General features: G+C 37.6%; 3 protein-coding genes and 1 long non-coding RNA gene across 4 annotated transcripts; 2 read left to right on the top strand and 2 right to left on the bottom strand.

Moving 5' to 3' along the window:
* Positions 1-4,326: 4,326 nt before the first annotated feature.
* LOC141630333 (secreted RxLR effector protein 161-like) lies at positions 4,327-5,013 on the bottom strand. The gene has a single exon (XM_074443169.1). It carries the CDS (start codon positions 5,011-5,013, stop codon positions 4,327-4,329), a length of 687 nt encoding a protein of 228 aa, XP_074299270.1.
* Positions 5,014-37,995: 32,982 nt separating this feature from the next.
* Positions 37,996-41,083, bottom strand: LOC141630332 (uncharacterized). Its single transcript, XM_074443168.1, has 5 exons — positions 41,026-41,083; positions 40,067-40,913; positions 39,556-39,680; positions 38,237-39,144; positions 37,996-38,004 (listed from the first exon to the last, which is right to left on the bottom strand). Exons 1-5 carry the CDS (start codon positions 41,081-41,083, stop codon positions 37,996-37,998), a joined length of 1,947 nt encoding a protein of 648 aa, XP_074299269.1.
* A 4,991-nt stretch (positions 41,084-46,074) lies between these two features.
* Positions 46,075-47,229, top strand: LOC141626859 (uncharacterized). Its single transcript, XR_012536440.1, has 2 exons — positions 46,075-46,336; positions 46,937-47,229. It is a non-coding gene; the product is annotated as an uncharacterized LOC141626859 (long non-coding RNA).
* Positions 47,230-62,713: 15,484 nt separating this feature from the next.
* On the top strand, positions 62,714-63,647 carry LOC141630330 (large ribosomal subunit protein eL30-like; the record flags this gene model as incomplete). Its single annotated transcript, XM_074443167.1, has 2 exons — positions 62,714-62,834; positions 63,435-63,647. Coding segments are annotated over 2 exons (231 nt in total), but the record flags the coding sequence as incomplete, so codon positions are not given.
* Between the last annotated feature and the right edge of the window lie 8,442 nt (positions 63,648-72,089).

The raw sequence follows: 72,089 nt of genomic DNA, 5'->3' as shown, positions 1-72,089 counted from the left end.
AGCATAATCAAATGGCATATCTCATATCGTCTTGGGTGCAACTAATAGGCGAATATCAATTTTGATATTGTTCTTAGGCCAATTTTGCTAGGAACGAAGGTTAATTCTGAATCCTTTATACTTTGTTTATGTATTTTGTTTATGACCATTGATCATCATTGTTAAACTCGTTATAATCCTTCTTGTTTAAGGGAAGTATACAGATTATTTCCCACAGTTTAAGAGTGTAATTTAGGGAATATAAGCAGATATCGATAGAGGGAATTGTTCGTGGATAGAGATGGGGTTAGTTAGGAAGGGTTATGTTGGTTAGTTGGGTATGAAGGCTGAATGCACGTGAAAAACTAATACGGTGAGGTAATACTAGAACAGGTAAATAAGTATATTTTATTTTAAGGTCGTACTATGAGAAAAGGAGAAAAACACACATATTATATTATTTGAAGGGGTAAGTTTCAATATCATGTATATAAATGAAACCATATATAAGTATATAACATGTATTTTTTACATAACCGGAAAAAAATACAACAATATTGGACAGGGAAAAGGGAGTAAGAAAAAAAAAAGACAGATAAGGAATGACAAAATAGAGTTTTGATGATTATAATTTCAGAACTTTAATCTAAGATCAATATAATTTGGAAAAATTCAAAATTACTCCCTTATATGTACATTTTTTTTCAAAGTTACTGCCTTATAAAACAAAATTTCAAAATTACTCCCTTATAAGAGGGTTTCGATCAAAAATTGCTACCAAGACCCAACTCAGGTCATAATTAGAAGTTGTGGACGAAATTACCCTTGTTTATAACACAAACCTTATTCCTTTCCTTATAACCCAATTGAATTTTCGAACCTTGACCAATTTCATCTCATTCTTCAACATCTCATTTTCGTTTATAAGGAGTTTTCTCAATCACAAGTTCATTAATCACCTTCCTTTGCCAATTGGTTTGAGAATGATCCAGGCAACAAAAATACTTATACCCCCGAGCCTTAGTCACTGGATTGTAAATTTGGCATGCTTCAAATCTTCTACCCGGATTTTCATTTGTCCAAGAAGTTAGCTTAAAAGCTACAAGACCACAAAAGCACAACCTTGGACCATCACAACTACACTGAGAATTCGGGTGCGAATTAGAATTGGACATTTATTTATACAGTAAATAAAAGGAAAGGGGGCAAGAGATTGAGGACTACAAGAGTGAGAAAGGAGGTGACAAGTGAGATGGAGGAAGAGAAGAGAAAGAAACGGTTGTATGCAGATAAGTAAGGCAGAGAGAGACGAGGGGTTAATTAGGGTAAAAAGAAGAAGGGCAAAATAGGAAGGAAATTATAAGAATTTTGAATATAGATGGAAAATTGGTCTAATTATGACCTGAGTTGGGTCTTGGTAGCAATTTTTGATCGGAACCCTCTTATAAGGGAGTAATTTTGAAATTTTGTTTTATAAGGTAGTAACTTTGAAAAAAATGTACATATAAGGGAGTAATTTTGAATTTTTCCATATAATTTCAATATAAACTACTTAATATTGTCTTATTCATTATGTGACATGAATCTGGTTGGGTAATTGGTATGTGTTTTTCTAAGGGGTAGGAGTAGGGGTATGCTGGGCTTCTGGAGAGGGGGTAAGTTTTTCGAGGGGTGGGTTAATCTTCTGACGCTTTAGAGTACAATTTAGAGAATATAAGCAGATATCGATAGGGAAAATTATTCATGGATAGGGATGAGGTTTGTTACGATGAGTTAAGTTGTTTAGTTTGGTGGGAACTGGGAGGGGTGAATGCGCGTTGAAAAATAGTTGATATGGTTAGCAATATATGAAAAGGTAAATAGATAAATTTTCTATGAAGGAAGTATTATGAGGAAATCAAAAACGTAAACATACTTGTGTACGTTTTATATAACGGGGGGAAAAAACATTATTGGAGAGCGAAAAGGGACTAAGGAAGAAAATGAGAGAAATGAGGAATGACAAATGAGGGTTTTGATGACTATAAGTAGTTTATATTAAATTGATTGATATTGATCTATTTCAAGTCATGTAAGACCATGCCCAAGCAAGGTCACCAACTTGGTCGTGACCTTGTTAGGTCAAGCTAATGACACATTAAATTAGGATTTAAAAGGTAATTAGGATGACCTTGGATAAGAAAGGGTCAATTTGCGACCTTGAGTTGAGCATGGTGACCTTGTTGGTGACCCAGTATGTGGCACCCTCTGATTGGTTATTGGACACAAATGTAAAAAATGATAGGATATAAAATGTAAAAAATGATTGAGAAAGTGGAAAAAGTGAGAAATAGTTGGATTGGTGACCTAGGTCGTCACTTTATGCTTGGGAGGGTAAAAGTGGGACAAGATTAATAAGGTGGGATTAAGAGTAATATGATAAGTTTATTTTAAATTTATCTTTTGTTTGTAGGATTTTGGTTTGTATTTGAGATGAAAATAAATCTTACTATTTAGGGTTTTTTTTTATAACTACTACCTTTGTACTACACTTGTTTTAAGAACTACTACCAAAATAATTTTTATTTAAAAACTACTACCAATAAGTTTGATTTTTTTAAAAAAAAAAACACTACCAAATCTCATCTAAAGCCAATAAAACACACTTTCAGCCATTTATTTTTAAATTTTCATCTTAAGTAGTAAGTTTTATGGCTTTAACCAGTTACTTTGAAGAAGTTTAAGCAACTTTTTTACCTCAGATAGGTGAATTAGATGAAGCTCGGTTAAAGTGATTTTGCCCCAAAATGATTGACAAACTGTAATGTTGGTAGTGTTAAAGGGATAAAATGCACAACTTAAGATGAAAATTCAAAACTAAATGACCGATATTGTGTTTTATTGAGGTTTGGATGAGACTTGGTAGTGTTTTTAAAAAAATTCAAACTTACTGATAGTAGTTTTTAAATAAAAATTATTTTGGTAGTAGTTCTTAAAATACTGTAGTACAAAGGTAGTAGTTATAAAAAAAACCCACTATATATTTCATTCTCTCTTTATTTTACCTCTTTTCCTTTACTCTTATATACTCTTTAAAAAACCCAAAGATGGGTTACTGTTCCCAGAACAGTACTTTTGTGCACTTTTACCCATTTACCCTCCCTTTCATTCTCTCCAGTCCATTTTACCCTCCCTCTCATTCTTGCCTTTCTGTGCTCTTCGTATCCCCTCTCTTCCTGTTACCCTTTCTTTGTTTTCTTCTTTTCTTTTTCTTTTCTGGTCAATAACTCGCTTTAGCCATTAGAGTAACAACCTCAGCTTCGCTTCTCTTTATCCTATCCCGCTTTTCCTCTCCCACACTCATATCCCCATTTCTATATCACTCATGTGCTTTGTTCCTTTCCAATCTCCCGTATTTTCTATTTTATGTGGATCTTTTGCTATTTTTTTCATCAATATCAATCAATCGTGGCGACCCGGCTGAGATGAACACGTAGCAGGTAAGTTGCCCTGTTTGTATAAGACATAAATTAAAGGATCTTGATTGCAGCGATAATTACTGGTAGATACATACCGGAAGTAGTCATTGAATTTGATGAAGATATTTCTTAAGAACTATTAGATGATGAACCCTAAAAGCTTTGCCTTCTCCTGCCTCCCTTAATCCCCAATTCTCTTTCAGTGTGTTTTTCTAATAATAAAAAATGGATTAACCACAAACGGGTGTGGTTTATATAAGTAGGTGGCAGGAGGGGCTAATTAGGGAAGTGGGCCCTTTATGTTAACGGCCTGTAAACGTTAACCGTAATCCACTAATACCATTACTCCCACTAAAAACCCCAAATATTATATTTAGCCGTTATCAATTAAAGTGACTGACACCAGTAATTAGGTCTACATAACAGAGAATTAATTCGGAACCTATACGGGCTCAAATAATTCTTACATTTTCCCACTTGGACCATATTACTGACCGAAACATAATGTCACGCATAAGTAGAATCATAAGATGCGCAGAAGGCTTAATGAACACATAATAGGTTTATCTTAATTACCCTGATCACTTCCGAACAACCAGTTGAGTCATGGCGGAGACACTACTATACAAGAGAAGTGGTCCTTCCACGTACTACGGACCGATCGTTTAGAATAATCAGTCTGTACAAGGAGCAAACATAATCCCCGATAATGTCCTTGGGGAAAAAGGACTACTTCTGTTAATCGTGCAACATCAACAATGTACAATAACAATAATACGATACAGAAACTGTTCGGAAATCATCATCATAAGAAAACATAAGTTGATTAATCAAAACATAAGTGTCATCATTACAAAATACTAGCAGGATCCAACATAAATTAAAAGCCTTAATGATTATCCTCCAGATCCATATCAGTAGCATGCTTTAAAAATGTCTTTGGAGGTAATCCCTTAGTCAAAGGATCTGCTATGTTAGCACTAGTCATAATGTGCTCAATTGACATAGTATTTTTCCGAACTTCCTCCTTAACTGATAGGTACTTCATTTCCATGTGCTTTATTCCTTTAGAGTACCTATCATTCTTTGAAAAGAAGATAGTTGCGGCATTATCACAGTAAATTTTCAGCGGCCTTGCAACAGAATTCATAACGCTAAGCCCTGAAAGAAAGTTCCGCAACCATAAAACTTGAATAGTAGCCTCATAGCACGTTACAAATTCAGCTTCCATAGTGGATGAGGCGATAATTGTTTGTTTAGCACTCTTCCAGGAGATTGCTCCCCCAGCCAAAACAAACACGTAACCAAAAGTGCTTTTCCTTGAGTCCACATATTCTCCAAAATCTGAGTTAGCGTATCCAATAACCTCAAGCTGATCAGTATGTCTGTAAGTGAGCATTTTGTTCCATGTTCCCTTTAAGTACCTTAAAACTTTCTTAGCCGCGCTCCAATGACCCATTCCAGGGTTGGACTGATATCGACCCAACATATCTACTGCAAAACTTATGTCAGGTCTCGTACAGACCTGAGCATACAGTAAGCTTCCAACCAGAGATGCATAAGGAAATTCATTCATGGCATTTCATTCTAGTTCAGTCTTAGGAGACATACTTAAGCTAAACTTATCCCCTTTCTGAATAGGAACATCATTGGGATTACATTTTACCATGTTAAATCTTTCTAAGACCTTCATGATATAGGCTTTCTGAGACAACCCTAATGTCCTTTGTGATCTGTCTCTAGCTATTTGCACCCCGATCACATAGGACGCCTCCCCCGTATCTTTCATCTCAAAGTTGTTTGATAGGAAATCTTTAGTTTGACGTAATAAACCCAAATCATTGCTCGCGATAAGTATGTCATCGACATATAAGACCAAAAATGCAAACTTACTCCCACTGATCTTTAGGTATATACACTGATCAACAGTGTTTTCTTGAAACCCAAAGGAGGTAATGGTATTATGGAACTTAATATACCATTGCCGAGAAGCTTGCTTAAGCCCATAAATGGACTTCTTTAATACACAGACTTTATCCTCTTTGCCATCAATAACGAAGCCTTCAGGCTGAGCCATGTAGACTTCTTCTTCTAAACTCCCATTCAAGAATTCCGTTTTCACATCCATTTGGTCTAGCTCTAAGTCAAAATGATCTACTAAAGCTAAAATGATCCGTAAAGAATCCTTCTTAGAAACTGGAGGGAAGGTTTCATTATAGTCAATCCCTTCTTTCTGATTAAAGCCTTTAGCTACCAGTCTGGTTTTATGTCGTTTCAATGTTACCTAAGGAGTCACGCTTGGTCTTAAAGACCCACTTGCAGCCGACAGCCTTATGACTTACTGGTAAATTGACCAACTCCCAAACCTCATTCTTAGCCATAGACTCCATCTCTTCTTTTATGGCATTAATCCATTTATCGGAATCATTACCGTTCATAGCTTGCGAAAACGTAACCGGTTCATTATCTACACTTATGTCAAATTCACTGTAATATTACGGTTTTATGAGTCTCTGGGTACTCTATCGAGTGGGCCTTACTCTGTCGAGTAAGGGTGTTTTGCAGTTTAAAACAGTTTCTGACCTGTAGGGTACTCGATCGAGTAGCCTTGGTACTCGATCGAGTAGGCGGCACTCGATCGAGTACGTCAGTTACTCGATCGAGTAGCCCGGTTTACGGGTAATGTTTTGTCGGGTTTGGTTAATAATGTGAATTAGTATTTAAACCTTCCTGTCACTTTCATAATACACTTTTTACAAACTTAATTACTTTGAAAAGAGATTGCAACCTACGTACTTCGCATCCTTCGCATTATTGACAAATCCCGGAGCTTGGAGGTCGGAATTCATCATTATTTACATTCTTGTGTTCCTTGCGTCGAGGGTAAGATCTACATACTGATTTTATGGTATTTTGTTAAGGTTGTTTAAACCCTAATTTGGGGGTTTGGGGGTTTTGTTGTCTTTTATGATTGTTAGTAATTGTATGATCATATGTTAGGAGGAGGATTCGTAGAGGAGGCCTTTTGATAACAGCTGTTGAGACTGTCTGATTATATTGTATTCCAGGTAGGGTTTCCCTACTCAGTATTAGTCACATGATGTGTTGGTTGTGCTTTGTGATTGTTGAATTTTATCATACGAGTATTGTGACGGTTGTTGGTTTTGATTGTTGATAGTAGTTGTGGTTGATTGTATCTGTCTGTGTTCTTCGGGGTGCGTCCCTGGCTGAGTGGAGTCACTTGCAGGAGTGGCTTCACGCCCATTATTCGCCTTCTGTGGAACCCACCACATAAGGGATGTGCACATTAATGGATTTGGGTTTATCCTCGACGGAGATTAGCGGAGCTTAGGTGGGAACGGCTGCGGTCCCCCACTGGCGGCGAGGAGTAGCCTGTTGCGATGGGTACTCTGGCAGGGCTACACACTTTAGTGTGTAGTTAGTATTGTGGAGTTGGTGATGGAGTTCAGAGTATGTCTGTGACGATTAAGCTGTGTTGTTTGTTGTATTGTTGAGTTATATAAATTGTGTGATTAGTACTGACCCCGTTTATTGTTTTAAAAACTGTGGTGATCCATTCGAGGATGGTGAGCAGTTGTTGAGCAGGTATGAGTCGAGATACATGGGATAGCTGGGATGTGTCACCTTCAGATGATAGAGTCTTCCGTTGTAGCTTGAGTAGTTTGTCAGACATTTCATTTAGTTGATTAGACAGTTGTTTTGAGATCATGTAACTCGTATTTTGGGCAGTTGGTTTTGGATTGTATTTATTCACTAAACTTATACTATTTAAATGTTGTTTCGTTATTATCTTATGATTATCATTGCCTCGGGTAACCGAGATGGTGACATCTTTATACTGAGTGGTCCTGGTAAGGCACTTGGAGTATGGGGGTGTCACAAAGTGGTATCAGAGCGACGATCCTGAAACCTGTAACTAATGAATATAATGAACATAGGGAGTCAATTAAAATGAACCCGGGGTAAAAGTTGTAGGAGCTAATGCAAAGGCTTGGGAGACGTCCTAAAGTCGCGAACTCGCCCTACAATTTTGAACCGGTCACATGGGGGGTATATGTCAAGGTCGTATGTGGTGTCTGTTAGTTTGTATGTGAACGTAACGATATATGTTGTGAATTGTTGGATGTTGGGAGTGGAGGATTGAAATTGTGATTGAAAAGTTGGTGGGGTGTGTTTATATGTTGGTTGGCATAAAGAAGCATGATGGTTGTTTATTATGTGGCATTTAATAACATGAAGTAGATTATTTTGTTGATTGTATGAGGAATTGCGTAGATTTGCATGCGTAGTTGTTGTTATAATGTTAAGAAAATAATGAATGCATAGTATGTTGGGTTATGTGAGATAACATGCGGGTAGTATGTACGTGTCATCATGACTCGATCGAGTGGGTCTAACTCGATCGAGTGGGTATTTGACGTTTTCATGATCAGAACCGTGTTTTTGGGTACTCGATCGAGTATATAGGGGCACTCAATCAAGTATGGGGCACTTGATCGAGTGGCATGCCAGCTCGATCGAGTGGGTTAGAGATCAGAAGGTCTGTTTGGAGTCTGGAGTTGGGGCACTCGATCGAGTACGTGGGGGCACTCGATCGAGTAGCCTCCACTCGATCGAGTAGGTTTGGGCACTCGATCGAGTGGGTTCTGGGCAGGCTGTTTTCGTGTTTTGGGTTATAGTACGTATGTTTATATCTACCTTTTCTTATATAGTTTCAAGATGCCGCCAAAGAAAACCGCTTTGTATGCAAGAGCTGAGAGCATGAACATTGACGATATAGTTAAGATGTTGGAGCATCAAGATGCTCTTACGGAGGCCCTAAAGAGAGTGGGGAAGGATAAGGAGTTTGATCACTCTAAGATCAGTCTTTATATAGAGTGGTTTAACCCAAAAGAGTATAAGGGGACCGGGGAGCCAATTATTCTTGACAATTGGCATCGTGAGATGGAGAACATTCTGGATCTGATACATTGTCCTAATGAGATGAAAGTAGAACAAGCTGCATTCTACTTGAGGGAAGCGGCTGGTGAGTGGTGGGACAAGGTGAAAGCGAGTGCTGGAGAGATATATGCGAAGCAGGGCCTGCCTGTTATACCTTGGGAAGAGTTCCGGAGGGCTATGAGGAGAGAGTTTGTACCTGAGCATGTGAGGAGTAAGCTGAGGGAGGATTTTGATGGGTTTACGATGACATCTGATATGTCGGTAGCTGAGTACTACAAGCAGTTTAATAAGAAGTCTAGATATGTTGAGGACATGGGTTTGAGTGAGGAGAACCTAGCGCTGAGATTTGAGAGGGGGTTGACCTCCATGATTATGGACAAGTTACCCGTGGGAGTCCTTACTGATGTTATGGAAGCTTATGAGAGGGCTGGGAGAGCTGAGAGGTTGGTGGAGATGGCTTGGGAGAGAGGAGGTGAGAAAAGAAAGGCTGAGAGTGAGGGTGGTGGCCAATCTAATAACAAGAAAGGCAACCACAATCAGGCTAGAGCGTTTTCTTCTGGCTCGAGGTTCAGCGTTGAGGCTTCCTTTGGGCGTGGCCGTGGGAGCGGTAGTAGTAGTTGGGGAATGACCTGCTTTGGCTGTGGCGGTGTAGGCCACAAGAGACATGAGTGTAGGAGTGTACCGGGAGCTTTTCAGAGATCGGCTCAGGGGAGCTATTCTCAGGGGCCGGCACAGAGTTATGCGAGCAACAGACTGGCTGGCTCATGGTCCAACCGGGGAGGTCAGAGCAACCAGGGTGGAGGTAACCGCAATGGCGGTAATTCTTATAAGAAACCAGCTACGAACAACAACAACAATCATGGATCGGGTGCTAAGCCGACTACTTTAGCCAGTACTGTCCAGGGAGGTGGATAGAAGACCGGTGGAAAGCCGTATATGATGGACAAGAAAGCAGCTGAGGACGACGCACATGTTATCACTGGTACCTTTCTTGTTAATGGTATTCATACCTTTGCTTTGTTTGATTCGGGGGCATCTCAGTCATTTGTATCTTCGAGTCATGTTAAACGGTTGGGTCTGAGGGTATATGAGTCTGTAAGTGAGAAAGTTTTTATACCTTCGGGTGAGTCTGTATCATGTGGGAGGTTGTATAGGGATGTATCTATGATAGTTGGGCAAGTTGATCTACCTGTAGACTTGCTAGACTTTTATTTAGACGGTTTTGAGATGATAGTCGGGATGGATTGGTTGGGAAAGTACAAAGCTAAGATATACTGTCATCAAAAGAAAGTGTCTTTGAGAGGTCCTAAGGGCATTAGCGTGTCTTATCGTGGGTTTGTGGTCAAACCCAAAGTTAAGTTGATTGCAGCTATGACCTTGAAGTCCTATTTGAGGAAGGGATGCCCTTTGATCTTGTGCCATGTGAGAGATGACCGGATAGAGAGTCCAACATTTGATCAGATACCAGTGTTGGGTGAGTTTGCAGATGTCTTTCCAGAGGAGATTCCGGGGTTGCCACCGAAGAGGGAGATAGATTTCACGGTTGAGTTGAAACCGAGGACGGGGCCAATCTCTAAGCCACCGTACCGGATGAGTCCTAAAGAGTTGGAGGAGCTCAGGAAGCAGTTAGATGATCTAATAGAGAAGGGATACATTAGACCTAGCGTTTCACCGTGGGGAGCACCAGTTCTTTTTGTGAAGAAGAAAGATGGGAGCTTGAGGTTGTGTATAGATTACAGGGAGCTGAACCGAGTGACGGTGAAGAACAAGTATCCTTTGCCAAGGATAGACGACCCGTTTGATCAGTTGAGTGGTGCATCAGTCTTTTCCAAGATTGATTTGAGGTCGGGGTACCATCACTTGAAGATTAGAGAGGTGGACATACCGAAGACAGCTTTCACGTCGAGGTATGGCCATTATGAGTATGTGGTGATGCCTTTTGGGTTATCTAACGCACCGGCTGTGTTTATGGATTTGATGAATAGAATCTTCAGTCAGGTTTTGGACAAGTTTGTGGTGGTGTTCATTGATGATATCTTAGTCTATTCCAAGACTAAGGAGGAACACGAGGAGCATCTGAGGATTGTGTTGCAGACCTTGAGGGAGCATGAGTTATATGCTAAGTTGTCCAAGTGTGAGTTCTGGTTAGAGAGAGTTGCTTTTCTCGGGCATGTGATCTCTAAGGATGGGGTAGCTGTGGATCCGACAAAGATTGAGGCAGTGACCAAGTAGGAAGCACCAAAGAATGTTGCTGAGATCAGGAGTTTCTTGGGTTTAGCTGGATATTATAGACAGTTCGTGAAGGATCCAAGATTGCTAGACCTTTGACATCTTTGATGAGGAAAGAGAACAGGTTTCGTTGGGATGAGAGTTGTGAGACGGCGTTCCAAACATTAAAGGAGCGTTTGACCACAGCTCCTATCTTAGCATCGCCTGAAGGGAGTGAGAACTTTGAGGTTTATACAGATGCCTCAAAGAATGGGTTGGGATGTGTGTTGATGCAGAACAGTAAAGTGATTGCCTATGCTTCTAGGCAATTGAAGCCTTATGAGGAGAATTATCCTACACACGACCTAGAGTTGGACGCAGTGGTGTTTGCTCTCAAGATTTGGAGACATTACCTTTATGGGGCGGCCTTTAAGGTATATTCTGATCACAAGAGTTTCAAGTACATCTTCACTCAAAAGGAGTTGAACATGAGACAGAGGAGGTGGATGGAGCTGATTGGCGATTATGACATGGATATTATTTACCATGAAGGGAAAGCCAATGTTGTTGCTGATGCTTTAAGCAGGAAGAGTGTACATTCTTTGTGTACAGCTTTATCTTTGATGAGGTTGAGAGATGAGGTGGGGAAGTTTAGGATACATATGATGCAGAGAGGGGATGCCATGGGAGATTTGTCAGTGCAGCTTGATCTTTATGATGATATTCGAGGTAAACAGGCGTTGGATCCTAAGATGGTAGAGTGGAGAGCTGGAGTAGAGAAAGGGACAGTGTCTATATTCTCTATTCATTTAGATGGTAGTTTGAGGTTCGATAGGAGATGGTGTGTCCCTAATGATGAGGAGCTGAAAAAGACAATCATGACAGAGGCACATTGTACACCATATTCAGTACATCCAGGTGGTGACAACCTATACAAGGATTTAAAGAACACGTTTTGGTGGCCTGGGATGAAGAAAGAGACAACTGAGTTTGTGGCCCGTTGTTTGACATGGCAGAGAGTTAAAGGGGAACAACGACGACCACAAGGTAAGATTAAGTCTTTAGAGGTACCTGAGTGGAAGTGGGAATCCATTTCTATGGATTTTATCGTGGGTTTGCCGAAGATTCAACAGGGTAACAACATGATATAGGTAATAGTGGATCGATTGACCAAGTCAGCTCATTTTGTGCCAATGAAAGATACATGGACTAAGGCACAATTAGCTATGGCTTATTGGAAGAATGTGCTAAAGTTGCATGGGGTCCCTAAGGACATAGTATCTGACAGAGATGCGAGATTTATCTCAAAGTTTTGGAAAGAGCTGCAGGAATCTTTGGGAACAACTTTGAAGATGAGTACAACATTTCATCCTGAGACAGATGGTCAGACAGAGAGAACAATCAAGACTCTTGAGGATATGTTACGAGCTTGTGTGATGGTCTTTGGTGGTAGCTGGGAACAGAGGCTGGATTTGATAGAGTTTTCTTACAACAACAGCTATCACACTAGTATTGGCATGGCACCGTTTGAGGCCTTATATGGGAGGAGATGTAGGAGTCCGATTTATTGGGACGACACTGCGGAGGCAGTGGTTCTAGGACCATATATGGTACATGAAATGGTTGAGGAGATTAAGATGATCAGGGAAAGGATGAGAGCGGCTCAGGATAGGCAAAAGAGTTATGCAGATCTACATCGCCGGGATATAGAGTTTCAGGTTGGGGACAAGGTTCTTCTGAAAGTGTCTCTTATGCGTGGGGTTATGAGATTTGGGAAGAAATGCAAGTTGAGTTAGAAGTTCATAGGACCTTATGAGATCTTAGACCGGGTTGGAGAGGTTGCTTATCGTTTGGCTTTACCAGCTGCGTTGGAGAGAGTGCATAATGTGTTTCATGTGTCCCAGCTGTGAAAGTATGTGAGTGATCCGTCACATGTGTCAGAGGCAGAGAGCATAGAGCTAGATGAGTCCTTATCTTATCTTGAGGTGCCTAAGCAGATTCTTGACCGGAAGGTTAGGAAGACTAGGAGTGGTGAGGCAGTTTTGCTTAAGATGCTTTGGTCTACTCATGAGGTCGAGGAAGGTACGTGGGAGGCAGAGGAGGCCATGAGAGAACGTTACCCTTTCCTTTTTGATCAGGTATATATGGTTACGGGGACGTAACCTTGTTTTTTTTAGGGGGGTAGGAGATGATCGCAAAGAGTTTTTAATAGTTTTTACACCCTTTTTGTATTGTGTCGGTATGTCTTGTAGTGTTGAGTCGGGTTAAGTTTGGTTGGTAGCATGTTTTTATGTTGAATTTTATGTTGGTTGTTGTGTCGGGAGTGTGGTAGTGTATTTTGTTTTGTTGTGGTTTGAACTTCGGGGACGAAGTTCTTTTTAAGGAGGGAAGACTGTAATACTACGGTTTTATGAGTCTCTAGGCACTCTATCGACTGGGCCTTACTCTGTTGAGTAAGGGTGTTTTGCAGTTTAAAACAGTTTCTGACCTCTAGGGTACTCGATCGAGTAGCCTTGGTACTCGATCGAGTAGGCGGCACTCGATCGAGTACGTCAGTTACTCGATCGAGTACCCGGTTTACGGGTAATGTTTTGTCGGGTTTTGTTAATAATGCGAATTAGTATTTAAACCTTCCTGTCACTTTCATAATACACTTTTTACAAACTTAATTACTTTGAAAAGAGATTGCAACCTACGTACTTCGCATCCTTCGCATTATTGACAAATCCCAGAGCTTGGGAGGTCGGAATTCATCATTCTTTACATTCTTGTGTTCCTTGCGTCGAGGGTAAGATCAACATACCGATTTTATGGTATTTTGTTAAGGTTGTTTAAACCCTAATTTGGGGGTTTGGGGGTTTTGTTGTCTTTTATGATTGTTAGTAATTGTATGATCATATGTTAGGAGGGGGATTCGTAGAGGAAGCCTTTTGATAACAGCTGTTGAGACCGTCTGATTGTATTGCATTCCAGGTAGGGTTTTCCTACTCAGTATTAGTCACATGATATGTTGGTTGTGCTTTGTGATAGTTGAATATTATCATACGAGTATTGTGATGGTTGTTGGTTTTGATTGTTGATAGTAGTTGTGGTTGATTGTATCTGTCTGTGTTCTTCGAGGTGCGTCCCTGGCTGAGTGGAGTCACTTGCGGGAGTGGCTTCACGCCCATTATTCGCCTTCTGTGGAACCCGCCACAGAAGGGATGTGCACATTAATGGATTTGGGTTTATCGCTTGACGGAGATGAGCGGGGCTTAGGTGGGAACGGCTGCGGTCCCCCACTGGCGGCGAGGAGTAGCCTGTTGCGATGGGTACTCTGGCAGGGCTACAAAATTTAGTGTGTAGTCATTATTGTGGTGTTGGTGATGGAGTTTGGAGTATGTCTGTGACGATTGAGTTGTGTTGTTTGTTGTACTGTTGAGTTATATAAATTGAGTGATTAGTACTGACCCCGTTTATTGTTTTAAAAATTGTGGTGATCCATTCGGGGATGGTGAGCAGTTGTTGAGCAGGTATGAGTCGAGATGCATGGGATAGCTGGGATGTGTCACCTTCAGATGATAGAGTCTTCCGCTGTAGCTTGAGTAGTTTGTTAGACATTTCATTTAGTTGATTAGACGGTTGTTTTGAGATCATGTAACCCTTATTTTGGGCAGTTGGTTTTGGATTGTATTTATTCACTAAACTTATACTATTTAAATGTTGTTTCGTTATTGTCTTATGATTATCATTGCCTCGGGAAACCGAGATGGTGACATCTTTATTCCTGAGTGGTCCTGGTAAGGCACTTGGAGTATGGGGGTGTCACATTCACATTGTTGTAGATACACTTCATAGTCATCTGGAATAGCTGACCTTCTTGGTCTTGTGGACCTCCTTAATGCTATTTCAGGTGTTGTATCTATAACATCATTATTTACGACAATTTCATTCTGGAGTGGAGGATCATCAACATTAGGTTCCACTACATTAATTGGATCAATGTTATCATTATGTGGAACTTATAAAATAGGTGTCGGGAGCACAGGAACTGGAATGGCTAACCTAACCTCATTAACGACGACGTCTCGTACTTGATCACTCCCACTTGTCTCACCGTTTTCAAGGAATTTGGCATTTCCGGTTTCAACAATTCTGGTGTTGTTTGAAGGACAGTAAAACCTATACCCTTTGGACTTTTCTGGATAGCCGATAAAGAATCCACTAATGGTTCTAGGATCAAGCTTTCTTTCATGTGGATTATAAATGCGTGCCTCTGTTGGGCATCCCCATACATGCAAGTGTTGAAGACTCGGTTTCCACCCTTTCCACAGTTCAAATGGTGTCTTTGAAACTGCCTTACTGGGAACCTGGTTTCCAACATACACAGCAATCATAAGGGCATGCATCCACAACTTTATAGGTAGATTGGTATTACACATCATTGTCCTTACAGCCTCTAATAGGGTTCGATTACGCCTCTCAGCAACACCATTCATCCATGGAGAACCAGGGGTTGTGTACTGAGGGACAATACCCAAACTTTTAAGGAGTTTTGCAAAGGGCCCAGGATGTTGTCCTGATTCATCATATTTGCCATAATATTCACCACCCCTATCTGACCTTACGATTTTCACTTTCTTTCCTAATTGCCTTTCTACCTCCTTAATGTAAATCTCTAAAGCGTTTACTGATTGAGATTTTTCATGCAAAAGGTAAAGATAACAATAACGTGAATAATCATCGATAAAAGTGATGAAATATTTCTCTCCGCTCATGGAGGGAACATCAAACGGACCACATATGTTTATATGTATAATTTCTAAAAGAGCAGTGCTTCTTGTGGACCCTTTCTTGGTGTGCTTGGTTTGCTTACCCTTAATGCATTCCACACACGTGCCAAAATCCATAAAATCAAGAGAATGTAGTATATTGTCCTTAACCAATATCGTCTCTCTTGAAATATGGGCCAATCGTTTATGCCACAAGAAGGAGGAACTTTCATTAGACCTTCCACGTTTCGAACTAACATTATTATGCAGAGAAACATTATGAGAAACAAAAAAAGATTCTGAAAACAATTTATCTAAATAAATACGATACATTCCGTTTTCCAAAATCCCAGAACCAATAAAAACATTGTCTCGAAACATACTGAAACAACCTTGTCCAAAATTTAATCTAAAACCATCGTTATCTAACTTAGAAACTGAAATTAAATTGCGCCCGAAGGAGGGAACATAAAGGGTATCCTCCAAATTCAACTTAAATCTAGTGCTTAATTCCGAGCTAAGCCTTCCAATGGCTTCCACATAGGCTTTATCTTTATTCCCTATGTATAAGGAGGCCTCATTTGGCTTTATGGTTCTTGTCGTAAGGAATCCCTACAAGGAATTTGAAACATGTACATTAGAGCCTGAATCTAGCCACCATGTATTAGAAGGAACATCAACATAATTTGATTCGAAACATACTAAAGCCAAAGGCTTACCCTTCTTTTCGAACCAATTCTGACACTTTATGCAGTCTTTCTGAAAGTGCCCAGGTTTCTTACAGAAATGGCAACTCTCCTGCTTCTTAATATCCTTCTTCATGCCAGATGCAGACAGCTTCTCAGAAGGGCTAGACTTCATGCCCTTTATGTTTCCAAACTTACCCTTAGATTTCCCGCTTATATGATGCACATGATGTGCCTGGGACAAGCCACTATTCTTACTTGAGGCATCAGCCTCATCTTTCTGTTTGATTCTTGCTGCTTCCTGAACTAGTTTCTTGGTCAATTCATTAACACTCCAAATTTTCTTAACGGTGTTGTAATGAAGATGGAAAGAATCAAACTTATCAGGCAGAGAGTTGATGATAAACTGGGCGAGGAACGGATCCTCAACCTTCATGCCCAGTTTTCCCAACTTAGCTGCCAGATTCATCATATGCAACACATGTTGCTGCATGGTGGTCACATTCTCATTATACTTAGCAGTGGTAAGTTTAGACATAAGCCTTCCATCTACCGCTTTATCGGTAGTCTGAAAGCGTTTCTTAATGATTTCCATGTACTTAAGGGCTGTGTCACAGACTGTCTCCGAAATGGAGGACTTAATGTTTGCTGCAGTGGTAAGACGCAAAAACTTTAAGCAAAGACTAGCAGATTTCTTCCACCAGTTATACTCATCAAGTACCTCTTTACCCGCACCATCAGCTGGTTCAGCTGGAGCTGTCCCAGTAAGCACCTGATCAAGTTCAAAGATCCCTAAATAGAACTCGAGATGCTATTTCCATTCCGAGTAATTAGTACCATCAAGTTGTGGAACTGCTTGGACACAGTTATTGAGGGAGCTTTGCAACGGTACTGCATTATGAACAATGCTCAGAATATTAGGCTTTGAGTTCAACACACAATATCAATTATGACTAAGACTTGAAACTTAATTGAGCAACTCATAAACATTCATCAAGCAAGTATAGTATCTGTGGACAACATACGCATGCTTAATTACATAATCGAGTATACTCTCCTTAATGGGTGTTTCACTTTAATGTCAGGTTACCTGTGGGTAAAACCTTAATACAAGTTACTTTACCCTCATTAGTTCCTTAGTCGGATATTCACTACATAATTTGAGTCCACTGTTGTGAACTTCAACCTAATGTGAATGTCCAGTACGATTCCATTATGAGACCTGGTTGCGTACGAGATGAAATCACTGTTGTTAATTTCAACTTGTCATAATGCGAAGGTCTCTTTCATTCGATACCAAAGCTATATATATATATATATATATATATATATATATATATATATATATACAATGATTAGTATGTATGCATACAACAATAATATAAGTATAAGGTTATGAGAATTTATATGGACTTTTATTAGCATGATAACATTAATACCATACGAGCATACATAATCAATCATAAGGTATCGAAAAACTATAATGGGTGAAGAAAACTATTCAGCCCGGAAATTAGTCGATAGACTATTTGTACAGAAACTTCAAACGCCAAGTATAGTCGATCAACTATGGGGTCAGACTCATAAAAAGCGGGTATTAATAACTGTGTCCAAGCAGTTCCACAACTTGATGGTACTAATTACTCGGAAAGGAAAGAGCTTCTAATGTTTAGCAACTCAAAATTTCGTGCTTCAGGGAGTTGCACTTCTAGGACTCTTTTCGAAGCTTGTCAAATATCTATGAAGCAAAAAATATAGCGATTAGTATTAGGATTACCTCCCATATGTTTCTTTAATGAAGCGATAGACAAAATTAAAGAGTTTGGCTTAGAATATGCTCTGATCATTAATCATCTAATCATTTATTTTTAATAAATTTGAAACAAATGAAGTGGCGGAGATTTCTGGCTATGTTATCCTTCAGCTGTGTCTATGATGATATAATCCAAGGCTGCATGATTCGAAATTACACTCCTCCACAAGTATGTATTACAAATACACTATACGCATAATACACACTTATTACGATTCGAAATTACACTCCTCCACAAGTATGTATTACACATACACTATACGCATAATACACACTTATTACGATGCGATGAATTCCAACAAAAAACTTTTTTTTTTGACAGCCGTAAAAAAAGGTATCCTACACACTACAAACCCGTCTCTGAGAGTCGGGTTTTATTATTACATTATTAGAACACAAAATTAAACTACAAATTGGGTTAACAACCAAACAAGGTTTCTTAACGGGACGATCAAGGGCGGCAACTTGCGCGAACATTTCCTTTCTCTTCTTTTTCAACTGAGCTTCGGAGGAGTGCCTGCGACAAGGCACACTTACGCCACGAGGACGTAGAAGTTTATGAAAGAGAGATCTACTTTTTGTGAAAGTAGATAAATTGTGTCTTGGAGATTCATCCCCTTGGCTTTGATTCTTCTTTGAAATAGCCATTTTCCATTTCTCACGCGCATGATGAGTAGAGGGGTACCTGCAAAAAGTAACTGGGCGCATGACGATTTTTCAAACGAGTAAATCTTACACTTCTTAGGACGAGCTGAAAAGGTGAAAGGTTCATGGTCATTTGAGTCATTATGAGCTCGAGGGCAAAAAGAAGTAGCTTGTTCATTCACACTACAAACAAGGACGCTTGGATCATTAGCAACACCTTTTGTGTTATCATGGTAGATATGAGTATCAGGAGGAGAAAAATTGTCACAAGTTGAAGACGCGCTTGACGTCCCGGCCCTAGCATTGTACGCGCTCGAACTTACGCTAGGATTGACAGGTTTTACATTGATATTATCGGACGGAGTCATGTCTTCAATCATTGCCTCCATCGTCTTAGATTTCCCCTTTTTATGACATCTCCTTTTCTTCTTCTTCTTACAGCGTTCTTTGATAGTGTCACTCTCCTTAATATCCTCACTCTTTAGGATCCGAATTGTTAAAGTTGTCAAATCCCGTTTACGGTAAAAACTCATCTTTTTACCATCCAACAACTTTTTATAAGATTGAACTGGGATCCTTAAACGGGAACTACTACATCCCTTTTTGGCGAACTCAAAAGCTGACATTTTGTAATACGAATGTGACATACGTGTGAATGCTTTCCATAAAAATGGATATTGAGTAATTCCTTTGCATGTGATTTGTACTATTCTAATTATTGTGGACTCGCGTTTTAGGCTACTCCAAGAACAATTGTGCTTGACAAATCGGAAAAACAATTAGTACTATGGCCAATCAAGGAAGTGGAAACAGTACGAGAAAATCAAGTACACTTTCCTCCGCAACTACTTCGAAGCACATCAAAGGTTAAAATTCCCAAGGTTGTAGCCACTCAGGTAAATGATTAAAAATACTGTATGCACTACATTTTCGTCTTTCTTTAGTACCTTTAGACATCATTGGTGCGTAATTAGTCTAGGTTCATGCGCTCTTACATTTCCGTTTTAACTTGTAGGTAGATGTGGAAGTGTCATTTAAGGTGACTGAGTTCAAGAAGGCAGATGAGACTAACCCACAAATTATGTGCAGCAGGAAGGGAGCAAATGTCGAAGGTGGCACAAATTAGTTGATTAATCTTTGTGAGAAAAAAAAAAAGAGATCCTAAACTCTTACAAATATAAATATTGTCAAAAATCTAAGTTGTTCGATTTTAACTATTTGGTGAAATAATATGTGTAGTAATAAAGATAATTTTATTTAGAAACTTTTTTGAATATTTAAAAGATTTACAAAGATTCAAGTTGGTAATTATAACCAAACCTGTAATTGTCTTACATAAAAACCTTAGGAAAAAGCTAAACTTTATTTTTAAAAAAAATACTTCATGAAAAAGTAACATGTCATAATAGGAAAAAGAGGTAAAGAATGATATTTACTTAACATTTGACAGAAAAAAATTTCTACAATGAAAATATTAGAAATAAACAACTTCAGCGATGGCATGAAATAGTTTTAACTCTGACTTTCTATATATAGCATGTCAAATGTGTATGATTAGATTACCAATAATATTCACATAAGATTAAAAAAAAAATTGAGCTACCATTTAAAAATATTAAATAAGTCTCATATAGATTTTGTCAAATGAGCCAAAAAATTAAATACAAATGAACAAAGTCAAGAATTTCGATTTTATGCGGACTAATAATTCAAGAACCACCTAACTATGAATAAGTCAGTGTAAATATATATAAAAATTGTGAGAACTATATATAATCTACTATTATATCACCGTTTTTTTTTCAAACTGGTTTCAAATTTATCTCAAATCCATAATAGACGTTAAAAATGTATGAAACTGCCAAATATATAAAATTATTCGGTTAGATCAATTTTTACTTTTTAAATTCCAATTCTTTTATGTGTTTTTATTCACTTAATTATTTACCGCGGTTTGCGAATGGCTGGTTATTACTTTGTCATGTACTGATTGTATATTTAAAAGTGCAATAGTTTTTACGGTAACTTTTCAAAGGTGTTTTTTTTGAAAAATTTCCATTTTGATCTCTGAGATTTGGCTTAATTCCACTTTAGTGCCATGGAGTCTGCATAATTCCACTTTAGTGTCCTAAGGTTTCGACTACTTCTACTTTGTTAACCTGAGTTTTGAATAAAATTTCATTTTGGTGGCCTAAAACATTTAATAGTCAACTTTTATCTTAAGTAATTATATTTTCAGTAAAATGAAGTGCAAAATTGGAATTAAACTGAATACAACATAGTAATATTGCAAAAAAATATTTGATTTGTTATGTTGAAAATATTATTTTAGTACTCCCTCCATTATCTTTTATCTTCTCATTTCATTAAAATTCTCTCACATATATTAGAGAAGTGGCCAAGGAGATAAAAGATGATGGAGAGAGTATAAAATATTAAGAATGTTATGTATAGGTCACTTAAGTGGGAAGTAGACCTCAAGGCACCAAAGTGTAATTATGCAAACCTCATGGCACAAAAGTGAAAGTAGGCTAGACCTTAGGGCACCAAAGTGGAATTAATCAATTTTTTTTCTTTTTGTTAATGGTTAACTATGGGGTGGCCGGGTATCCCATAAGGGTTTAGTTGAATTTAAAGTACTCCTTAGTGTAATAAATTAGGTCAAACTTAAGATTTTAACCTTAAGATAAAAAACCTAATTGCATATATATTCGTTAAGAAGTAAAACGATTGTACGTATATATTTAGTAATTTGAAGCAATTTTCTTAAAATTGATACTCTTTCTGAAAATTTGTTCATTTTGTTATTATAAATAAAGAGTAGAATAATAATGAAAGATAATGAAACTTGATTTTGTGAATAGATAACATTTCAAATAAACAAAAATGAGTTATATTATAACTTTAACAGAATTAATCTAAAACTAATCGACTTTAAGAGTAGTATCATAATATCCTACTCCCTCGAATTCACATAAAACCCGTGATTTATTTTTTGGAGTTCAAACTTTGCAAAATTTGACCGTTAATTCACTTAAAAATATATCTCACATCTAAAAAATTAAATTTCGTATTATATATTTTACATGAAGTTCATAGGGAACAACCAATCTTAATGGTTAATAGTCAAAAACAATTTTTTATTGTTTAGACATCTAACAAAAATTGATACGTGTCTAATGTATAGTCTTTTTAGCCTATTTCAGCACGTATTTCTATGCATTTTCATACTACTTCTATGGTATTTTGCCCCGAATTGGCTACTTTGGTTCGTTTTGTCTATTTTGTAGAAATGAACGCGGAAGTAGTGGAACCGTACTCTTTTTCGTCCTTTTTGCATGCATTTAGAGGAGACGGGATTGTTCCAGAGTGAGATACTGCATTTGGAAGCGTCATGGCACGCACTACGAGGCACTTGGGTGAAGACGTGAGCTGAAATGAAGACATAGTCACTCGATCGAGCTGTTCACCAGTTAATCGAGTAGTTTCTACACCCTCTGATAGTCGATCGAGTAACATTTTACTCGACCACTAAGCTGCACAAAGACCAAGTTCTCGATCGAGTAACCATTTGGTCGATCGAGTAACTTTTGCTGATAAGTCAGTCGATCGAGTGGTTTAATCCACTCGATCGAGTGGTTTTTACGGGTATGGGCTTTTAATCAGTCTGTGTGATGTTTTATTCCGCAAGCTTTAGTTTCTTTTCTATTTAAACCTATGTTAACTAGGTTAAGGGACATCATCTTTTATCATACTTTTACTCTATCTTTGACAGTAGAAAACTTTTACTACGTTACTTTTATTCTTCTTCACTGCTACTTTACCTCGGGGTTATTATTGCTCGGATTCAGTTGTTCTTTAAGCCGGATTCGCATTGATTGTAATTCCTTCTCTTCCTTTATTGATAATAATCATTTTGTTGCTTCAATTTCTCGTTTGTGTTCTTATTTCCTTTGCCTTAATTTTCATTATTGCGAGTTTTAGTTTATTTATAATGTTCACTCATGAAAATTGTCTCATTGTTAGTTTAATCACCGATATGAGTAGCTAAACTCCTTCATGTTGGGATTAGGGAATCATGCGGTAGAAAGATGACGATTTAGTAGATGAATCGACGAATTAATCACGAGACTCGTCACTATGGCAATTTAACTCGTAATTCCCACCTAGTTGAGTGCACGATTCTATGTCAACCTTTAATCTGGCTAAAATTAATCCTGGATCGAAAGATTGGACTAAATAGGCCTGCTATAAACAGTAGACTACCCTAATGAGGACGAAAGTTAAGTTAGTGGTATTTTAGGATAGAAAGTGGACCGAAAGGACCTTTTAACATCCGTCTCACATTAGTTCGTCTGAATCATTTACAGCTGAGTTATTGGACTACCGTAGTGAACCGAAATCCCGACATGTCCCTCTCTTCTTGATAGTTTAAATCGTATTTTATTGCCTTTAATGCTCTTGCTTTATTTCTCTTCCCTTCAAACCTCGTAGTTTAGAATCAAATTCAACCAACCTCCAATTGTTACCATAGGATTAGAATTAGACAGCTATAATTGTGTTACCTCCCTGTGGATTCGATACTCGACTGCCTCTGCTACATTTTAGTTGAGACCGTTAGGTTTTATCTTTGATAGGGTTGCGATAGCCGTGTCAAATTTTGGCGCCGTTGCCGGGGAGGCAATTGTTCAATTTATTAGTTGTTTTATTTTAGTCCTTTTTCAGTTTAAGGAACCCCCGTTCCGTAGACTATTCTTATATCCTGTTTGTAGTTTCCTCTTATGCGCAGGTCTCAGGGCGGTGAATTATTGCCTTATAATCCTGAGCTTGAGAAATCTCTGCGCGAGTTGAGGCGATCACAAAGGGTATTACCGACAGAGGAAGAGCTAAGTACTCTGTCAAGCTTTCACGAGAACGAGCTTTTCGAGGAAAATCCGTCTTCATCTCCAGTCTCCAATTCATCAACTGAGACAGTTACTTCTCCGGACTTTCTACAAATGGCCGAAGAAGCAACCATTGCCAGTCATTCTGAACCGACAGCTGAGGATCTCTATAAGGGATTTGTACTACCAGGGGAGGCAAGAAAATTCGAACCGAAACCTGCTTATATCAGCTTGATCGAGAGAAATCGATTCGGGAGCTGCAGAATCAAGATGCAACTCAAAGATATGGAGACCTTTATTGATTATCGCTTTCTCCATACCCCCTCCCACCGGCGTGACAAATGGATCGGATAAAAGAAACCATGTTTATATTCTCACTCCGCGATGCTGCGAGGGAGTGGTATAGGGATTTAGACCGAGCTGCTCACGGTATAACTGACTGGAATTCACTGGCTTTAGCATTCTATAAGAAGTACTTTTCTGCATCGAGGACTATTGCCATTAGAGCTCAGATAACGAGTTTTAAACAAGGGCCTGACGAGAACTTTCACGAGGCATGGGTTCGATTTAAGAAGCTAGTGCGAACCATACCGCACCATGGTTTCGAAAAATGGAGCTTGTGCAATCATTTCTATAATGGACTGTATGACGATCAGAGGGCTATTTTGGATGTCAAACCAATGGCCGATTTGGTGAAAACTTGGGAGCAACCAAGGGGTGGAAGATCATAGATGATTTGGCCATCCATAAAGCCGAATATGGGAACTCGAGAGGAAATCAAAGAAGAGCTGCTGAATCTTCTTCTCAGAGGCGCACTTGAAGCTCTCACCGCAAGATTTGATAAATATGAGTTGGGAGGAGCTTCCAAAGGAGGGATGTATCGTGTTAATGCTATGACAGACGGTCCTTTCGTGCTGTAGAAGATGTGGAGGAGAGGGCATGTCTCGGATCATTGTCCCGATCCTTTTGAGCAATGTGTTGCCTTTCAACATTACAGCGAACAACACTTATTACGAGCCGAACGTCCATCCCAATTTGAGGTGGAGCAATCGAATGTGCTCAATCCCACTGCTCCTCCAACCCAGCAGAACGTATATTCCTCCACACAAGAATCAACAGGGCTATCTGAAGCCTCCTTCTTTCAACCCTCCTAATCAAGGTGCATCATCTCCAAGTGGGGTGAGTGAAATGAGTGAGTTAAAGTCTATGATGCAGTCCATTTCAAAGCAATTACAACAGAAGGACGCGTCATTCAAGGCACTTGAGACTCAAGTTGCCCAACTTGCTGCGAATCAATCCTCGAGAAAGCCGGGTCAATTACCGACTCAAAATGAGAAGAATCCACATGAGACGGTAAATCTGATAGAATTGAGAAGCGGTCTTTCTTATGAGGGACCAGAAGTGTCGAAATCAGACCCTAGGGAAGCTGTAACTGATGATGAACAATGTACTGTCGAGAAAAAAGGGCTCACGACAAAGGAACTACTCGATCGACTGAAAACTAGCCATCGATCGAGTGGAAATGGTGAAGAAACAGGTCGATCGAGCGGTTTTCCTGCTCGATCGAGTGAACAGGAAAGTGCAGTTGGTCGATCGAGTGGAAATGTTACTCGATCGACTGACAATGATGAAGAAACAGCTCGATCGAGTGTGGAAATTGGTCGATCGAGTGGTATTGGCTACGGGAAGCTTATTCGAGAGCCTGCTAGTGCTCGTTTAAGCGAGAAATCACCGGAAAGACCTCGTTCGAGAGGTAAGAAGCGTCCAAAGGATACAGAACTTGCACCGGAAGATACATTGGAAGCGAGAAACAAGGGACTCGATATACCAATCACGGTTCCCTTCCCGAGGCGGCTGCAGAATACCAAAGTTAATCAACAGTTTGGCAAATTTGTCGAACTTTTGAAGAACTTGGAAGTCACCGTGCCGTTCATTGAATTGCTGACTAAGGTACCCTCTTATCTAAAGTTTATGAAAGAAATTTTAGCACGTAAGAAGACTATTAATGACAGTGAGACCGTGCAGTTATAGACGTCAGGGGGAAGACTTTGACCTTTCAGGTGGGGGACGAGGAGTTGATTTTTCATCAGTCCAAGTTCCGGAGAGCTCCCATGCAAGCCCAGCCTTGCAATGCTCTCTCTTCTATTGTTCCTATTATTGACACTCCAAATGAAAATTTGGAGAATTGTGTCGCTATTGTTAACCCTCCGCCTCAGATTGAGAGCAAAAGGAGGAAAGTTCGTCTGCTTTTCCTTACGCGCAGTGGATGAAAGCAAGGATGGGGTCATCAAGGGACATGGTGCAACCATTATCAATCAAATTGGAAGAAAGGATGCCAAAGACGGTGATAGAGGAGCAAGGACGAGGAAAGCCGACGCTTACGTGGATGCGAGCTACTCTCCTCCTCCCGTTTCAAGTGATAATTCATGCTCATGAAAGATGAAGAGGACAGTCAACGTTGCTGAGGTGACATCCTCCGATCGAAAGCCCACGAAGGGCTCTTTGAAATTTGATGAGAATTAAACGGGAAATGCCCCGTGTAACACCTTGTAATAGACAATTTTTTTTTTCTTTTGAATTTGGTTTATTGCGTTTTAATTAGGACAACTAGTTTTAGACAATTTTTAGCATAGACGTAAGACTATAGACTGTGCTTTTGCGTATTTGGTATTTTGGGAAACTCTTGGATGTGTTTTTATGCAGGTTTGGGGAAGTTTCACGCAATTCAAGGAAGAAAAGACGAAATTCAAGAGCCTACAAGAGGAAAGTCCTCGATCGAGTACTTTTTGTACTCGATCGAGTGAAAATATGGTCGATCGAGTAGTTTATTTACTCGATCGAGAAAAGCCAAAAGAGTACCTGGTCGATCGAGTGGATGTTTATCGATCGAGCAATAGGGACATCAAAAGTCCTCGATCGAGTGATTTAAAATCACTCGATCGAGTGAAATAAACAGGACACGGGTGTTTTCTAACTTAAACTCTTTATTTCCTTTTCTAATTCATTTGCATCCCTAATTCCGTCTAACCCTTCCCCTAATTGCGATTTCAACTCCCCCAAATCCCCATTTTCTTGCCCAAATCACCAAATCCGTCACCTACATTTTATTGCTTACATTTTAATCTTCAAGAGCCCCTTGATTTCCCCTCTATTTGTGTCCATTTTCGAGTTTTTAAAAGGGATTTAGGGTTTGCGGGTTTTTCGATTGAAATCCGCCTTTGTTGCTTGTTTATTTGAGGATTAATTGCATTTGTAGGTTCATCATCATCAAGTAAGTGTTTCATTCACCCTCTTTGCATTTTCTCTTCGATTAATTTGGATTTCATGAGGTGATATTGAACTAGGGCTTCGAAAATCCATGTCCAGTCGAATTTTTCGACTTAATTGCTTTTATATGCCCTTAATTAGCTGCTTGATGATCTTATCCCAATTCCTTGCTGTTGTTGCTTGCTTAATTCGAAATTTGCGCGAGATTTCCGCGATTAGGGCTCCTAAGTCGATTTTTTTTTCGACTGTCAGACGGTCTTTATGCTGCCTTGTTTTGTTTAACCTCAGTCCTTTCTTACTTGCTGCTTTTTTTAACTGCTTTTTCCGTCCCCTATCGCCATTACTTGCTGTAAATTGTTGGGAAATCTTGTACTGTGAGTCGAAATTTTCGACTGCTAGGAGTCTTACATGCTGTCACATGCTGGTTAACGTGTTGTTTTAGCCACGGTTAGCAGCCGTTTTTCTCATCATGCCCTTTATCATGTTGCAGGATGGATACTAGTTCTTTACCTTCCACTAGTTCGTCCTCCAGCCCGCCCTTGAGCGAGTCAGTGGCCCCTGCTGTTGCCACTAGCTCCGCCTTAGCCACCACTGCAGCTTCGGCTACTGTTTCTACCCCAGCCAGGCCTTTCTCCATGCTGGACAGAGGACTCACGCCTCGTTTCCTGACGCCTGGTATGCTGCCACCTAGGCCGAGTCAGCCAGCTAGCCAATAAGCAATTACTTCCAGCTCTTCTGGGGCTGTTGTTACAAGGGAGGCCGCTCTTAATCCTTTACCGGAGTTACCCATGGTACGTTTCGCTTCCGCGGATAACCGGACTCGGTTATCCGCTTTGCTTCGTTGCCCTCTCTCCTCTACCCGTTTCATTGCACGGACTGACCTAGAGACCTTAGGAATTTATGAGGAGGTCTGTAGTTTGTTGAACGGGACGGGAATGTCGGGTCTGATTACCTTACAGGAAGCTGATATTCGTATCCCTACATACGAGTTTTGCAGCTCCTACTCTTTTGACACCGACTCTTACGCTTCCAACCACTATAGTCCCTGCATTCATTTCCGACTCCACAATGAGTCGCACCATTGGACTTTGGCCAGGTTTGGGGAGGTTCTAGGCCTCGTTAGTGACGGCCCCATCGACCCACCTCGGGATATCCGTCAGCCACTTTGGGCTGCACTTTCTCACACCCCCTTCCCCACACGGAAGGGAGCCCACGTACACTTACCAGCTCCCCGTTATTTCTTGCGACTTATAGGAGAGACCATCTTTGGGCGACCTGAGCCCAATAACGTGACCAACACTGAGCTAGCGATTCTCGCGGGGTACCTTAACATTGACTACGGTACCCCGTTTGTTCTAAACATTGCTTATTTGGTAGCTCAGCATTGGAACGGAATTGGGAAGAAGGTCAGGACCTCTGTTGTCTGCGGCGGGTTAGTGACCAGGATAGCCCGCCATCTTTACCCCTCTGAGCCTGGACTTACCGCGCCTCATAAGCAGGCCTACCTTGATTTGGCTACCATGGTTGACTTCACCTGGTTCCCAAAGACGAAGGGCGCGAGGACGTGGAAGATTTGTGGTTCCATGTCTGTTACCTTGCCGTGCCCTACCCTTCCTCCACTCTTACCGCTCCCGACTGCTGCTGAGGGAGCGAGGCCACCTCCTCCCACCTACCACCTCACCCTCATCCCTGCTTCTACCTCTTCCAAGAAGAGGAAGCGGAGGCGAGAGCCTTCGGCTCTCGACTCGACCGCCGCTCGACCCACCCACACACCCACACCCACGCCCACACCTTCACTTACCCCTCCTCCTTCCGTTCGCCCCGCCGGCCAATTTTGTTTGCCCTCCTGCTTTAGGGACGCCCGAGGTCATGGACCAAGGGCGTCGTGATGCCTTGCTTCTGGATATGTGCAGGTACATTTCTGAGATGAGACGGGATATGGCCTTGGCCCTATTCCCGCTTTACGAGTTCCATATCCGAGCACGACGACCGATACCAGCAGGGTGGCCGCATCCCTCCTTCTACCGATACCCAGAGGGCGGGTACCCTCCACTCCCTTCTGACTCAGAGGACGAGGTGGAGGAGACACCGGTAGCACGAGAGTTGCGGTTGCGGGCCGAGCAGCGGCACAAATGAGCCGCCGAGAGGAGGCGAGGGACCCCCCATTTACACCAGGTGCGGAGGACGTGACTGGAGACGACGAGTAGCTACTGGTCTACTCACTTCCCCAGTTTTCTAGCTGGTTTGGGGAAGTTCGTTCTTTGTATGTACCTCTTATTCTTTTTATTTTGTCTACTTTATTTTTATTTTTGTTGGTTGTATACTCCCGTTCCCCATGTTTCTGCTGGTGTATGCTGGAGGACAACGAGGGCGTTGTCCGTTTTGGTTTGGGGAGGGTATTTCATCCTTTTGAGTCTGCATTTGCATTTGTTTTGCATTCACGTTTAATTTTTCAGCTTGCATTGTTGTTTATTTTCGATAAAAAATAAAAAAAATCAAAAAAATTAGAAAAATGTCAAAAATTCAAAAATAATTTCACGTTTACTTCTGCATATAGGTTGAGTCGGAACGGTAGATTTCCGTGATGAAATTGCACTATAACTTGTCAATTTACTTGAGCCTTGCACTTTATTGATAGTTTTTTAGCTTTGTCATACGCATAATCTACGAATTTCTGTTCAAATACAAGCTGACTGTTTAGACTTGACCTATAAATTGGCAAACTACTTTAAAATTCTGAGTTTTTAGAGCCATAACTGGTGCCATTCATGACCAGTTCATTAGGAATTTTGAGAGTAGTACTCCTTGCATAGCATGATCATCTCATTTGCACATTTATGACATTCAATTTCTTGTCAAATGCACATATTCGGGTTTGTGGTTGGTGTCACATGCAGGGAGGGTCTTGCAAATTCCCCTTTCTTTATATCTTTCACCCATTTAGCTCCACATTAGCCAAAACTTGCCTTTTTGACCCATTAGCTACATTCCAAACTAAGCATGCCTAGTCAATCTAGTTAGTATGTTCTTTTGTGGTATGTTTTCCATTGCAGTTTGGCCCGTAATTCTTGTTTGGAGTTGGTGTTTGTATTAAGGAAGGAGGAAAGAAAAAAGTATTGAAAAAGAAGAAAGAAAATGAGAAAGAAAACGTGAAAGAAAAAAAAAAGAAAAAAAATATGAAAAAAAAAAAAAAAAAGAAAGAGCTGGAACAAAAAAAAAATGTGTAAAAACAGTTGTGCCCTCTTGTCAGAGTTGAGAAGATGTTCGAAGACGTACAATCGAAAAGGGTTGTTTGTTTCAGTTAGTTTTCAGACGATGTCTAAAAAGGGAAAGTTTGTCACCGTCTGACTCCTCTATCCTTATCGTATATTTTTGAGGAGATTGTGTTGAGTTTAGTGAGTTTTGTGCCAAATCAAGGGCACTTGTACTTAGTTTTTCAGTCAGTTGATATCCAGATGGTTTCACTATGGTCCTGTTAGGAACTAGCTTGACGCTTTTACCTCCACAATTCCATAATTTGTTTTGCCTTTTCTCACCTGAACCTCACTATTCCCAAATTATTTGCAAACCCTCGGTTGTGACGGACATTATCGGTTGGAATTTGTGCATTAGTACTTGAATTGTCTTTCATTTTTGTTGCATGCATGCTATGTAGGTCGCAGTTAGGTGAGTGACTGTCTTTTCTTCTCTCTTTTACATACAACATTTGCCCTTTGCTTCATGAGAGAAGAGTGACCACGAGAGTGTCCAGTTTTGTTGGTCTTGCAAGGTCGATAGGTCAGCTTTATTTCGAATGTGACTTATAATTCGTTTGCGTATTGACTGCTTGGCTTTAACTGTTGATTTTTGTTGCATTAAATTGGTTCAAGTAGACAAGTTAAGCTAGCTCTGAGTTATCATTTCCGTTCCATTAGTTTAGTTTTGAGTTTACTCGAGGGCGAGCAAAGGTTCGGTTTGGGGAGATTTGATACGTGTCTAATGTATAGTCTTTTTAGCCTATTTCAACACGTATTTCTATGCATTTTCATACTACTTTTATGGTATTTTGCCCCGAATTGGCTACTTTGGTTCGTTTTGTGTATTTTGTAGAAATGAACGCGGAAGTAGTGGAACCGTACTCTTTTTCGTCCTTTTTGCATGCATTTAGAGGAGACGGGATTGTTCCAGAGTGAGATACTGCATTTGGAAGCGTCATGGCACGCACTACGAGGCACTTGGGTGAAGACGTGAGCTGAAATGAAGACATAGTCACTCGATCGAGCTGTTCACCAGTCGATCGAGTAGTTTCTACACCCTCTGATAGTCGATCGAGTAACATTTTACTCGACCACTAAGCTGCACAAAGACCAAGTTCTCGATCGAGTAACCATTTGGTCGATCGAGTAACTTTTGCTGAGAAGTCAGTCGATCGAGTGGTTTAATCCACTCGATCGAGTGGTTTTTACGGGTATGGGCTTTTAATCAGTCCGTGTGATGTTTTATTCCGCAAGTTTTAGTTTCTTTTCTATTTAAACCTATGTTAACTAGGTTAAGGGATATCATCTTTTATCATACTTTTACTCTATCTTTGACAGTAGAAAACTTTTACTACGTTACTTTTATTCTTCTTCACTGCTACTTTACTTCGGGGTTATTATTGCTCGGATTAAGTTGTTCTTTACGCCGGATTCGCATTGATTGTAATTCCTTCTCTTCCTTTATTGATAATAATCATTTTGTTGCTTCAATTTCTCGTTTGTGTTCTTATTTCCTTTGCCCTAATTTTCATTATTGCGAGTTTTAGTTTATTTATAATGTTCACTTTCTTTGGAAAATTGTCTCATTTGTTAGTTTAATCACCGATATGAGTAGCTAAACTCCTTTATGTTGGGATTAGGGAATCTGCGGTAGAAAGATGACGATTTAGTAGATGAATCAGACGAATTAATCACGAGACTCTGTCACTATGGCAATTTAACTGTAATTCCCGACCTAGTTGAGTGCACGCTTCTATGTCAACCTTTAATCTGGCTAAAATTAATCCTGGATCGAAAGATTGGACTAAATAGGCCTGCTATAAACAGTAGACTACCCTAATGAGGACGAAAGTTAAGTTAGTGGTATTTAGGATAGAAAGTGGACCGAAAGGACCTTTTAACATCCGTCTCACATTAGTTCGCCTGAATCATTTATAGCTGAGTTATTGGACTACCGTAGTGAACCGAAATCCCGACATGTCCCTCTCTTCTTGATAGTTTAAATCGTATTTTATTGCCTTTACTGCTCTTGCTTTATTTCTCTTCCCTTCAAACCTCGTAGTTTAGAATCAAATTCAACCAACCTCCAATTGTTACCATAGGATTAGAATTAGACAGCTATAATTGCGTTACCTCCCTGTGGATTCGATACTCGACTGCCTCTGCTACATTTTAGTTGAGACCGTTAGGTTTATCTTTGATAGGGTTGCGATAGCCGTGTCAAAAATCATCCAAACAGGCTACATATATAATTGAGATACATGTTGTTTTGCGTACCACCATTCAACATTTACACGGTTGTATGCTTACAAAATGGAATATTCATAAATGTTGTAAGTTAATCTAATTTGTGAATCTTATAAAATCGGCCTCAGCTATCACATGTTCATTTTATGGAATTAAACCACATTTTTTGGAATGACGTTTTAAATTAACTAAAATCGGTGGCGCGTACAACAATAAAAATAGGTAATTACATAACACAATTGTGTCGTCAGATGCTATACAACTGATATAATTAATACCAAAAGGATTAGCTTTCAAGTTAATGAGACTGATGATCCATCAATAATCAACCCAAAAGTTTTCTGCGTTTCGATTTTCAATATAGCTAGTTGGACTTTTTCTTTTATCAACTTAATTGACGTTTACTATCAAACCATAACAATCTAAACCAACGTTTGCAATCTGTTGTTCAACAAATTCTTAGAACATTCAACACGCATATTGTTAAAGATGGTCGTAATGGGAGCCTCATGCATTCTATGTAACAGAATCACATATATTTTTGTACTGTTGTTTAGAGACTACTAATTTTATTGGAATTTAGTATGAATTTGATTTTACGAGAAGGTATATAAAGAGCAAAACACTCTCTTAATTGTATATAGTCAAGGTAAACTTTTGCTAAAAGAGATCTAACATTTCTGTAAACACACTAAATATAGTTATTTATGATACTTGTTGCTTTACGTAACACCATTTAGTTTTACGTAGTTGTTATAGATTAAAATAATTTGCAAAACTCATAAAGGTCTATCTCAGTTATTAAGGGCGGTTCATTTGGTGAGTTGCACTATATTTATGGAGATAATGTTTTGTATTTAATTAAAACCTGTGATTTCTATAACAATAATGGAAAAACTAATTACATACTCTTACTATGTTACTTGATGTTTTATAACTGAAATGATAACTACTAAATGGCAAAACTCCTATGCTAAAAGCACTAATAGTTCATTGATCAACTATACCAACCACGAACTTTTGTATATAAATGATTTAAACATAATTGAACTTCTTTTATCAACTATAAAATATATTTATAAAGATGACCCTAATGGGAGCTCCGTGCATCGCACAGACTTTTCAACTAGTAGTAATAATAATAATAATAATAATAATAATAATAATAATAATAATAATAATAATAATAATAATAATAATAATAATAATAATAATAATAATAATAATAATAATAATAATAATAATAATAATAATAATAATAATAATAATAATAATAATAATAATAATAATAATAATAATAATAATAATAATAATAATAATAATAAATAAATAAATAAATAAATAAATAAATAAATAAATAATATTAATAAAAACTATTAAGTTTAAGATTTACAAAACTTTTGGAATGGATTCAATCCATTTAAGTGTTTGGTTGAAGCATTTTGGAATAGAGTTATATACTTGATGGATTCTAACTCCATTCCAACCCCTTAGATTCTCATACCCATATCTTCTCCCAAGTTTCTTAGTCCTTTCCACCCTATATTGTTTTTCTTCTCCATTACAAGGTTGAACCAAACAACTACAAACAAGTATGAGTATCTAATGGATTTACACTCCATTCCAATCCATTCCAATACTTTGGTCCAAACGATTCCTAAAATGGGCCGAATTTAGTGGAGATAACTTGAACTGAACTGAATAGAGATGAGCTAAACTGAGATGAGCTAAACTAATAACTAAATAGAGCCTTACTTCCGTGTCCAAACACCCCACCCCCCCCCCCTCCCACATTCTCTCGCCGCAGCCGCCGTCTATACCGCTACAATCGCTGCCATGGTTGCCTCATCGAAGAAGACGGTAAACCCCACTTCATCTCGCGTCATTTTCGTCGATTATGTTTCATTTCTGCACAAAATTAATGGCGAAAATTGAATTTTGTAATTTTTTTAATTATTTATGGTGAAATATGCAGAAGAAGACTCATGAGTGTATCAACAACCGATTAGCTCTTGTGATGAAGAATGGAAAGTTCACTCTTGGTTACAAAACCGTCCTCAAAACCCTAAGATTTTCCAAAAGTTTTTTAATTTCTCCTTTTTTTTTTCTTAATTATCATTAATTTTTGATATTTGTTATTAATTTTGCACTTTTTGTTGAGTTGCATATTGTTATTGTTAATGTAGGAGTAATTTTGGTGCGGAATTCGTTATAGTTTAGTTTCGTAAAAATGTGATTGTTTACGATTATCGAATCAAGGTAATGATTAGAACACTAGTCATTCTTTATGCGATGATTTCGATGCTGGTATTGAGTAGGCGATTAGTGAGAAATTGATTGTATTAGGAAGTGTGGTTAATGATTGTTGAGTAGGCGTGTGGCGAGAATTTGAATGTATTTAGAAGTGCTGGTAGTAGCCGAGAATTTTTTGTTTGTATCAGAATGTGCTGCTAATGACTGATGAGGAGGCGTGTAGCAAGAATTTGACCGTATTTGGAAGTGCTGGTGGTGAGTACCACCAGGATTTGATTGTGTTTGGAAGGCAGATCTTGTTAGGTGCGGTTTTTTGGAGTAAAACTTTCTAAACTGGTGTGAAGAATTAAAAGGAATTGACTTGAAATTAAATCTGAAAGAATAAGGCCTTAGTGAACTTTTTATTCCCGTAGAAGTTAAAAGTTAAAAGTGATTTGGCATGTTTTGTGATCAAGTCGAGCTGTTCTCTTTGTGGCTGGGCTGTTTGTCGTGTCTAGCTCGACCGAGTTGGATGAGGCTTGATTGAGCCAACCTTGCTTGATTGAGTCTTTGTCCCCTCGACCAATTTGGTTCGTATGACATTGTGAAAAGGAGTGCTGCCATGGCTTACAAATTGGATTTGCCTCCAGTTTGGTTAAGGTCGATAATTTTTTCCATGTGTCTCGGCTTTGGAAGTACGTAAGCGACCCGAGTCATGTGTAGTGTGATGAGCTGAGTAGTAGAAGTAATAAGTAGGCCAATAGCTAGAATTTGATTGTTTTAGGATGTGCTGGTAATGACTGATGAGTAGGTGTGTAGCAGGGATTTCATTGCGTTTGGAAGTGCTGGCAGTGAGTAGGCGAGTAGCGAGAATTTGAATGTGTTTGGAAGGCAGACGTTGTTAGGCGTGCTTTTCGGAGTGAAACTTTCTAAACTGATGTGAAGTGAAGAATGAAAAAGAACTGAACTGAAATTAAGTCTGCGAGAATAAGGCCTTAGTGAACTTTGTTTTCCCAGTAGAAGTTAAAAGTTAAAAATGATTTGGCAGGTTACATGGTTCGTACTTAAACGTGTCATGAGCTGAATAGTGGAAATAATTTTAGGTCGCCGTGTTTGTGACCCCCTTATCCGATCATAGTTGAAGCTCACTCGAATAGTGTTGTGATTGCTGCTATGTTAGGGGGAAAAAATTAGCTCTTGCTGTCTTCATCTTTTAAGGTAGTTTTAGGAAGAATTGGTCCGTTTGAAATAGCTGGTCTGAATTAGCTGGTCAAGTGCTGCAACTCTCGACTTGATATTTATTGGACATTTCATTCTGAAAGGCTGTCACTATGATATTTAGAGACACTACTGTTGGAATGATTATTCGTAACAATGGAAAACAGACAGAAACTTTAACGAAACAAGAGACAGAAAAAGACTTATCGAAAACGGAATTGCAGCGCCGTGGTATGGAGGCCACTGACTTGAAAACTATATCGGCACGACCGTGGTGGTAATCGTCTCACGCCGGTAGTTCCCCAAGGTTAACACTGCGACACCCGTACACAACCACTCGTATATGAGAGCCTTGGAACAAGCAGAAACGAACCCATAAATTACTTAGTAACAGATGAATATCATATTTGAGAGAGATAAGAGAGATATGAGAATTGTGTGAAGAAGTGATGAGAGAACAACTCTATTTATAGTTGAAAATAGAGCTGTTACAGGCAAAAAACGGAGGAAATAAAGGAGACATTAAATCCCCTTAATGACAGTCAAACGGGATTAATGGAGAATAAATCTCCTTAATCAAAGAGATATTATTTGACTGAGATCCGTTATAGGATTCAAAAAACACACACAAGCCAGGCCCAAAAAAGATAAGATAAAAGAGGGCCTTTGGCCCGCACCGCAGGTGCTCTACCCAAACCCAAACCCAAACCCGAGCCCGAGCTCGAGCCGGGCCAGGCCGGCGCGTGCGTGTGTGTGTGTTTGGACCCAAACCCACAAGCCCAACAATCACCACAAAAGCCTCCTTGGTCCAATCTCTTACCCACCATTGGACCAAAGTTAATATAAACACAAAAAACACATATCTCCTCACCGATGTGGGAGAGTGTATGAACCAAAAAACCAAAAAACCTTTGGCTTTACTTGGCATCACACCAACAATCCCCCACTGATGATAAGGAAAAGCTAAAGAGAAATTTCTGGGTAAGGAAGAACTGGATACTTAAACGTTCAATGTCTTCCGACTTGAATTGACGTATTAGTGAAATGAGGCAACAACTTACTTTCAACAAGAGAATATCTTTCGATTTGAATTCCTTGTCGGTCTTCGGTCATTGATTCCCCCACAACACATATCATACCTTCAAAGACTGTTTTTTTCCGCTATTTCAAGTGCAACGCTTTTAAAGCCATGCGTTTACCCTGGTTTAGGTGAGTGCTCTAGTGAGAATTTTTATATTCTTACATAGATGGTGGCTGAACCATCACACCCCCAAAGGTAGCTCAAGTGCTTCTTATTAGCACTTCTCATAAGAGCTATTAAGGACAAAGTCCAACCTCATATAAAAACATAATCCATCAAGTGCGTCTCAAAGCACCACCAAAATTGGCTATGGATATCAAATGCCATAGGAATGAGCTATAGAGTCCATTAAGTATCACACTCAAACTTGATTTAAGGACTTAAGCCCCATTCCCCTCGACATGTCAAGGACTACTCTCCTTGTTAACCCCTTAGTAAAGGGATCGGCAAGATTACGTTCGGACTTCACATAGTCCAAAGCAATTACTCCATTTTTCAAAAGTTGTTTTACCACACCGTGCCTGATTCGAATATGTCGTCTCTTACCATTATAAACATTATTCTTAGCAACACCGATAGCTACTTTACTATCACAGAGTAGGGAGATTGGTGCAACCTGTCCCCCCCACATGGGCACGTCTGCTAGTAAGTTCCTCAACCAATCTACTTCTTGACCTACCAACTCAAGAGCAACGAACTCTGATTCCATGGTAGAGCTAGCTATACAAGTCTGTTTTGCAGACTTCCACGATATAGCTCCTCCACCCAAGGTGAACACATAACCACTAGTGAAATGAATTTCATCATTACCTGCAACCCAATTTGCATCACAATATCCTTCTAATACAGCAGGAAATTTACCATAATGCAAACACAAGTCAACTGTTCCTTTCAGGTATTTAAGTAAACGACGAAGTGTATTCCAATGCTCGGCACTGGGGTTATGTGTATATCGACTCAGTCTACTAATAGCATAAGCAATGTCTGGTCGAGTACAGTTCATGAGGAACATCACACTTCCTATAATTCTAGCATATTCTTCTTGTTAGACACTATCACCCAGGTTCTTACACAAAGATATACTAGCATCATAAGGAGTTCTAGCAGGTGTAACATCAAAACTGTTAAACTTCTTCAACACTTTTTCAACATAATGAGATTGACTAAGGGATATACCACTTGGGGTTTTCACAACTCTAACTCCAAGGATAGCATCAGCTTCTCCTAAGTCTTTCATCTCAAACCGTGATGACAAAAATTGTTTGGTTTTATTTACAACAGATAAATTATTACCAAGAATTAACATGTCATCCACATATAAGCATATAATCACACAATCTGATCCAAACATTTTAGAATAAACACACGAATCAGAATTGTTAGTTATATAGCCATCGTCAGTCAAAGTTTTATGAAATTTCTCATACCACTGTTTAGGTGCTTGTTTAAGACCATATAGTGATTTTCTCAGTTTACACACCTTACTCTCTTGACCCTTTACCAAAAACCCCTCAGGTTGCAACATATAGATCTCTTCATTTAGGTCACCATTCAAAAAAGCAGTTTTTACATCCATCTGATGTACTACAAGATCATGAATAGCAGCCAAAGCAACAAGAGTTCTAATGGTAGAAATTTTAGTCACAGGTGAGTAAGTATCAAAATAGTCAATGTCTTTCTTTTGTGTAAACCCCCTCACCACAAGTCTGGCCTTGAACCTTTCTATTGTTCCATCAGGTCTCATTTTCTTTTTAAAGATCCATTTGCTACTAATGGGTCTACTACCTTTAGGCAAATCAGTTAACTCCCAAGTCTGATTAGAAACAATAGAATCTAGTTCATTTTTAATAGCTTCTTTCCAAAAAACAACATCTATAGATCTCATAGCCTCATCATATGTTTTTGGATCATCTTCTATTAAAAAAGCAGAAACAAGCTCATCAAAAGCACAAATATCACCTACGATTTCAGATAAGTGAAGTCTGATAGCATCAGTTCTGATGAAATCACTTCCGAAGCTCTTTTCAATTCTGGGCCTTTTGCTCCTTCTTGGTTCAACTGCATGATCCACAGAAGTACTAGTACTCGCATGCATAGAACTGTCAGTAGGGTTAATAGGCACAGTAGAAACAACAGGGGCATCGGGTAGTGATACTGTTTCCTTCTTCAAAGGAAATACCTGCTCAAAAAACTCAGCATCTCTAGCCTCAGATATAGACCTGTCACTTAAAGACATGAACCTATAAGCAGAACTGTTTTGAGCATAACCAATGAAAACGCAGTCATAAGTCTTAGGTCCAATGGTTGGCCTCCTAAAGCTAGGTAAGCCTACTTTAGCCAAACACCCCCACACTTTAAGGTAACTTAAGTTAGGAGCATAACCTTTCCACATCTTATAAGGTGTCTTGTCTAGTTTCTTATGAAGTACCCTGTTAAGAATATGACAAGCTGAAAGCACCGCTTCCCCCCACATATCATCTGAAAGGCCAGAACTTAAAAGCATAGCATTCATCATTTCTTTCAAAGTTCTATTTTTACGTTCAGCTACTCCATTCGATTGAGGTAAGTATGGTGGGCTCTTTTCATGTATTAAACCATTTTTCTCACAAAAATCTACTAAATAACCAGAGCCATACTCTCCTCCTCGATCGGACCTGACTCTTTTAATCTTCCTATCAAGCTGATGTTCTACCTCAGTTTTGAATTTTATAAACATGTCCTCAGCTTCACTTTTATTTCTAAGCAAATATAATTTGGTATATCTAGAAAAATCATCAATAAAAGTGACATAATAATGTTTACCACCTCTGCTCATGGTGTTTTTGAAGTCAGCTAGGTCGGTGTGAATTAACTCAAGAAGACTCGTTTGTCTAGTTGTAACAGGTCTACTAGGTTTCTTAGCAAATTTGGCCTCGACACAACTAGGACACTTCTCATGAGTTTCTGAAGATAACGAAGGAATAAGCGACATAGATTTGAGCTTTTTAATCGAATCAATATTCACGTGACCTAATCTACCATGCCAAACATCAATAGACTCAGCAATATAAGCAAAAGTAGAAGCATTATTATTAATGATAGGAGAATCAACATTCAAAACAAATAAACCCCCACAGAGATAACCCTTGCCCACAAAATCCCCATTGCGCGACATTACAACCTTGTCAGCCTCAAAAACAAGTTTCACACCACTTTGTTTAGCAAGGCACCGCATTACGAGGTTTCGACACAAAGTAGGAACATACAAAACATTATTTAAAGCAAGAGTTTTCCCGAGGTTAGTTTGAGAAAGATCTTGCCTTTGCCGATAACAACAAGAAGAGTTACCCATGAAGACACATTCACCATCAAAGAACATCTTCAAATTCAAAGAAAGAGATCCTTGTTAGCACAAAGATGCCTTGAAGCCCCTGTATCCAGAATCCAATCACTAGCATTTGCAACCAGATTAGCCTCTACCACTACAGCAGCAATAATATCATCCTTTTCAGCAACATTAGCTTCAGCAACATTAGCTTCAGCAACAACTTTCTTTTGAGGACACTGATAAGCTTTGTGACCCGATTTCCCACAAACATAGCAAACCAGATTTGGTTTCTGGATCTTTGAGGCAGGTTTGATGAATTTCCCTTGACCAGCTTTCTTGGCATTGTGACCCTTGGATTCACCCTGACCAGCTTTAGCCTTTCCCTTACCCTTGAACCTATCTTCTTTTGAAGACCCACCGGTTTCAACAAGATTGGCTTTGACAGTAGTAAGAGATAATTGGACTGACTTATCTTTCAGACGATTAGCTTCTTCAGTCCTCATGTAGCCTACCAGCTCTTGAAGGGACAAATCTTTTTTCTTATGTTTCAAATGGTTCCTATACTCATTCCAGGAAGGGGGAAACTTTTCTAGCAAAACATTAGCCAAGAAAATTTCATCTACTTTCATTCCCTCATTAGTGACATCAGCACACAAGTTCTCATCAACATGAACTTGGTCCATAATTGGTTTGTCATCTACCATTTGAAACCCAAGCCACTGCCCGACAACATATTTTTTCTTACCCGCATCGTTAGCCCCATATTTTTTCTCTAACAATTCCCATATAGTCTTAGCAGATTTATGGACCGAAAATAAATAAAAGAGGGAATTCGACATATGAGTAAGGAGATGGAACTTAGCAGTTTTGTTATCCTTGTCATGTTTCTTAATAGTCTCCTCATTCGACTTAACAGCAACAGACGAAGGTGGGGTAGTTTCTACACTAGCGTGATAACAATAGAAATAGAGGGTCGAAAAATAAAACATAGTCGATTTCTAATTGTTCAAAATACATAAGCAGTTTCTGAGACCATCTTTTCTAGTTCATACCGTCTAAGGGTTCCAATTTCGACAATTCAAACAGGATTTTGTTTGAGACGGCAGCCATTGTTACGACAGAAATTATATAGTTTTCAAATTGTTGGAATGATAATTCGTAACAATGCAAAACAGACAGAAACTTTAACGAAACAAGAGACAGAAAAAGACTTATCGAAAACGGAATTGCAGCGCCGTGGTATGGAGGCCACTGACTTGAAAACTATATCGGCACGACCGTGGTGGTAATCGTCTCACGCCGGTAGTTCCCCAAGGTTAACACTGCGACATCCGTACACAACCACTCGTGTATGAGAGCCTTGGAACAAGCAGAAACGAACCCAGAAATTACTCAGTAACAGATGAATATCATAATTGAGAGAGATAAGAGAGATATGAGAATTGTGTGAAGAAGTGATGAGAGAACAGCTCTATTTATAGTTGAAAATAGAGCTGTTACAGGCAAAAAACGGAGGAAATAAAGGAGACAATAAATCCCCTTAATGACAGTCAAACAGGATTAATGGAGAATAAATCTCCTTAATCACAGAGATATTATTTGAGTGAGATCCGTTATAGGATTCCAAAAACACACACAAGCCAGGCCCAAAAAAGATAAGATAAAAGAGGGCCTTTGGCCCGCACCGCAGGTGCTCAACCCCAACCTTAACCCAAGATCGAGCCGGGCCTGGCCAGCGCGCGCGTGTGTGTTTGGACCCAAACCCACAAGCCCAACAATCACCACAAAAGCCTCCTTGGTCCAATATCTTACCCACAATTGGACCAAAGTTAATATAAACACAAAAAACACATATCTCCTCACCGATGTGGGAGAGTGTATGAACCAAAAAACCAAAAAACCTTTGGCTTTACTTGGCATCACACCAACAACTACAATGCCTAAATTTTTTTTATTCTGAATTATGTTGTGAATAGAGTTTGGTATTTGCTTAGATTGGGATTTTCATCTTGTTTAAGTTCCACAATTTGGGTAAAAAATGTCATGTTTTGTTGAAATTTGCTACTGTTGAAAGTCTTTCCCTGCCTGCCTGTCCTACTTGACTCTTTTAAGCATCTAGTTTCGTGCCAAAAAGAACTCTTTACTTATTTAATTTACTACTACTGATATAAACCGGCTGGTGGCCCACCAAATTATAGGGCAAAGCAAGCTCTGGAAAGCCTGCAACTTGTCTTCTTCCTTTCTTTTTCTCTGCTAATGCTTTATAGCTAGCTATTCTGGGCTTTGGTGCTTGTGCCAGTATAGTTCTTTTCCTTGTTTCTCATAATCAACTTTGTTTATTCTGTGCTACACAACTGCTACACTGTTGTATTTAGGGGGTGTTTAGTTCACGCGTGGGTATGGGTTTGAAATCGGGAATCATACCTGGGTGGAACTTGATACCTCATACCTTGTGTTTGGTTCAATTTTGGAGGTATGGGGTTAGAAATCAATCAAAGCTAAAAAAATCTTCAAAATACAATTTTTTTAATAATAATTTTTATACTATTAAACTAGTTTGAATGCCCGTGCGTTGCAACGGGGTAATTAACTTATTTATAATGCAAAAAAAAAAAATACTTTATAAGGGTTTAATATTTACATTCTATGTCTTATGACTTGTTTACATATTATTAAAATATCTCTTTCAAAAAAACTAAAAGATTAATATATACGTGGGTTAACTCTTATTTATAATCATATATATAATCACCCCACCTTATAATAATCTTTCGATGTGGGACAATTCTGCTATTTATAAGTAATATATTCACAAAACTTGGATTTTTTTTCTGATGTGGGACAATTCTACTATTTATACGTAATATATATTCATCAAACCTGCATTGTTTTTCAATGTGGGACAAATAACATATTCAGAATTACACCATCTTTTTTGCACTTAGTTCGACATCCAACCAGATCTCGAATACCGAATACAGACAATTGCTACTCATTATATCTAATAATTATATTTAAATTTAATAATATGATCAAGTACTCTCCATTAACATTTGTACGTTGTTTTTCTTCAAAAAAAAATTAACATAATTGAGATATGGAAATTTCCCGTGGTACCCCTTAATTTTGTCTGATTTTCCAGGTTACCCTTACTTTTAAGAATCTGCCTATGGTACCCTTGAGGTTCTATTTTTTTGCCCATGGTACCCCCTAATGTAAAGGATGTTAAATGGACGTTATGTTTGATGCCGTGGCAATAAAATAAATTAAAAAATAATACCCCATTTATTATTTTATTGGTACGGATATCTCTATCTTTTAAATGAAAATTTAATTAACTATATCATTATAATATTGAAAATTTCTCATGGTAACCTTGAACTTTGATAGATTACACATGCTACCGTGGACGTTTATTTTCTATTTTTTTTATCATAATTAAAATATGTGCAAATGATAGGAACCTATACTCTAATGATAGAATTTTTTTAACACAATTCTAATTATATTATTTAAAATTAGTATATTTACCACACCTACATTATTTTTCAATATGAGACATATAAAATCTATAGGTAGAAAATATAATGATATAATCTTTTAAGAGCTCTCTAAGACAATACTTAAGAGACTCAAAAAATTTTGGGTTGATGCCTAAATTCCAAGGATGCCTACTATTTATACTCATAGAATCACCCACCTTATGCTACATTTTGACGTGAGAAAATTCTATTTTTTATATGTAGTATATTTATCACACCTATATTATTTTTCAATGTGAGACATATAACATACTATGAAATACACCATCTTTAATATGTACAAATTATATCAAATCTATATATACTCTAATGATTGCATTTCTTACCATGAATCTAATAGTATTATTTTCATAATTTTTTTACCGACATTATTTTGCCAAATGAAATGTAAAAATTTTTATATAAAAATTAGAAACATCACTTGAATATAAAATAAGAAATACAGAGTATATATTATAATAACTAAAAGATTTTCCAAAGATTAACTTAGGTTAGAAATCATTATTGTAGAGACAGTAATACAAACTCTTTTAAGAGCTCTCTCTGACAATACTTAAGAGAATCAAAAGATTTTGGGTTATGACTTCTATTTATAATCATAAGATCACCCTGCCTTATGGTAATCTTCCGATGTGGGTCAATTCTAATATTTATACATATAGTATATTCACCACACTTACATTACTTTTCAATGTAGGACAAATAACATACTAAGTACACCATTTTTTATGCACCTACTTTGACATCAACCCGATTTAATAATGAGAAAATACAATACAATACAATCTACACTCTAATGATAACATTTTTTTGTCACAATCTAATTATATAATTTTCATACGATACTTATTTGTCAAATGAAATATAAAGTTTTGATATCAAAATTATAAACATCACTTTTATATAATATAGAAAATGTATATATATGGGACAATTCTATTATTTATACATAATATATTCACCACACTTACATTATTTTTCAATGTGGGACATATAACATACTAAAAAGTACATATCTTTTATATTTATAGAATGGACTTATGGGGTGGGAGGGGACGAACAGATGCCAGCCTATTGTATTTTGTATACTTTGCTTGCCCTAAAATTTTTGTATCTTTAGGTTATTGTATTGCCTCTCATATATATATGCACGTTATTGTTAATTAATGAAATACACACCAATTACACAACTTCTACATATTTAACTAACTCGTGGTCTCGTGGACGGGTTATCTAGCTCACTTCTACACAACTTCTACATATTGTATTACTCGTAATATTTTGTAATAGTTTAATGATGAACAATTGTATGTGTAATTCTAAATAATTAGTATTGCTCCTTATTGTTATAGTGTAATGAGACGATGATTGAATGAAATGTTCTTCTATTTTACCTTAAAATTTTGGGTTAATACTTAAGTTTCAAGGATGCCTCCTATTTATATTTATAGAATCATCTTACCGTATGCTATTATTTCAATGTGAGATACATAATTTAATTATTTAGACGTATTATGTTCATCATGCCTACATTATTTTTCAATGTGAAAGATATAACATACCAAGAAATACACGTCTCTTCTTAAAAAAACCACTATTGTATACATATTATTTTTCTTTGAAGGTAAAACCACTTAATCTCGATCATTAGATAGAAATCTCTACATCGTACATATAACGACTCATTAACGCTCTATTACTGCATTCAGAAGACAACCATTAGTAAAAATTTTAGTTTTATTTTTTATATCATATCGTAGATAATGATAGAAAATCTTAAGAGCTCTTTAAAACAATTTTTATGAGACTCAAAAATTTTTGGGTGGATACATAAGTTCCAAATATGCCTCCTAAGCTATTTATAATCATAGGATCACATCAACTTATACTAATCTTTCGATGTGGGACAATTCTACTATTTATATGTAGTATATTCACCACACCTACTTATTTTCCAATGTGGGACAAAACGTATTAAGAAGCACCCAATCTTTAATATGTGCAAATAATATGAAATCTATACTCTAATGATAGCATTTTTTACCACAAAGCTAATTATATTATTTTCATAATTTTTTTAACGATTTTTTTTTTGCCAAATGAAATGTAAAAGTTTGATATAAAAATTGGAAATATCACTTGAATATAATTTAGGAAATATACATATTATAATAATTAAAAGATTTTCCACTTTATTTTTTACATCAAAATTATACTTTCCTAAATTGATTTTTGATGATGTGACGCCTAAGATCGCTTTCGAAAAAATTCTCTTTTATATATATATATATATATATATATATATATATATATATATATATATATATATATATATATATATATATATATATATATATATTATAGATAAAATTTAATTAAATAAAAATATAAAAAGTTTTTTTTTACAATTTTTTTTATCACTTTTTAATATTTCTAATTTGATAGCATAGATATCAATCTCATACCCACCCTCTCCATGGAAACCCATACCTCATTGTTTTGAGGTATGGGTATTAAACCTTCATTTCCGTCAAACAAACACATGGTATGGGTTTGGTTCATTCCAAACCCATACCTCATACCTATAATGGGTGAACCAAACACACCCTTAGATTATCACTGCTTGAATCGCCCTTAGCTCCAACTTTCATTGCTTGCTTATATAACGACATCTTCATTTGAACCGAGATACTGAGATGATTCCGTTCTTTGATTCCAGCCAAGTTGGTCATCATCTCAAACAATTGTCCCCCACTTAGAAAGTCTGAGATCGAGTACTATGCTATGTTGGCCAAGGTTGGTGTTCACCACTACAATGGAAGTAAGTACTCCGTATTGTTTTCTCCTTAATTTCTTTTACATTTCTATTTCAATATTGTTTTCATGAATCCTAACTAGGTTGATAGTTTTTGCTTTTCGCCGTGTAAATCCATTATTCCTATGTCTTCCTTAATTTCTTTTACATTTCTATTTCAATATTGTTTTCATGAATCCTAGCTAGGTTGATAGTTTTTGCTTTTCGCCGTGTTAATCCATTATTCCTACGTCTTGTCCTTCATTCCATTGTATGACCTGGGCTCTTGATTTTAATTAGTAAATACTCCGTATGAGATAAAAGTAACTTTTGGACTTTTGGTTATGCATCTCTGTTATGGTGTTCTTCGGTAGGATATTGGATAATGACCAAGGCATTTAGTCATTTTACATTTTCCTTTACGGACTAGCCGCAAGCCAGGGGTTTGGTATTGTCATCCAACATTATTCCTGAAATTCGACATTAACCTATTTAAGATGAAAGCACTTTCTGAAAGTATGTTACTGAATGCTCCTATAGTAACTGATTTACATTTGAAATGTTGTTATAAGGCTATCAGTTTTTGTGAGACTGTGTTTTACCCGAAGTTTGTGTTGATTGTTTCAGACAATGTTGACCTTGGAACTGCTTGCAGAAAGTACTACCGGGTGTGTTGCCTTAGTGTCATCGATGCTGGTGATTCTGATATTATCAAGTCTATGCCAGGAGACCACTGAATTAGATGGAAACTCAGCAATTTTGCAGTCCTTTCGACGGTTTGCTTTCTTTGCACAAAACGATTATGAGGCTTGTTACTGGTGTAGGGTATAAACTCTTGAATGTCATTGATAGCATCCAGTTATTTTGATTCAATTAAATGTAGCCGACTCATTATGATTAATGTATCATGTTTTGCAGTATTCAACCCTTGCTTTACTACCCACTCATTATGATTAATGTATCATGTTTTGCGGTATTCAACCCTTTCTTTACTACCTAAAGAGTACATAAAATATGCATTCAATGTGATCTGATGTCTTGGCCAATTTCTGCAGTTGAAACTCGAATGTTATTGGAAAACTCGGCGCAATTTTAGACTAAATTGTGCACTTACATCTCTTCACCATAAAAGCGCTCAAGTCGGCTCAACAGCTAGTTAGTAAGCATAATACCATGTACTTTGCATATTTGAAGTTATTTTGGAAACCGTCGCATAGTGAAAAATGAAAGAGAGTTCAGAAACAGAGACTACACTACAGTGTCAAGAACTATATACAGTATCTCGAATATTAGACATTTGATAGTATTTATTTATTTATTTTGTCATTCTCACTTTTTGAGAAACTTCCTTCTTCCATCAATCTCTTAAAATATAAGAAAAAATATCATGAAATGTATACTCATATGAAAGCTCTTTTCATGAGGAATTTGCACGGTATTTTAGATTGTAATATATAGAGAAATGAGCATCATTAATAATTAGACTTTAAATTTACTGTTAAAGTCTACAATATTGATGTGTTCTATTAAGATAGAAAAGGGAAAGCTTGAGGACAATTTTACATACGAAAAATCAAAATATCATTACATTTACTAATTTTAATAAATATTGTGTATTTGGTGTTGTATTTTAGGGAGATTTTCGTATTTTATAAAATTACACTAATTAGTATTCAGCGATGTAGATACTTGTGATGGAGAGAATTCTTTAATATAATAAATAAAATATATTTAAATATTTATTTTTTGATAACGAAAGAAAACTAGGTTGAATGAAATCAGCCTATAACATCCTCGCGGATGAGAACAGTGATACGTGCATTTTATATAGTCCTTTTTGGCCTCTTATGCACGCATTTCCATGTTATTCTCGTAGTTTTGTATTGCAAAATGCCCCGAATAGGCTACTTTGGTTTGGTTTGCCTTAATTGCAGGAACGGACCAGAAAGTAGTGGAATCGTACCTTTTTCAGTCCCCTTAGCATGCATTTATGGAGATGGAAGTTTTAAAGCAGAATTGCTATGCCTCGGGAAGCGTGAAGGAGTCTCGGAAGCTAACCAGTGAAGGAAACGAGCTGATTCAGTGGCTGGTACTCGATCGAAACCTTTTCTGTTCGATCGAGTGAAGATGGTGGTCAAGAGTGTTCGATCGAGTCCCTGCTGTACTCGATCGAAGGGTGATGTTTTGAAGGTTCTCGATCGAGTTCATCTTCTGTTCGATCGAGAAGATTTGCTGGAATAGTGTTCAATCGAGTTGATTCAAATCACTCGATCGAGCACTTTGCTATATCACACGGGATTCTTATTTCGTGTAAACTTATTTAATATCTTAGGGTGTTTAATAAATATCTCCCCTATATAAGGGAAGACGTAATTAGGTTTTAAGATATCTCTTAATCACTTATACTACTCTTGAATCTGAGAAATTACTCTCTTAAGCAGACTTTATTTCTTCTGTTGTTCGTTCGTTGCTTTGCTCTCTTATTGCCGGATCTCAAACTTTGTAATCATCTTTACTCCCTTAATTCAATTTAATCTTCCCTTGCATCTTTATTCTTTAATCTTAATTACTGTTTTAATTATCGGTACTGTTAATTTATGTTATCTCATCATCATCTTTATATCATGTCTTTGCTTAATTCTTCAATTATCATTGTTAGTTTCGTCATTAACATGAGTAGCTAATTCCTTTTATGTTAGGATTAGGGGAGCCATGGTAGTGATACAATAATGTTGTGAATGGATTAGGAAGTTTGCATGTGAGAACTGTTTTATAACAATATAATTGTAATCGTTTAGTTGAGTGCACGCTTCTAAATCAATTAATTTGGTTAAGTTCAAACCTAGACCGAGAGATTGGAATGAATAGACCTGTTATGAACAGTAAGACTACACTAATGAGGGCGAGAGCTAAGTTAGTTGTATTTTAGGGCAGAAAGTGGACCGAGAGGACCTTTCCTACACCCTTCTCACATTAGACCGACTAAACTATTTATGACAGAATTGACTAATTACCACGGTGAACCGACATCCTAGCATTTCTCTCCTTATTTGATCACATTCTTTATTTCTCCTTATTGCCTTTATTGCTCTTTTCTCTCTGCCTTAATCTTTTAGTAGTTTAGAAACAAATTCAAACACCCCAGTTGTTACCGTGATGGACTAAGTAGACAAGTAGATATAATAGCCTCCTTGTGGAGTACGATACCCGACTTACCTCTACTATATTTATTGGTTGAGCCGGTTGGTTTATTTTTGATAGGGTTGCAACAACCGTGTCAAATGGTAAAAAAAGTCGAAACTTTTAATTTACCAAGTAAATCATAAATCATCATACAATTAAGAAAGATGGAGGATAAAGAGAAAGCCAAACTTCAAGACCCCAAGAGGAAAAAACATCAACCTCACAACAAGAAGAAGGATCGGAACAAGAGCAACAACATATGGAAAATAAGACCAAAGATCAAAACTCTTACAAAAATGCAGAAAATTAGTGTGACAAAATTTCAGCCAATCTAAAATTCCAAAGAAGGAAAATAAATTTCCAATCTTCAGAAAAGTTGTGAAAAAAGAAGATTTGAAAAATCAAATCCTCCCAATATTAACATTGTTTGCTAAAATCAGTATATGATATTAAGATTCAAAAAAAGTTCTATTTCAATTCTTGAATTAAACCTTCATTCTTAAGATAATGACTGAAAAAACACTCCTCGGCTAAAATGGAGAGTAATTAATGTCGGATTTTATACAAGGTAGAACTCAAGAAGAGTGACAAGAAGAAATTCTAGCAAAAGAGATGGAGAAAAGAGGAAGAAGTAAGGGATTCAACCCCATTTCTATTTCTGGGTTTCTTTTTACTTTTTAGAGAGAATTTTCTCTCTCTAAGTATTTAGAGAAATAAAATATATTTATGGCTAAAATCTGATAATAATAACATGAGTAAAATATATAATAATCTTACAAACTCACATATATTATGGAAATATAGCATACGTAAAATATATGGTAGTCTAAAGTAAGTGTAATATATTTTTCTATAAATATTGAGAAATAAGAATTATAAAGTAGACCAGCATTTGTATAGAATAAACAAAAATTTAAGCCCAATATTTAAGAATAACCAAACCTATTTACTATTAAGGCCCAATTTATAGTTGAGGGTTATTTGAGCGGGAAAATTCCTAGTTTCATCTATTCTTTTAGTAATAGAAGATTTTTATAATTTTACTACTATATTTTTGTTAAAAATAAAGTCAAAGAATCGTCTCGAAAAATAAAAACGTCGTATATACAAAAATAGGAGTATTATACTTCAGAGTTTTGTGTAAACTATGCATCTACATTACCAATAAATAATAGCGCCGCACACAATTCTCATTTGTGACGGGCATATCCGTCGCAAGCTTGCGACGGGTCAAGTATTACCCATGTGGAGAAGATAAGACAAAAGCAGAATGCCTAGGGAGAAGCAATCTTTTTTGTCTTATCTATCCACATGGGTATTACTTGACCCGTCACAAGAGAGACTTGCTGATTAGATAATGTTGAAAACGATTACATAGCCTGGCCGTCATACATACGAGAGATGTAAACGGGGTAGCTACATAGTAGCAACTAGCAAGGAAAAAGGGGTAGCACTCGATACCCCAAATCTCAGAAAAATAGTTAAAATTATCTATTTCTGCTACTCGAAAATATCTGAACATGAGGTCTTAAGAAAGATATTAGGGCATCCATAGAGCTGGCAAAAGTTGACCCGACCGAGGAACCCGACTCGATCCACCCGAAACCCGACCTGATACAACCCGAAAATTGGGTGAACCGAAATCGACCCGACCAGACTCGAACCGACCCGATAACTGATCACAGCCTTATTTTTTTCAACCCAAACCCGATTTCATCCAACTCATTTTCCACTATCTCTATCCTCCTTCTATTCTTCTTCTATTTTTTTTCCCCACATCAAAGAGGATCCTCTTTACTCCGTCTTTCATATTTTAATTATTTTTTAATATTAGTTGATATAATAATTATATAAAATAAAATGCACATGCAATAATTTGATAGGGTAGTGGACAGAAGGGCCAAGGTTGTACTTCCTCTAAAAATAGAGGAAGTCTTCCTGTGGACATGGGCACCTACACGCCAAGCCAATCTGTGGACGTGCAGCAGTCGGAAAGCCACGTTCGGTGGCGTATTAAATGATTTCGACCGGATCGTTTTAGATCGGTCGGTTTCGTCTCGGCAAGGGGCTCGAAACGATGTTAGAGATGTTCGAAGTCGCCACCAAGCAATTGTGAGATGCTTGGAAACCGTTCGAATCCACTTTATACCCAGGTCAATCAAGGTAAAAAACGGTGTTTGACATAGGTACTAAAGATAAGGAATCGTCTCTCTTTAGTATCCTATCTCTAGAATGACTCTCGTTCGCCCAGGATAAGGTTGTCCACTATCCAAAGTTTCTGAGTAAGAGGTGAAGGTACGTATTGAGAAGCCTTTTAATCAGACACCCAATCCCGCCCGCGGTAGCGGCCTCTACTTATCGATCTTGGTTTGTTGAATGCAAAAGTTGATCAAACGGGTAAATGCATGAATGCGCATCCACAAGTTTGAACCTAACATGTGAAGTTTACTATGTCGGTTTTTTATCCAAATATCGAGTAATTGATGTCAAGTTGGATTTAGTGTTGATTTGCATGCAAGACAGAAATTAAACAGCCATTTACCGAGTTAGGTTTATGGTGCATATCGTGATCCATTTGTCTTAGAAAGGCGTTTTTCAAATACAAAGTAAGATGTGGACTTGTCAATCTGATCCGTCATGTATTCGGCTTAACAGAAGTCGGGATCGTCCTAGACGAGTGATGGAAAGGAAACAGGACCTGCATCGAGCAGCCTATTGAGGCGCAAGCCTTAGTGCGATGCAAAGGAGCCTGCCCAGGTTTGAAAACTGAAAATCAGAGGGCATGTTTAGGCGCGAGGCAGCAGACGACCCAAATGGGTGTCTCCTGGTCGTGGAAAAAGTTTATGAAATTGTTTGTAAAAGGGTATTTAAACCCATCTTTGTTGAAAAGGTCGTTTAGACCGCTTTTGTGCTAATATGAAGAACGAGACTTGAATAATCATCATTGTGTTGATAATATTCGATGCCGGGTTCGGTTTTGCAAGCTTGACATGAATAGTTTTGTGAAAATGGATGTAAAAATGTTTATTATGAACTTATTGTGTTAAGTTCATTGTTTTGTAATTAGTCAATGTTTACCATCGTACTCGGATTAAAACGACATGGTATGTAGAACCAAGGATGATTATGCATGTATGACTAATATGGTTGTTTTGAAAATCTAAATAAATGAATAAAAGGTTTTAAAATACCTATTAAAATTTAATTAACCAAATATTATCACTGAAACACGGATTAAACCGTCATAGTATAAAGAACCAAGGGTGAGCACAATTTATGGTTAAAAGGATTTATCATAAAAATGATTTGAAATGGTAAAGACCGATTGTAAAATGAAATGAAAATGGAAATAATGAACTCAAACACGTTTGAGTTCTGACATGGACAGCCAGTATAGGCGCGAGTCACCTAGTTGTCACTAGGGGCTCCTGTTTCAGGTCAAAACTCGATTTTGGCCCATTCGATCCGTATTTTGGACCAATTTATGCATGTTTTAGCATGTTAAGGTTATAAAAACAGATAAAAGGACATGAAAGAAGAGGATTAATTACACCCTCATACTTACATGCTAGGTTGTTGGCGAGAAATCGACGGAAGTGTAAAAACTTGTTAGGTTAGAAAACTCGGTTGAAAACCGTTTTAGCACAGTAAAGAGTGTTGTTTTGTTTAGTGATTGTGTAGTTGGTCAAAATGGTCAGTAAAATGATTTAATGCATGATGACGGTACCATACAATGTGTATGGCTTGTATTTTCGATCGGTAGGTCGGATATACGTGTCGGTTTGTGACTTGAGAAGTCGAGTCTAGAATTTTAAGGGAGAAAAGAGGGGGCGGACGCTCGCGTACCTTTAAACGGTTGCAGTTGAGGGGTATTTATAGAGGATTGTGTGGTTGAGTGCATTTTGAGCGACGTGGCCGTATAGGCTACTCGAAGAGGCGCGAGTCATTTCGGGGGCACTATCACGCATTTGGAATCATGATTTGTTTTGTCCTAGGTTTTGGATGGCATGATTGTTTTACTTGACCATCAAGTATACCGTGTATACTTAGCATGGAATCGTTGTGATGTTTGTTTTTTGTGTTTGACTCGGTATAAGTCGTTGTTGGAGTCGGGATTTGAATTTTGAGTCGGTTTTTGGTCTGGTGTCGGTTTTGACTCTAGTTAGTGTCATTGCGACCCCGTCGTTGTGCATAAAACACTTCAGCTACTTTTGAAAAGTTTTGAATTTTTTTTTTTCGAAATCATTTTGAGTTTTCCGACTGTAATACTCTGTATTTTGATGATAATTTATGAAAGTAATTTATGTAATTTAATTAAAGACATTTCTAATAGTAATTATAATAAGACATTAATTAAATAATAAATTAAGTATCCAAGTCGGAAATTGGGTTTAGCAAATATAATATGGGCCGTGTGCTATTGTTTATTGGACCGAAACTTATTAAGTTGGTATGACTATAATCGGGATTTGTAGCGGGAATTAATATGGGAATAATAATATATAAAGGTAATTATAATTATAAATAATAATAATAAGTTATGACAATAATAAATTAGTAAATATTGTGTGAGGAAATCCTAGTTATGGTAAGATTAATAATATATGATAATAATAATAATATAATAGTAATGACAATTCCTATACTAATTAGAATAAGGTAAGTTATAATAATTTCCTATTTGGCCTCGCTTTCTCTATAATCCTACACTATAAATACCCTATTAAATCTGAGAAATAAATCAAAAATTAAGAGGAAGAGCTTTTGGAGACGGAATTAGCAAGCGGTAAGTAATAGGTAACAACTTTTAATCTCGTTTTATTTTTTTATTAAGCTGAATGTGAGACGATCATAAGACGCTTAGAAACTGACCCAAACCTTGACGGAATCAGACCAAACTTTGGGAGGTAGTACGTGGGGTTGCAAGGGTTGGAATGGGTGTAGTGGTGGTGTCAGGGAAGGCCTAGGGTGGCGGTGGCAGGCGGCTAAAGGTGGCTGGTCAGGGGGTGTTGCGGGTTAGGTCGTGCGTGGTTTTAGGGAGTAATTTAACCCTCTAATGGTCGAGTATTGACCTGCGCATGGTAGGGTTGTGATGGGGGGAGGTAGTCTACCACATTAGAGGTGTTGGCGTGGTGGCAGGTGGCGGCTGGTGTTGGTGGTGGCCGGAAATCGCGAAAACAGGGGATTTGACGCGGCTGTTTTTAGACGCGCACAATAGCCGTGTTTCTGACCGTGAGTGAGGATGAAGGGTACCATTAGAACCGTCGTAGACTAGGGGTGATAATATTGGTGGACGTTGGGTGTGGGAGTTAATGTAGTGGTTGTAGTCGTTGGCTTTATATACGGTGGGGGTGGTGGTTGGTTGTTAATGGCGAGTGTAAGCCGTGTTTTAGGGCATGCGGTTCTGGGCTGCTGGTGGTGGTTTGATGGGTGATGAGTGGGTGTTTGGATGGGCCGTGGTGTAGGGAGCAGGTAGACAGGTCGGGTGGTGGCTGTGGTGGCTTGTGGTGTCGGGTTTGGTGGGTTTTATGAGGGGTGTCGGTCACGGGTTCTAAACCATGTATTGGGTGGTGTTTGTTTGTTTTTGTGACGGGTTATAATTAATTATTTTTGGGAGACTCGGGTTGTAATTGAATCGGTTTTTTAGTTATCGTAAACCTTTAATAATTATAATAATCTTTAATAATTATAATAAATAATTAATTTGAATAATTAAATAAACGGGATAAATAAATAAATATTAAATTAAATTGAATTATGATATTTTGATTAGGTGACGGTTGTGAAGAATTATAATCGGATTGCTTTAATTATTTGGATTGCTTAAGCTGCATAATTGGAATCGCTTGCCAGGTAGGGATAAATCCTACTCAACTTTTACTCGATAATGTTTGTTGGTTGATTTATATTAAAGTGAATTGATCATATGAGAATTGTGTTGGTTTATATCATTGAAATTGTTGGAAGGGAGAATTATATTGTATATATTGGTTGGATTAGTTATGATGAAGTTACTGTTATTGCATTGGTTATTCAGTTTAATACTGGCAGACATCCCTTCGTGGTGATGTAGATTATTATTGCGGTTATATTGGCAGACGTCATGGTAAGAGCCTTCGGGTGACGTATTTCATATTTATTCTGGCAGACGATATTTTATCGTATTTACTCGAGGCAGGCCCCAGATTGGTCTGGAGGCCATCTGGTGGATATTACTCAACTATATGTTGAGGAAGACATTGCCTTTTGGTAATGTAGTGTGTGTTTACTCACCTTCGGGTTGAGGCTGCCCCGGCCAGGGATTGGCGGGATGATTAGTGTGCTAAGAAAAAGGGGAGGAGCACGTTGTTAGGGGGGTTGTGCAATGTAAAAAGACATTGGATTGTTATCGTATGTTTTTGTTGTTAATATTTATTCCTACTCAACCTCGCGGTTGACTGTGTATTCGTGAACACCTGCGGTGAACCGTTTTATGGGGAGAAGATTTGACAGGTACTAAAGATTAGCTGACTTGGGAGCATTGGGATGACAGCTTGACTTGGACCATAGCTGAAGTCTAGATCACATAACACAATTATATCACTCTATTTATTTCCGCTGCGAGTTGTAATTATTTTATATAAGTTTTAGTTAATTAATTTGTAATAAACATGTAATCATTAAGTTTTTAATGTAAAGTACTTTGGTGAGTTGGACTTTGTTATTCACTACCTCGGGAAACCGAGATGGTAACAGTTCTATTTACTTGAGAATATCTAGCTAAAGGCTCCTGAGTAAATGGGGGTGTTACAAAGTGGTATCAGAGCAAAACGATCCTCAGGCCTAACCAATGAACAATAATGAACATAGGATGTGTCTAATAAAATGAACCTGGGTAGAATTTGTTAGGACCCCACTTAAGACTTGGGATGAGTTAGGGTCCCCCTCACACCAAACTTCTGGCCCTTCCAGTTTCGAACCAGATACCTTGAGAGATGTTACAGTGTGGGGAAATTTAAAATGAATGTTGTTACTTTGTCTTAGGAGTTTTTGGTTGCCTTGGTTTACTATTGATTTCGTTGATGATTGCGGTTACGAGAACGTAACCTTGCTTTTAAGGTGATCGGAATGTGATATGATTTTAAAGCGTTGTTTTAAGCATGATGATATGGGAAAATTATGTTGGAATGTATGTGGAGGGTGTGAATATGATTAAGCATGTAAAGTATTAATTATTGCGTGGAATTGTGAAGAATGTGATTGTGGTTGATTTTGCAAAATTTTACCCTTGATTGTTTTAGCTGCCATTTACTGTCTGTTTTAAATTCTTATACGAGTTTTTATGTGATACCCTAATAAGTTAGCTTTCATATGCCACTAGTTTCATGTTCAAATAATATACGGTTTAGGAGGAATAAATATTTTAGTGGACAGTAGTCGGAATATTCCTGTACAGTGCTGTTTTCGCGCCATGTTTTTGTAAAAATTATCATTTAAAAAATACGTAATTATTTGTTATAACTCTAACTCCACTGCTTAATAGACTCATGCATGTTTCTACGTTGGTAAGTCACGTTGTAAGAAAATATTTTGACAATTTATGGTGATTTTTACAAGCTGACCTAAGTTTCTGACAAGTTGCTGTAAAGTTTCTGTTTCGACCAAGTAGTTTGTAAAATGCATTATAAATCGATCCTATGAGTTTTTGACTTGATTCTTTTTCTTATGGTTTACTAACTTTCTGTATATTTTCTAAAAAGTATATGTTCTCAATAAGTAGTTATGTTATTATGTATTAGTGATTGTTAGGAGTTATAACATGTTTTCCTAGCCTTGAAGATTGTTAAAAGTTATAACATGTAAAATGTATAACAAGTTTTGTTTTTGATCTCTTGAACATTATATTTGATGTTGTCAATTATGTGAAGTAGAATAACATGTCTAGTGATATGCGGAATGTGTTGCCCTAAGCCATATATATGTTCATGATATTGCATTCATGCCTAAGTTAGAGGACGTTAGGTAAAGATTAAAATGAACGAAAAATAAATTTAAATCAATTATGAAGGAATGGTGGATAGTACCTCATTGGCTTAAGTGACCATTATACTAAACAATTATGCGTATTTTGTTATAGCTTATTATTTAGTCCGCACTTTGTATTAAATCGACTTGACTAAAGTAGGAAGTTTAAGTTTAAGTAAAGATTAGTTCGAAAATCCTATATGATGTGGTTTGCTAGTTGGAGAAAATTAAAGATTTTGTTATTATTACTTGGAGTTGTGTTTGAAATAATAGTTTTACAGTGTGTGTTCTTTATTTTGCGACATTACAACAATGATTTGGTGGTTCCTAATATTTGTTATTTCGGACTTCGAGGACGAAGTTTATTTTTAGGGGGAAGGAATGTAATACTACGAATGTTTTAAGTTATTGTTGTGATAACTTGTGATAAGATTGGTATAGTTGATAATTGTAAATGGATGATTGTGTTTTCATAAGTTGGATGGTGTTTAGTCGTGTGGATGCTTATAGATGTTATTGTAGTAGTTATGGGCGAACTTCGGGACGAAGTTCATTTATGGGGGGAAGACTGTAATACTCTGTATTTTGATAATAATTTATGAAAATAATTTATGTAATTTAATTAAAGACATTTCTAATACTAATTATAATAAGACATTAATTAAATAATAAATTAAGTATCCAAGTCGGGAATTGGTCTTAGCTAATATAATATGGGCCGTGTGCTATTGTTTATTGGACCGAAACTTATTAAGTTGGTATGACTATAATCGGGATTTGTATCGGGAATTAATATGGGAATAATAATATATAAAGGTAATTATAATTATAAATAATAATAATAAGTTATGACAATAATAAATTCATAAATATTGTTTGAGAAAATCCTAGTTATGGTAAGATTAATAATATATGATAATAATAATAATAATAATAATAATAATAATATAATAATAATAATAATAATAATAATAATAATAATAATAATAATAATAATAATAATAATAATAATAATAATAATAATAATAATAATAATAATATAGTAATGACAATTCCTATACAAATTAGAATATAAGGTAAGTTATAATAATTTCCTATTTGGCCTCGCTTTCTCTATAATCCTACACTATAAATAACCTATTAAATCCGAGAAATAAATCAAAAATTAAGAGGAAGAGCTTTTGGAGACAAAATTAGCAAGCGGTAATTAATAGGTAACAACTTTTAATCTCGTTTTATTTTCTTATTAAGCTGAATGTGAGACGATCTTAAGACGCTTAGAAACTGACCCAAACCTTGACGGAATCAGACCAAACTTTGGGAGGTGGTACGTGGGGTTGCAAGGGTTGGAATGGGTGTAGTGGTGGTGTCAGGGAAGGCCTAAGGTGGCGGTGGCAGGCGGCTAAAGGTGGCTGGTCAAGGGGTGTTGCGGGTTAGGTCGTGGGTGGTTTTAGGGAGTAATTTAACCCTCTAATGGTCGAGTATTGACCTGGGCATGGTAGGGTTGTGATGGGGAGAGGTAGTCGACCACATTAGAGGTGTTGGCGTGGTGGCAGGTGGCGGCTGGTGTTGGCGGTGGCCGAAAATCGCGAAAACAGGGGATTTGACGCGGCTGTTTTTAGACGCGCACTATAGCCGTGTTTCTGACCGTGAGTGAGGATGAAGGGTACCATTAGAACCGTCGTAGACTAGGGGTGACAATAGTGGTGGACGTTGAGTGTGGGAGTTGCTGTAGTGGTTGTAGTCGTGGGCTTTATACACGGTGGGGGTGGTGGTTGGTTGTTAATGGCGAGTGGAAGCCGTGTTTTAGGGCGTGCGTTTCTGGGCTGCTAGTGGTGGTTTGATGGGTGGTGAGTGGGTGTTTGGATGAGCCGTGGTGTAGGGAGCAGGTAGACAGGTCGGATGGTGGCTGTGGTGGCTTGTGGTGTCGGGTTTGGTGGGTTTTATGAGGGGTGTCGGTCACGGGTTCTAAACCATGTATTGGGTGGTGTTTGTTTGTTTTTGTGACGGGTTTTAATTAATTATTTTTAGGAGACTCGGGTTGTAATTGAATCGGGTTTTTAGTTATAGTAAACCTTTAATAATTATAATAATCTTTAATAATTATAATAAATAATTAATTTGAATTATTAAATAAACGGGATAAATAAATAAATAATTGAATTAAATTGAATTATGATATTTTTATTAGGTGACGGTTGTGAAGAATTATAATCGGATTACTTTAATTATTTGGATTACTTAAGCTGCATAATTGGAATCGCTTGCCAGGTAAGGATAAATCCTATTCAACTTTTACTCGATAATGTTTGTTGGTTGATTTATATTAAAGTGAATTGATCATATGAGAATTGTGTTGGTTGATATCATTGAAATTGTTGGAAGGGAGAATTATATTGTATATGTTGGTTGGATTAGTTAGGATGGAGTTACTGTTATTGCATTGGTTATTCAGTTTAATACTGGTAGCCATCCCTTCGTGGTGATATAGATTATTATTGCGGTTATATTGGCAGACGTCATGGTAAGAGCCTTCGAGTGACGTATTTCAGATTTATTCTGGCAGACGATATTTTATCGTATTTATTCGAGGCAGGCCCCAGATTGGCCTGCAAGCCATCTGGGGGATATTACTCAACTATATGTTGAGGCAGACATTACATTTTGGTAATGTAGTGTGTGTTTACTCACCTTCGGGTTGAGGCTGCCCCGGCCAGGGATTGGCGGGATGATTAGTGTGCTAAGAAAAAGGGAAGGAGCACGTTGTCAGGGGGGTTGTGCAATGTAAAAAGAAATTGGATTGTTATCGTATGTTTTTGTTGTTAGTATTTATTCCTACTCAACCTCGCGGTTGACTGTCTATTCGTGAACACCTGCGGTGAACCGTTTTATGGGGAGCATATTTGACAGGTACTAAAGATTAGCTTACTTGGGAGCATTGGGCTGAGAGCTTGACTTGGACCATAGCTGAAGTCTAGATCACATAGCACAATTATATCACTTTATTTATTTCCGCTGCGAGTTGTAATTATTTTGTATTAAGTTTTAGTTGATTAATTTTTAATAAACATGTAATCATTAAGTTTTTAATGTAAAGTACTTTGGTGAGTTGGACTTTGTTATTCACTACCTCGGGAAACCGAGATGGTAACAGTTCTATTTACTTGGGAATGTCTAGCTAAAGGCTCCTGAGTAAACAGGGGTGTTACAAAGTGGTATCAGAGCAAAACGATCCTCAGGCCTAACCAATGAACAATAATGAATATAGGATGTGTCTAAGAAAATGAACCCGGGTAGAAACTGTTGGGAGCCCACTTAAGGCTTAGGATGAGTTAGGGGCCCCCTCACACCAAACTTCTGGCCCGTCCATTTTCGAACCGGATACCTTGAGAGATGTTACAGTATGGGGAAATTTAAAATGAATGTTGTTACTTTGTCTTAGGAGTTTTTGGTTGCCTTGGTTTACTATTGATTTCGTTGATGATTGCGGTTACGGGAACGTAACCTTGCTTTTAAGGTGATCGGAATGTGATATGATTTTAAAGCGTTGTTTTAAGCATGATGATATGGGGAAAGTATGTTGGCATGTATGTGGAGGGTGTGAATATGATTAAGCATGTAAAGGATTTGATTGTGTTTGGAAGGCAGATCTTGTTAGGTGCGGTTTTTTGGAGTGAAACTTTCTAAACTGGTGTGAAGAATTAAAAGGAATTGAGTTGAAATTAAGTCTGAAAGACTAAGGCCTTAGTGAACTTTGTATTCCCGTAGAAGTTAAATGTTAAAAGTGATTTGGCATGTTTTGTGATCAAGTCGAGCTGTTCTCTTTGTGGCTGGGCTGTTTGCCGTGTCTAGCTCGACCGTGTTGGATGAGGCTTGATTGAGCCAACCTTGCTTGATTGAGTCTTTGTCCCCTCGACCAATTTGGTTCGTATGAGATTGTGAAAAGGAGTGCTGCCATGGCTTACAAATTGGATTTGCCTCTAGTTTGGTTAAGGTCGATAATTTTTTCCATGTGTCTCGGCTTTGGAAGTACGTAAGCGACCCGAGTCATGTGTAGTGTGATGAGCTGAGTAGTAGAAGTAATAAGTAGGCCAATAGCGAGAATTTGATTGTTTTAGGATGTGCTGGTAATGACTGATGAGTAGGTGTGTAGCAGGGATTTCATTGCGTTTGGAAGTGCTGGCAGTGAGTAGGCGAGTAGCGAGAATTTGAATGTGTTTGGAAGGCAGACGTTGTTAGGCGTGCTTTTCGGAGTGAAACTTTCTAAACTGATGTGAAGTGAAGAATGAAAAAGAACTGAACTGAAATTAAGTCTGCGAGAATAAGGCCTTAGTGAACTTTGTTTTCCCAGTAGAAGTTAAAAGTTAAAAATGATTAGGCAGGTTACATGTTTCGTACTTAAACGTGTCATGAGCTGAATAGTGGAAATAATTTTAGGTCGCCGTGTTTGTGACCCCCTTATCCGATCATAGTTGAAGCTCACTCGAATAGTGTTGTGATTGCTGCTATGTTAGGGGAAAAAAATTAGCTCTTGCTGTCTTCATCTTTTAAGGTAGTTTTAGGAAGAATTGGTCCGTTTGAAATAGCTGGTCTGAATTAGCTGGTCAAGTGCTGCAACTCTCGACTTGATATTTATTGGACATTTCATTCTGAAAGGCTGTCACTATGATATTTAGAGACACTACAATGGCCAAATTTTTTTTATTCTGAATTATGTTGTGAATAGAGTTTGGTATTTGCTTAGATTGGGTTTTTCATCTTGTTTAAGTTCCACAATTTGGGTAAAGAATGTCATGTTTTGTTGAAATTTGCTACTGTTGAAGGTCTTTCCCTGCCTGCCTGTCCTACTTGACTCTTTTAAGCATCTAGTTTCCTGCCAAAAAGAACTCTTTATTTACTTATTTACTTTACTACTACTGATATAAGCCGGTTGGTGGCCCACCAAATTATAGGGCAAACCAAGCTCTGGAAAGCCTGCAACTTGTCTTCTTCCTTTCTTTTTCTCTGCTAATGCTTTATAGCTAGCTATTCTGGGCTTTGGTGCTTGTGCCAGTATAGTTCTTTTCCTTGTTTCTCATAATCAACTTTGTTTTGTCTGTGCTACACAACTGCTACACTGTTGTATTTAGATCATCACTGCTTGAATCGCCCTTAGCTCCAACTTTCATTGCTTGCTTATATAACGACATCTTCATTTGAACTGAGATACTGAGATGATTCCGTTCTTTGATTCCAGCCAAGTTGGTCATCATCTCAAACAATTGTCCCCCACTTAGAAAGTCTGAGATCGAGTACTATGCTATGTTGGCCAAGGTTGGTGTTCACCACTACAATGGAAGTAAGTACTCCGTATTGTTTTCTCCTTAATTTCTTTTACATTTCTATTTCAATATTGTTTTCATGAATCCTAACTAGGTTGATAGTTTTTGCTTTTCGCCGTGTAAATCCATTATTCCTATGTCTTCCTTAATTTCTTTTACATTTTTATTTCAATATTGTTTTCATGAATCCTAGCTAGGTTGATAGTTTTTGCTTTTCGCCGTGTTAATCCATTATTCCTACGTCTTGTCCTTCATTCCATTGTATGACCTGGGCTCTTGATTTTAATTAGTAAATACTCCGTATGAGATAAAAGTAACTTTTGGACTTTTGGTTATACATCTCTGTTATGGTGTTCTTCGGTAGGATATTGGATAATGACCAAGGCATTTAGTCATTTTACATTTTCCTTTACGGACTAGCCGCAAGCCAGGTGTTTGGTATTGTCATCCAACATTATTCCTGAAATTCGACATTAACCTATTTAAGATGAAAGCACTTTCTGAAAGTATGTTACTGAATGCTCCTATAGTAACTGATTTACATTTGAAATGTTGTTATAAGGCTATCAGTTATTGTGAGACTGTGTTTTACCCGAAGTTTGTGTTGATTGTTTCAGACAATGTTGACCTTGGAACTGCTTGCAGAAAGTACTACCGGGTGTGTTGCCTTAGTGTCATCGATGCTGGTGATTCTGATATTATCAAGTCTATGCCAGGAGACCACTGAATTAGATGGAAACTCAGCAATTTTGCAGTCCTTTCGACGGTTTGCTTTCTTTGCACAAAACGATTATGAGGCTTGTTACTGGTGTAGGGTATAAACTCTTGAATGTCATTGATAGAATCCAGTTATTTTGATTCAATTAAATGTAGCTGACTCATTATGACTAAATTGTGCACTTACATCTCTTCACCATAAAAGCGCTCAAGTCGGCTCAACAGCTAGTTAGTAACCATAATACCGTGTACTTTGCATATTTGATGTTATTTTGGAAACCGTCACATAGTGAAAAATGAAAGAGAGTTCAGAAACAGAGACTACACTACAGTGTCAAGAACTATATACAGTATCTCGAAAATTAGACATTTGATAGTATTTATTTATTTATTTTGTCATTCTCACTTTTTGAGAAACTTCCTTCTTCCATCAATCTCTTAAAATATAAGAAAAAATATCATGAAATGTATACTCATATGAAAGCTCTTTTCATGAGGAATTTGCACGGTATTTTAGATTGTATATATAGAGAAATGAGCATCATTAATAATTAGACTTTAAATTTACTGTTACAGTCTACAATATTGATGTGTTCTATTAAGATAGAAAAGGGAAAGCTTGAGGACAATTTTACATACGAAAAATCAAAATATCATTACATTTACTAATTTTAATTAATATTGTGTATTTGATGTTGTATTTTAGGGAGATTTTCGTATTTTATAAAATTACACTAATTAGTATTTCAGCGATGTAGATACTTGTGATGGAGAAAATTCTTTAATATAATAAATAAAATATATTTAAATATTTATTTTTTGATAACGAAAGAAAACTAGGTTGAATGAAATCAGCCTATAACATCCTCGCGGATGAGAACGGTGATACGTGCATTTTATATAGTCCTTTTTGGCCTCTTATGCACGCATTTCCATGTTATTCTCGTAGTTTTGTATTGCAAAATGCCCCGAATAGGCTACTTTGGTGTGGTTTGCCTTAATTGCAGGAACGGACCAGAAAGTAGTGGAATCGTACCTTTTTCAGTCCCCTTAGCATGCATTTATGGAGATGGAAGTTTTAAAGCAGAATTGCTATGCCTCGGGAAGCGTGAAGGAGTCTCGGAAGCTAACCAGTGAAGGAAACGAGCTGATTCAGTGGCTGGTACTCGATCGAAATCTTTTCTGTTCGATCGAGTGAAGATGGTGGTCAAGAGTGTTCGATCGAGTCCCTGCTGTACTCGATCGAAGGGTGATGTTTTGAAGGTTCTTGATCGAGTTCATCTTCTGTTCGATCGAGAAGATTTGCTGGAATAGTGTTCGATCGAGTTGATTCAAATCACTCGATCGAGCACTTTGCTATATCACACGGGATTCTTATTTCGTGTAAACTTATTTAATATCTTAGTGTGTTTAATAAATATCTCCCCTATATAAGGGAAGACGTAATTAGGTTTTAAGATATCTCTTAATCACTTTTACTACTCTTGAATCTGAGAAATTACTCTCTTAAGCAGACTTTATTTCTTCTGTTGTTCGTTCGTTGCTTTGCTCTCTTATTGCCGGATCTCAAACTTTGTAATCATCTTTACTCCCTTAATTCAATTTAATCTTCCCTTGCATCTTTAATCTTTAATCTTAATTACTGTTTTAATTATCGGTACTGTTAATTTATGTTATCTCATCATCATCTTTATATCATGTCTTTGCTTAATTCTTCAATTATCATTGTTAGTTTCGTCATTAACATGAGTAGCAAATTCCTTTTATGTTAGGATTAGGGGAGCCATGGTAGTGATACAATAATGTTGTGAATGGATTAGGAAGTTTGCATGTGAGAACTGTTTTATAACAATATAATTGTAATCGTTTAGTTGAGTGCACGCTTCTAAATCAGTTAATTTGGTTAAGTTCAAACCTAGACCGAGAGATTGGAATGAATAGACCTGTTATGAACAGTAAGACTACACTAATGAGGGCGAGAGCTAAGTTAGTTGTATTTTAGGGCAGAAAGTGGACCGAGAGGACCTTTCCTACACCCTTCTCACATTAGACCGACTAAACTATTTATGACAGAATTGACTAATTACCACGGTGAACCGACATCCTAGCATTTCTCTCCTTATTTGATCACATTCTTTATTTCTCCTTATTGCCTTTATTGCTCTTTTCTCTCTGCCTTAATCTTTTAGTAGTTTAGAAACAAATTCAAACATCCCAGTTGTTACCGTGACGGACTAAGTAGACAAGTAGATATAATAGCCTCCCTGTGGAGTACGATACCCGACTTACCTCTACTATATTTATTAGTTGAGCTGGTTGGTTTATTTTTGAAAGGGTTGCAACAACCGTGTCAAACGGTAAAAAAAGTCGAAACTTTTAATTTACCAAGTAAATCATAAATCATCATACAATTAAGAAAGATGGAGGATAAAGAGAAAGCCAAACTTCAAGACCCCAAGAGGAAAAAACATCAACCTCACAACAAGAAGAAGGATCGGAACAAGAGCAACAACATATGGAAAATAAGACCAAAGATCAAAACTCTTACAAAAATGCAGGAAATTAGTGTGACAAAATTTCAGCCAATCTAAAATTCCAAAGAAGGAAAATAAATTTCCAATCTTCAGAAAAGTTGTGAAAAAAGAAGATTTGAAAAATCAAATCCTCCCAATATTAACATTGTTTGCTAAAATCAGTATATGATATTAAGATTCAAAAAAAGTTCTATTTCAATTCTTGAATTAAACCTTCATTCTTAAGATAATGACTGAAAAAACACTCCTCGGCTAAAATGGAGAGTAATTAATGTCGGATTTTATACAAGGTAGAACTCAAGAAGAGTGACAAGAAGAAATTTCTAGCAAAAGAGATGGAGAAAAGAGGAAGAAGTAAGGGATTCAACCCCATTTCTATTTCTGGGTTTCTTTTTACTTTTTAGAGAGGATTTTCTCTCTCTAAGTATTTAGAGAAATAAAATATATTTATGGCTAAAATCTGATAATAATAACATGAGTAAAATATATAATAATCTTACAAACTCACATATATTATGGAAATATAGCATACGTAAAATATATGGTAGTCTAAAGTAAGTGTAATATTTTTTTCTATAAATATTGAGAAATAAGAATTATAAAGTAGACCAGCATTTGTATAGAATAAACAAAAATTTAAGCCCAATATTTAAGAATAACCAAACCTATTTACTATTAAGGCCCAATTTGTAGTTGAGGGTTATTTGAGCGGTAAAATTCCTAGTTTCACCTATTCTTTTAGTAATAGAAGATTTTTATAATTTTACTACTATATTTTTGTTAAAACTAAAGTCAAAGAATCGTCTCGAAAAATAAAAACGTCATATATACAAAAATAGAAGGAGTATTATACTTCAGAGTTTTGTGTAAACTATGCATCTACATTACCGATAAATAATAGCGCCGCACACAATTCTCATTTGTGACGGACATATCCGTCGCAAGCTTGCGACGGGTCAAGTATTACCCATGTGGAGTAGATAAGACAAAAGCAGAATGCCTAGGGAGAAGCAATCTGTTTTGTCTTATCTATCCACATGGGTATTACTTGACCCGTCACAAGCTTGTGACGGATATGTCCGTCACAAGAGAGACTTGCTGATTAGATAATGTTGTAAACGATTACATAGCCTGGTCGTCATACATACGAGAGATGTAAACGGGGTAGCTACATAGTAGCAACCAGCAAGGAAAAAGGGGTAGCACTCGATACCCCAAATCTCAGAAAAATAGTTAAAATTATCTATTTCTGCTACTCGAAAATATCTGAACATGAGGTCTTAAGAAAGATATTAGGGCATCCATAGAGCTGGCAAAAGTTGACCCGACCGAGGAACCCGACTCGATCCACCCGAAACCCGACCTGATACAACCCGGAAATTGGGTGAACCGAAATCGACCCGACCCGACTCGAACCGACCCGATAACTGATAACAGCCTTATTTTTTTCAACCCAAACCCGATTTCATCCAACTCATTTTCCACTATCTCTATCCTCCTTCTATTCTTCTTCTATTTTTTTTCCCCATATCAAAGAGGATCCTCTTTACTTCCTCTTTACTCCGTCTTTCATATTTTAATTATTTTTAAATATTAGTTGATATAATAATTATATAAAATAAAATGGACATGCAATAATTTGATAGGGTAGTGGACAGAAGGGCCAAGGTTGTACTTCCTCTAAAAATAGAGGAAGTTTTCCTGTGGACATGGGCCACCTACACGCCAAGCCAATCTGTGGACGTGCAGCAGTCGGAAAGCCACGCTCGGTGGCGTATTAAATGATTTCGACCGGATCGTTTTAGATCGGTCGGTTTCGTCTCGGCAAGGGGCTCGAAACGATGTTAGAGATGTTCGAAGTCGCCACCAAGCAATTGTGAGATGCTTGGAAACCGTTCGAATCCACTTTATACCCAGGTCAATCAAGGTAAAAAACGGTGTTTGACATAGGTACTAAAGATAAGGAATCGTCTCTCTTTAGTATCCTATCTCTAGAATGACTCTCGTTAGCCCATGATAAGGTCGTCCACTATCCAAAGTTTCTGAGTAAGAGGTGAAGGTACGTATTGAGAAGCCCTTTAATCAGACACCCAATCCCGCCCGCGGTAGCGGCCTCTACTGATCGATCTTGGTTGGTTGAATGCAAAAGTTGATCAAACGGGTAAATGCATGAATGCGCATCCACAAGTTTGAACCTAACATGTGAAGTTTACTATGTCGGTTCTTTATCCAAATATCGAGTAATTGATGTCAAGTTGGATTTAGTGTTGATTTGCATGCAAGACGGAAATTAAACAGCCATTTACCGAGTTAGGTTTATGGTGCATATCGTGATCCATTTGTCTTAGAAAGGCGTTTTTCAAATACAAAGTAAGATGTGGACTTGTCAATCTGATCCGTCATGTATTCGGGTTAACAGAAGTCGGGATCGTCCTAGACGAGTGATGGAAAGGAAACAGGACCTGCATCGGGCAGCCTATTGAGGCGCAAGCCTTAGGGCGATGCAAAGGAGCCTGCCCAGGTTTGAAAACTGAAAATCAGAGGGCATGTTTAGGCGCGAGACAGCAGACGACCCAAATGGGTGTCTCCTGGTCGTGGAAAAAGTTTATGAAATTGTTTGTAAAAGGGTATTTAAACCCATCTTTGTTGAAAAGGTCGTTTAGACCGCTTTTGTGCTAATATGAAGAACGAGACTTGAATAATCATCATTGTGTTGATAATATTCGATGTCGGGTTCGGTTTTGCAAGCTTGACATGAATAGTTTTGTGAAAATGGATGTAAAAATGTTTATTATGAACTTATTGTGTTAAGTTCATTGTTTTGTAATTAGTCAATGTTTACCATCGTACTCGGATTAAAACGACATGGTATGTAGAACCAAGGATGATTATGCATGTATGACTAATATGGTTGTTTTGAAAATCTAAATAAATGAATAAAAGGTTTTAAAATACCTATTAAAATTTAATTAACCAAATATTATCACCGAAACACGGATTAAACCGTCATAGTATAAGGAACTAAGGGTGAGCACAATTTATGGTTAAAAGGATTTATCATAAAAATGATTTGAAATGGTAAAGACCGATTGTAAAATGAAATGAAAATGGAAAGAATGAACTCAAACACGTTTGAGTTCTGACATGGACAACCAGTATAGGCGTGAGCCACCTAGTTTTCACTAGGGGCTCCTGTTTCAGGTCAAAACTCGGTTTTGGCTCATTCGATCCGTATTTTGGACCAATTTATGCATGTTTTAGCATGTTGAGGTTATAAAAACAGATAAAAGGACATAAAAGAAGAGGATTAATTACACCCTCATACTTACATGCTAGGTTGTTGGCGAGAAATCGACGGAAGTGTAAAAACTTGTTAGGTTAGAAAACTCGGTTGAAAACCGTTTTAGCAAAGTAAAGAGTGTTGTTTTGTTTAGTGATTGTGTAGTTGGTCAAAATGGTCAGTAAAATGATTTAATGCATGATGACGGTACCAAACAATGTGTATGGCTTGTATTTTCGATCGGTAGGTCGGAAATACGTGTCGGTTTGTGACTTGAGAAGTCGAGTCTAGAATTTTAAGGGAGAAAAGAAGGGGCGGACGCTCGCGTACCTTCAAATGGTTGCAGTTGAGGGGTATTTATAGAGGATTGTGTGGTTGAGTGCATTTTGAGCGACGTGGCCGTATAGGCTACTCGAAGAGGCGCGAGCCATTTCGCGGGTCTTCGAACTGTCTTGTCACTATCACGCATTTGGAATCATGATTTGTTTTGTCCTAGGTTTTGGATGGCATGATTGTTTTACTTGACCATCAAGTATACCGTGTATACTTAGCATGGAATCTTTGTGATGTGTTTTTTTTTTGTGTTTGACTCTGTATAAGTCGTTGTTGGAGTCGGGATTTGAATTTTGAGTCGGTTTTTGATCTGGTGTCGGTTTTGACTCTAGTTAGTGTCATTGCGACCCCGTCGTTGTGCATAAAACACTCCAGCTACTTTTGAAAAGTTTTGAATTTTTTTTTTTTTTCGAAATCATTTTGAGTTTTCCGACTGTAATACTCTGTATTTTGATGATAATTTATGAAAGTAATTTATGTAATTTAATTAAAGACATTTCTAATAGTAATTATAATAAGACATTAATTAAATAATAAATTAAGTATCCAAGTCGGAAATTGGGTTTAGCAAATATAATATGGGCCGTGTGCTATTGTTTATTGGACCGAAACTTATTAAGTTGGTATGACTATAATCGGGATTTGTATCGGGAATTAATATGGGAATAATAATATGTAAAGGTAATTATAATTATAAATAATAATAATAAGTTATGACAATAATAAATTAGTAAATATTGTGTGAGGAAATCCTAGTTATGGTAAGATTAATAATATATGATAATAATAATAATAATATAATAGTAATGACAATTCCTATACTAATTAGAATAAGTTAAGTTATAATAATTTCCTATTTGGCCTCGCTTTCTCTATAATCCTACACTATAAATACCCTATTAAATCTGAGAAATAAATCAAAAATTAAGAGGAAGAGTTTTTGGAGACGGAATTAGCAAGCGGTAATTAATAGGTAACAACTTTTAATCTCGTTTTATTTTCTTATTAAGCTGAATGTGAGACGATCTTAAGACGCTTAGAAACTGACCCAAACCTTGACGGAATCAGACCAAACTTTGGGAGGTAGTACGTGGGGTTGCAAGGGTTGGAATGGGTGTAGTGGTGGTGTCAGGGAAGGCCTAGGGTGGCGGTGGCAGGCGGCTAAAGGTGGCTGGTCAGGGGGTGTTGCGGGTTAGGTCGTGCGTGGTTTTAGGGAGTAATTTAACCCTCTAATGGTCGAGTATTGACCTACGCATGGTAGGGTTATGATGGGGGGAGGTAGTCTACCATATTAGAGGTGTTGGCGTGGTGGCAGGTGGCGGCTGGTGTTGGTGGTGGCCGGAAATCGCGAAAACAGGGGATTTGACGCGGCTGTTTTTAGACGCGCACTATAGCCGTGTTTCTGACCGTGAGTGAGGATGAAGGGTACCATAAGAAACGTCGTAGACTAGGGGTGATAATATTGGTGGACGTTGGGTGTGGGAGTTGCTGTAGTGGTTGTAGTCGTGGGCTTTATACATGGTGGGGGTGGTGGTTGGTTGTTAATGGCGAGTGGAAGCCTTGTTTTAGGGCATGCGTTTCTGGGCTGCTGGTGGTGGTTTGATGGGTGGTGAGTGGGTGCTTGGATGGGCCGTGGTGTAGGGAGCAGGTAGACAGGTCGGGTGGTGGCTGTGGTGGCTTGTGGTGTCGGTTTTGGTGGGTTTTATGAGGGGTGTCGGTCACGGGTTCTAAACCATGTATTGGGTGGTGTTTGTTTGTTTTTGTGACGGGTTTTAATTAATTATTTTTGGGAGACTCGAGTTGTAATTGAATCGGTTTTTTAGTTATCGTAAACCTTTAATAATTATAATAATCTTTAATAATTATAATAAATAATTAATTTGAATAATTAAATAAACGGGATAAATAAATAAATACTAAATTAAATTGAATTATGATATTTTGATTAGGTGACGGTTGTGAAGAATTATAATCGGATTGCTTTAATTATTTGGATTGCTTAAGCTGCATAATCGGAATCGCTTGCCAGGTAGGGATAAATCCTACTCAACTTTTACTCGATAATGTTTGTTGGTTGATTTATATTAAAGTGAATTGATCATATGAGAATTGTGTTGGTTGATATCATTGAAATTGTTGGAAGGGAGAATTATATTGTATATATTGGTTGGATTAGTTATGATGGAGTTACTGTTATTGCATTGGTTATTCAGTTTAATACTGGCAAACATCCCTTCGTGGTGATGTAGATTATAATTGCGGTTATATTGGCAGACGTCATGGTAAGAGCCTTCGGGTGACGTATTTCATATTTATTCTGGCAGACGATATTTTATCGTATTTACTCGAGGCAGGCCCCAGATTGGTCTGGAGGCCATCTGGGTGGATATTACTCAATTATATGTTGA

This window comes from Silene latifolia, chromosome Y (genome assembly GCF_048544455.1).
Source record: "Silene latifolia isolate original U9 population chromosome Y, ASM4854445v1, whole genome shotgun sequence".
Taxonomy (NCBI): Eukaryota; Viridiplantae; Streptophyta; class Magnoliopsida; order Caryophyllales; family Caryophyllaceae; genus Silene; species Silene latifolia.
The sequence above is the reverse complement of the archived record's forward strand: the minus strand, read 5'-3'. Positions and strand labels throughout refer to the sequence as shown.

Bases quoted from the DNA above. Each gene is read 5' to 3' on its own strand.
- LOC141630333 (XM_074443169.1), bottom strand. From the start codon at position 5,013: ATGAATGAATTTCCTTATGCATCTCTGGTTGGAAGCTTACTGTATGCT.
- LOC141630332 (XM_074443168.1), bottom strand. From the start codon at position 41,083: ATGGCTGCCGTCTCAAACAAAATCCTGTTTGAATTGTCGAAATTGGAA. The intron at 39,681-40,066 runs GCATCTTTGTGC...TTGGCATGGTAG, and splicing joins CTGGATACAGGGGCTTCAAG to ATTAGGTCACGTGAATATTG. The intron at 39,145-39,555 runs GTAGACCTGTTA...CTGGCCTTTCAG, and splicing joins CAAATTTGCTAAGAAACCTA to ATGATATGTGGGGGGAAGCG.